The sequence below is a fragment of the Henckelia pumila genome, chromosome 3 (genome assembly GCF_033568475.1).
Source record: "Henckelia pumila isolate YLH828 chromosome 3, ASM3356847v2, whole genome shotgun sequence".
Lineage (NCBI taxonomy): Eukaryota > Viridiplantae > Streptophyta > Magnoliopsida > Lamiales > Gesneriaceae > Henckelia > Henckelia pumila.
The window spans coordinates 59,599,761-59,663,841 of NC_133122.1; the positions used below are offsets into that span (position 1 = coordinate 59,599,761).

Consider the following 64,081-nt stretch of genomic DNA (forward strand, 5'->3'; position numbering starts at 1 on the left):
GTCGTCATCTGAGGCCTCTGGGGTAGGTTCACGGCTAGTTTCCATCTCATGTCGACTGTCGTATTTGCCATCACTTCGCCTATCCAAAAAATGAGGCGTCAAGGGTGAGTATCCTTCGCCAGCAGCCTCCTCACGTTGACGCAGTGTTCTGATTATCAATGTCTTCAATAAGTTCATAACTTGAACAGCATGCATGAGAGCCGTCAACGGATCTGACATCTAGCAGAACGCCACGAAAACATAAGGGCTAGAGATCAGTCAGGAAATTAGTAGATCAGAATTTGAATGTAAACGTGAATGGTTTTCTTGGATAACCTGAGTCATGTTTGGAGCAAAAACCATAGCGATATTTCTTGCATTCATTTTGTTAAATTCTTCTAGCTCGACAACATCAGCCATGAGATCAATTGCCCAGCCAAGAAGTGCTTTTTCGGTTGGTTTTAGCTGCTTAACAAGCTCCACACATTCCTCCTCTTCCACACTGCATTGCAAAACCTGCTCAGGCGAAAGCCCGTCAAGAACACCGGATGGTAGCTCCCGAAACCAGGCTTTGATCAGACCTGCCAAGCAGTGGACTTCAATGTCTTCGGGCACAATGCCTCTGTTGAGCTTGTCTCTGACATGTCTCTCTTGGCTATTCTCCGGGTTGATCCGAAAAATTCCCTCAGACTACAAAATTTTAAAATACATAATTTGAGTTCTTAAAGGTTGTGTCACAATCAGAGAAATGTTTGGCATGAAATGAAATCAATGCCAACTCACCTCGAGACCACCTTGTGCATATAGCTTTTCCTGCATTAAGAGCAGAATGGTTGGGACACTGTTGCCTCGTGCGTCATAAGAGCATTGCATTGAGTCTGCAGAGACTCCGAATACACTAACACTGCAAAATTGAATACGTGAAGCCTGTAACTTGCCAAATATAAACTTTTAACAACCATCAATTTCTGCTACGTAATCTCATTCTAAGCAAGTCATAGTATCGGGATATGTCAACAATGCCAGATCAAATTATACATATACAGCAGATGCATGCATCAACCATTAATCTATCCCCCTATCAGAATAAATGCAACACATATTAACACACTCAATTCAGTAATGAATCAAACCCTTCGTGGTCCTTGAAGCCATGCATGAAACTTTTAGTTTTGTGATGCCCATGGGGCTTAACCGATATCTTAGTTAAAGAACTGTCTTTTGGGAATTAATATTACAAGTACTTATGTATTTATTTATTTATTTATTTATTTTTTACATGTGGGAAAACGACTTTGCATATCATCTGCTTGTAGCTTTCAGGAGTTCATGAATCTTTTAGGTACAATTTACTAGCTTCATGAGGTCCTCTTTTCATTTCCACCTACCTATCTAATGGGTTATAATTAACTATAATTAGCCACTCTTTATCCATGTTCGATTGGGAGTTGGAAAAGGTAATATAGATAAGGATTGCCAACTGCTTCATTAATTTAGGTCCATTATTTCTTACCAAGTACACGATATTGGATAGAAAATCTACAGGGCAATGTGAAATATGCATGAACAACTCCAATCGAAGAATTTCATGATAAATTCAAAATAAATCAAATAGGATCTAAAGCATGTCCTATATTTTCCGCCAAAAGCAATATCGGCAAATCTAGCTCCAAGTTTAACGGCCAAAATTAAATGCCAAAAAAGGCAACATCATCAGTCTAAAGAATCCAAATCCTTGGAATGTTGAAGTATTCAAGTATTAGTTTCTCGACCAAGAAATCACGAAAACCATATTAAAATTTAAACAAAAATTTCGCCCACCTCCTTTTATCCGAAGGTTAATTACGATCTACACATTTTCAGAGCATGGGCTGGCAATCATCACAGCAAGAGATTCTAGTTCTCATATCAAACACAGAAACAATGAGCCAATAACTCTCTACATAGGGCCGCAGATCTAAACTCATCAAACACAAAAATCGTAAAAAAAATAAAGAACACACATAAAAAATACTCCTATAAATCACCAAAAAAAAAAAAATCCCGTTGGTGCCGGAAAATTTGGAAAAATTGAGAGCTCAGCACACACCACAAAAACGAACGGGATTTCGATTTTTTCCCATGGTACCCGAAAGACCGAAAAATGAACACATGGAAGACAGTAAAAAGCATAAATCTGGAACAAACTTTTAGCTAGCATACCTAGCACTCGGAGCTTTACACGGGACCTCCACCTCAAACTCAACAGGCAGACCCAAAAAACCATGGAATCTGTCAAAAGTGACATGGGTCAAGTGCTGAACATTGGTGGGCCACCCGATTTCCATGTGACGAACGGCGGATATCACCTCTCTCTCCGCCCTATCCAAACGGCAGGCAGACACCATGGACTTCCTCAAGGCCGATAGAATGAAGTCCAGAAGAGACAGCTGCTGGTCTTCCTGCTTCTGCCGCGCCTCAGCCACCGCAGATTTCGAGCTCCTCCCGCCGCAGCCGCCGCCCCTCGTCACCATCACCACCCCGGTCATCTCTCTCTCTCTCTCTCTCTCTCTCTCTCTCTCTCTCTCTCTCTCTCTCTCTCTCTCTCTCTCTCTAGCTAGAACGCCGTCGTTTTGCTCGAGAAGAATTGGTTTCAAATGAGGAAGCTGAAGCTAGTATTTATATTTAAATACTATATATAATAATATGGGTGTTGCATTGATTACAGGTTAGTTGGCTTCTTTCTTATTTCGGGTTTGATGTGATATTTACTGTTCATTCAAACGCCAGTTTGTTGTTTCAAAATCTCTTGCTACAAAAACAAGAGCCCCCTTTTTTTTTCCTTTTTTTTTTTTTTTTTTTCTCTTTTTTCTTTTTTTTTTTTAAAAAAATTTCACCTCTCTGGCGGATCCATTACTAAAATTATTCATCTATAAAAAAAATATATCACAGTACATATTATGTTTATCACCACAGTAATACAAATCGTGTGTATTGCTGTATTAGTCATTGACATGTAAGTGTGTTTATTTGTATAATTATAAACATTTATTTAGTAATGATATTAGCTATATTACATAATTCTGGTGAAATTGATAATTAAAACATACATATGTGATAATAATTGATTCAATAAAAAATACCGGACTATCCTTTAAAAAAAATACCGGACTAAAATTGTCATAGCTTGATATATCATATTTTTTCAAAAATTAAATTAAGTGATGTACTTTGCATTAAAGCTTCTCAAAATTGAAAAATTATATATTTCCCGTTTTGCGTATGCTATATGGTGTCAATATCTTGATATGACAAATTTATAGCGATATATGAAGTTGATCATCCTATGAAGTGTGTTAAAATTACAATATCATTGAATCTTCAAGATAAAAAAATAGACGTCTCATAGATGAAATATCCGTGAAACTCAATAGTCCGAAAAATTGCTCACGAAAAACTCTAATATACCAAATATCGGTTGAAGATATAACTACACATTTGGACTTTACCATTCATCATATTCATTGTTTGAATCTTTCTGATTCATTTTGTGATTTTGTTTGACTTCATCAATTGCATATAAGTTCTTTAAAATCGAACTATATTTTTTAACGAAAATTATTTCCAGCTCATATTTTTTCATTTTACAAAATTGAATCCATCATTTAATATTTTTAGAAATATCTTAATTGCTTGCCCGTCGAATTATTTAATTATATGAAATTACCTAATAGCAAGGTTCTAAAAAGCGTGAAGCGCGTCGAAGCGTGGAGGTCAAGCTTAAGCGAGCTTAGAACGAGCTTAAGCGTGAAAAAACGTTTTCAATTTTTACTATAATTTTAATTATTTTAAGACAAACATTAAATAAAATGTTAGATTAACCATAAATATATGATTTAATATATAATTCAAGTTCTAAATTATAAATATACATATTTATAAAAATATTTTTATTTTAAAAAATAAATTAAATCTTCCTTTCTAAAAAGCGGCTGCTTAATCGAGCTTTTTAGAACATTGCCTAATAGCTTTTGGTTGGTCACCTATTTTTTTTGTCAATTTTTTTTTATTATATTTGATTAAATGGTCAGCTCATCCTTTTACCTAAAGTTTTACCTAAAGTCAGTAAGGTTTTTAAAATTCCCCGAGCGTGTATAGTTTCCATTTTGAAATATGATTTGCCTTTTTTTTTTTTTTTTGTTATCAATATTATTTAGAAGTGAGCAAGATTTGCTATAATTGGATTCGGGATAAAACTCAAATACGTCCTTAAAGTTTCTTAACTTTCCCAAAAATATACTAACACTTTATTCGTTCCTAATTATGTCCCTTATTTAACAAATAGTTTTCTTAATATGTCCCTCAAACTAAAAATTGCCTATAATACCCTTATTCTAACAATTATAATTAATATTTCCTCTGGGCTCAGAAAACTCAGAAAATGGTATCAGAGCCTAGGTAATTTTATTCAGATTGTATATTATTCATTAAATCATACTTTTCTTTGTTGAAAAAGAGATTTTCAACAAACCATGGATTCAAACGATAGTTTGAACCAGAAGAATTTTATTTATATGAAATCTCATAAACAAGTGAATCTATTTAAAATAGATTCTTTACAATAGAACTTAAAGAGACTTAGGTCTTTTATACTCTCTGAAGAGATTAAGAAATATGATTTCTAATTATCAATTTCTAGAAATCACACCACATTCTTCTAAACTCTCCGGAGATTTTAGAGAAATTCAAAAGACGGTACAATATTACAATAATCAGCTGTATGAAATATCTCGGCAGATTGGAGAAATCCTTACAAAACAAGAATAAATTCTTGTAACTCTAAAGGATCTTCAAACTAAAATTATAAATGTAGAACATACTTTTGGTTCTAGAAAGGGAAATACAGAAGGAAGGTTACCACTCTCGTTTGGTACCGAACCTCTGTTACATCAGAAAGGTAAAACCAAAATGGTTCAAAAACCTTTAACTGATGATGAATTGATGATTAATCTTATAAAGACAATATCAGAGAAAAACACTATCTGATGACTACTTTAGAAAGATTAAATCTCGAGGATCTACAAGATCTTGCAGATTTTTTTTCGAATCTTAAAGTAGTAGATCTAAAAATGAATTCTCCCGAGGGTGAACAACCCATAGGGAATCCCCCGAGATATGTGGTTAAAACAGAAGAACCACATAGTGAGTTCCATGTTGGAGAAAATTCACATCCAGCAGGAACCAGATCAAGAAGGAGTAATATACCAATACATCAAACTCCTTATGGAAAAACCGTTTTAGACCCGATACATCCTTATGGGGTTATGTTAAACCTGGATGTTCTAGACTTCAAAAACAGATAAGATCTTATAGATGATTGGACATCAGCCATGAGAATAGCAGCAGGAACTTTAGATCTCAGTAAAGAAGGATTTATCAAACTTCTGGAAATGAGTCTAATGGGATCTATCAAAATAGCTTGGGAAATGACCATGCCAGAAACCAAGGAATCAATCTTAGCAGGAGAATCACTTAGCGAGATTGGAGGAAGAATAATCACCCTTTTTAAAGCACAATTCATAGGGGTAGACTATTTCAATAATCAAGATACAGATAAAAAGAGAAGATATACTCAAGCTCTGTATAGCCTCGAGTTACATGATATTTGTTTAGTTGATGAATATATTATGTTATTCACCAAATACAGATGGGATTTGGGAGTTGAATAAAATGTAGTCATTCAGCTATTTTTCGCAAAAATGCCAAGCCCCTGGAGAGAAATGTTGATAAAAGAATACGTTCTAGGTAATCTTGATACTTTGGCAAGACGCGCCTCTTTTTTGAAAGAAAAATTGGCGGAATGGTCTCATATGACAGCATTACAGAAGAACTACAAGAAAATAAGGGGTATTAACAAGCATACTCCTCTATGTTGTAGAGAAATTGATCTCACTACGGTTATAGGGAATAAATCACAGGGATTTAAAAGGAAGAAATTCAGAAATAATCCCTACAATAAAAGAATGAAAAGTTCTTGAAAACCAAGAACATTTTGGTCCAAACAAAAGGCCAAATCTTATAGATCAGGTAGAAGAAGTGGACCTACAAGAACATCACAGCAACAAACTCATCACAAGGCAGGGGAAGAACACCATCTAGAAGAACTTTCAGAAGAACTCATACGAGAGCAAGTGAAAGTTTCAAGGATTGCAGCTGCTGGACATGTAGAGCAAGAGGACATATATCTACAAACTGTCCAGAAAACGAGAAAAAAAGAGTTAAACTATTTTAAGCAACACCAGATATGGATGATGCGGTATTCTTTCAAGATCTAGTCCAAGTATATCAATTTGAAGATATCCCCTCAGATGAAAGTATATACGAAGAAGAGATATTGTTTAACCAAGATGAATCTGAAGATGAGTCAGAATCAGAATCAAAATAAAGAAGAAGTGTTTCGACACGAAACACATGAGAGTTTGGCTGGATTTTTTAGTCAAACCACGATATCTTATAATATGGTTCAAAGGATTATGAGAGAAAATCCAACATTACAAAAGTACCAAGGATTTTCGGCAGGACAAGTAGAGAGGGTCTTAGGCAACCTAGGGCTAAGACAAATAAGACATCATTTGATTTACAAAGTATCCATAAGGGAAATGGCAATTCCGATGGAGTTAACAAGTAATCAAATAGAGATGCAGTTAATTCATTTTGAAGAAGTAAGAGAGGAATTGCAAAAGCTGAAAAGTGAGGTAGCAAAAACGATGTATTGGATTCATATTGGAGCAATCCAAATAATGATCAAGGCAACTTCTAAAGAAGGAATAGATTCACCCATAGATATCGTAGTATGTGATAAAAGAATAGGGAATATCCAAGATGCTGTTCTGGGTACGATCTCAGGAAATCTATGTGTAGAAAAAATTGTAGGAGTTATTTATCCAAGAATAGCCTACAATTTAGCTGACAGAGACTTTATTCGAGCCTTGACGTTGCATCAAAACTTCAAGGAAAAAATATTAATGAAGGAAGGTAATAGACCATATTTTATTACTTATCAAATTTCATATCTCTTTCTAATACGCACCATTCTGAATTATTTATTAGAAATGAGTTTATTGAAATTCCAGAAATCTTTGAAAAAGTTGCTCAAGCAATATACCCAGAAGTCGAGTTTCATTTAATTCAGGAAACAGACATTCCAATACAAGATAAACCGGTTCTATACAGAGATCTAAAAATAGAACCTCGAAGGTTATCTTTCCAAGGTGACCGAATGACATGTCGAAGGTGGGAAAAATCTCCTATTCAGGAAATTCCACCAGAAGAAAATGAGTTTTCAATAATAGGAAAACATAGATCTCCAGAAAGATGTAAAGAAGTCAAAATAGTATTCGAAATTACAAGTCACAGGAACCAATTTCCTTGTAACTCGATTTACTATTTAGAGAAGCAGGTAACAGGAACTTACAAATGATTAATAAATATTGAAGAATTGGAAGTTCAAATCTGTGGAATTTCAGGAAAAGAAGTGGATCAGTTCATTCTTGGCCTAGAGTTTCTGGAGGACCATAAACCATGGAAACGCCTTGAAAAAGGAATAGAGTTTATGGCAAAAGAAAAGACTTGGAGGATTCAATAAGAATTCTACGAGATGGAAAACCAAGAGAATTGGATAAGGAACAATCCCTTAATCAGATTCGAAAACTCTGTTTACAAACAGAGGAAGAAGCAATTGTTGAAATTAGTAAGTCATGAACATGATTTACTAGAACGCATTGAAGAAGTGGAAATAAGTAACCATTCTCTACCTTCTGAGGCCTTAGGAAAACTAAAGGTAAATAGTCTTAATTGGATTACTGAGTTACAACACAGTTTGTTAAAAATGGTGGGGCCATTTAGTAATCCCTTTAAAAAATGACAACAAGTCTTTTCTCCATATACATTCCAATAGGGATGTTGTATGAACAATATAAGGCTGAATATTTTGCAGCTTATATTGACTCGGGAGCAGGAATTTGTACAGCAAAAAGAGGAGTCGTCCCTGAAGAATGTGAAGAAGAATTGCCAAAAATTGCTGGACGAGATTTCTCTCGAAAAATTTTAATTCTTTGCAAAGGAATAAAACAAGCAGAGATCCTTATAGGAGGAGCATGTTAAACACCTTGGTACAAGGTAAAGACACCACCAATCTATTTCCATGATACATGAGCTGATATCCTGTTAGAAAATAACTTCTTACAAATGTTTAAGAAGTACACACAAGACAATGAGTCAAGAAGACTTATGTTCACTATAATTTGTGATCATAAAATTATCGTTCAACGACTCAAGGTTGCTTTTTATCGACAAATACCGATAATATTTCGCAGCCAACGTGGTGATAAAGGACAACTTTTTCACCCAAAAATGAAAGATCCAAGAAGGTTTGGAGAAACCATGTTGAAAATAACAACAGAACAAGAACTCCAAACAGAGGATATGGAGCTTCTCAAAGTAACTCTAAATCACAAAGATATAGAGTTAGAAAATAAGGTATCCCTTGAAGATGTCAAAAAGAGGCTCAAAGAAAGTTACAACGAGCATCCTTTGGCATGGTGGGATAGAAATCAACTCAAAGCCAGTCTTACTCTAAAGGAAGGCAAAGAGTATGAATTCGTCAGATATAAGCCTATCCCAATGAACATAACAGATCAAAGAGATATGAGAATGATTATCAAGGAACATTTGGACCTTGGTCTAATCAAAGAAGGAGTTTCACCATATAGCAGCCCAGGTTTTCTGGTCAGAAATCATGGTGAAATAAAAAGAGGAAAACCCAGGTTAGTTATTAACTACCAAGGTATTAATAAAATCCTGGAGTTTGATGGGTACTTCATACCCAGTAGAGAACATCTAATTAGCTATGTACGAAATGCTAGAGTGTTCTCAAAATTTGATTGTAAATCTGGATTTTACCAGATTCGAATGGAAGAATGCAGTAAGAAATTCACAGCCTTCTCTACGCCACAAGGACATTATATCTGGGAAGTTATGCCTATGGGATTGGCTAATGCACCCCAAATGTTTCAAAAAAAGATGGATAATATTTTTAAATATTATTTCAACTTCATGTTTGTTTATATTGATGATATTCTTATAGCATCAAAAAACATAGATGAACATATTAAACATTTAGAGATTTTCTCTAAAATTTGTACACAAGAAGGACTGATTTTATCTGAAAAGAAAGCAGTCATAGCAACAAGGAAAATTGAATTCCTTGGAATTGAAATTGATGAAACTGAAATAATTCTACAACCTCATATTGTGGAAAAGGTAAAGAATTTTTCAGATAAACTCAAAGATGTAAAACAACTTCAAAGTTTTCTAGGAGTAGTTAATTTTGCAGGGATGTTCATAAACAATCTAGCAATGTATAGAAAGGTGTTTAGTCCTTTGTTAAAAAAGGATGCAAGGTTTATATGGACCGATAAACATACTAAAGGGGTGAACCAATTAAAGGAGATATGTAAAAATCTCCCAAAAATGGCTATACCCGTGGATGAAGATGATCTGGTGTTATTTATAGACGCCAGTGACGAATGGTGGGCAGCAGTTCTTACTAAAATCACTCCGGATGGAGAAATACCATGCAGATACTGTAACGGTCTTTTTTCAGAATCTGGGGCTATCAGATGGCATATCAACGAAAAGAAATTTTATGCAGTTAAAAGGGCTTTCGAAAAATGGCCATTATTTTTACTTGCTAAAAAATTCACTTTGAAGGTTGATAACACTCAGGTAAAAGCTTTCCTAAGGAATAAGATTGAATCTAAACCTAAGAATGCTAGGTTATTAAGATGGCAAACTTTATGTCAAAATTATATTTTTGATATTGTTATTATTAAATCTCATGAAAATATTCTTGCAGATTTCTTAACAAGAGATGGAAGGCAGTGACGAAGATTTCATCATGAAAATGCAGAGGCATCTCAGGGAACACCTTGGGTTGCTTCAAACCGAGTTCAACCAGCTTGTCATAAGTGCCGATATGGCGGGCAGGTTACAACAAGCTGATCGGATCAAAGTATCCAATCGAATCATAGGATGTATGCAAACTCAAACTCAACTATGGGTTGCTATTCAAGGGCCAATTATGCATGCCATAGAAAAACCACTGGTTTCTAAAAAATAACAAATACAGCCACCGGTTGTAAAACAATATGTTGAGGATTCTAATACTTAAGAAAAAAGCGCTAATCTATCATCAGCTTTTGATGATCTAGATAAAACAACAATTGATGAGGATAACTCATCAAGTCAACCCTCCGCCTCTGGGGTAAAAGAGGAAGAGATCAATCTTAGGCCTCACACTGACAAGGGCAAATCTAAGATTGATACTAACCCAGCTGTAATTTCTCCATTTCAGGTTTATCAAAAAAGATGGGAGAAATTAAGTACAGGAAGTGAAATCAACCCGATCACTTGCAGGGTTGATGTTGCAGAAATATATCCAAGGGTTTGGCTAAAAAACAATATCAATCATAAGGATGTAAAGCTATGGTATGAATTTGGGGCTCTAGCCTCAGTTTATACAACTTCACCAGGCTTCCAGAAAATATCACAACTACCAAAATGGATTCAGGAAGCAGTCCAAGAAACATGGGCAAATAATGATCATTTGTCCAGAGGAGATGTGCTCGAGTTATACTTCTTTAGTGCAGCTCCAGAACCAACAGGGAAAGGATCACACGAGCCCTTTCATTTCATCAAGCTAAGGAGACCTGAAATGAATAATCAAATATTTATCAAGGATCCTATATCTGAAGAAATACCATTGGTGTCCACTTTTGGAGAAAATGAAATTTCAACCAAAAGGGCATGGGGTATTTGGGTTTGTCTCACCGAGATGGATAAGGTCAAGTTTTCGTTCAAATTTTATCAAAATTCTGTGAACTGGTCATTCCTGTTAAACACAATGCAGGAAAAAATACGGCTTTTGCGGAAGAACTCTTCGAAAAGAAGAGGAACTTTTTGTGGAACAATAAGCTGCCGGGGAGTAAAGAAACTCGTCGAAAATTTTGTAACATGGCTCATATCGGAAGATGGTCAGAGAATATCTGCCCAGAATGTCCAAACCAGAATGAGTCAGAATTCGGAAAAACCTTCAAAACCCGAACGAATCGAAAAAATTTTTCCAAGACAAGCAAAGGTTTTCCCAGGGGCCCACTGCAAAAACAAAAGATGCCCCGACAACAATAAAGAAGGCATGTGAGGAGAATAAATCCAAAAGAAAAAGTCAAGCATGTGACTCCTCCACTAGTAAAAGATGTCATCGGGCATGTGACTCCCAATAGCAAAAGATGCCAACAATAATGGCATAAAGAATTCAAGACAGCTGTAAGATTACCTGAAGTTTCTCGATGAAACGAGTGGAGCTTCGGCTATAAATATAGGATTTTAAGGAAGCTTAAGACATCGATCATTTCCTTCAGTTTTCTTACAAATAAAATATTGTAATATTTCTCTTTCTATTGTATTAAGTTTTACTTTTATGTATTTCAAGAACAAGGCTACTATGAGTAGCTAAACAAGTTATCTCCTCCTCTTCAAAGAAGGTTGATTTATGTAATAATATATTGTCTGAATAAACTTCTGAAGCTCTTCTCTATCATGTTATTTTATTTAAAAAATTAAGCTTTTACTATACGTCCTAAGGTAGGAAACAAAATAGGGATGTGCTAGCTGCTGCTGAAGGAGTTTGTGTCAGGAACCATCGGTTGCGATCGTGTGGTTTGGTTGTGAGGAACAACCTGTAAAATCCGGTGGACAAAACCCGGCAATAGTGTGGTCAAAGAGGTATTCTGCTTTAATTTACTGACGGAAGCATGATGAGATTAAGCCTTTAAATTTTAAATAGGGAAATAAAGGGTAGAATGGGCATTATTTAGTTTTAAGGACAAATTCAAAAAACTATTTAATGAATCAGAGATATATTTGGAACATGAAAAGTGAAAGGGATATAATACGGAAAATGAAAAAGATACAGGGATATATTTAGGAATTGTCCCTAATAATACTCTGAAGTTTGAGAAAACTTAGAGTTCGAATCTAATGGGACAATTCCTAAATATATCCCTGTATCTTTTCCATTTTCCGTATTATATCCCTTTCACTTTTCATGTTCCAAATATATCTCTGATTCATTAAATAGTTTCTTGAATTTGTTCTTAAAACTAAATAATGCTCATTCTACCCTTTATTTCCCTATTTAAAATTTAAATGCTTAATCCCATCATGCTTCCGTCAGTAAATTAAAACAGAATACCTCTTTGACCACACTGTTGCCGGGTTATGTCCACCGGGTTTTACAGGTTGTTCCTCACAACCAAACCACGCGATCGCAACCGATGGTTCCTGACACAGACTCTTTTAGCAGCAGCTAGCACATCCCTATTTCGTTTCCTACCTTAGGGCGTATAGTAAAAGCTTAATTTTTTAAATAAAATAACATGATAGAGAAGAGCTTCGGAAATTTATTCAGACAACATATTATTACATAAATCAACCTCCTTTGAAGAGGAGGAGATAACTTGTTTAGCTACTCATAGTAGCCTTGTTCTTGAAATACATAAAAGTAAAACTTAATACAATAGAAAGAGAAATATAACAATATTTTATTTGTAAGAAAACTGAAGAAAATGATCGATGTCTTCAGCTTCCTTAAAATCCTGTATTTATAGCCGAAGTTTCACTCGTTTCACCGAGAAACTTCAGGGAATCTTACAGCTGTCTTGAATTCTTTATGCCATTATTGTTGGCATCTTTTGCTAGTGGGAGTCACATGCCCGATGACATCTTTTACTAGTGGAGGAGTCATATGCTTGACTTTTTCTTTTGGATTTATTCTTCTCAAATATCTTCTTTATTGTTGTCGGGGCATCTTTTGCTTTTGCAGTGGGCCCCTGGGAAAACGCGGTTTTGGTGGTCCCTGTCCACCTTTGCTTGTCTCGGAAAAATCTTTTTGATCTGTTCGGGGTTTGAAGGTTTTTCCGAATTCTGGCTCCTTCTGATTTGGACATTCTGGGCAGATATTCTCTGACCATCTTCCGATATGAGCCATGTTACAAAATTTTTGGCGAGTTTATTTACTCCCCGGCAGCTTGTTGTTCCACAAAAAGTTCCTCTTCATTTCGAAGAGTTCTTTCGCAAAAGCTGTAGTTTTTTCTGTCATTGTGTTTAACAGAAATGATCCGTTCACAGAATTTTGATAAAATTTGAACGGAAACTTGACCTTATCCATCTCGATGAGACAAACCCAAATACCCCATGCCCTTCTGGTTGAAATTTCATTTTTTCCAAAGATGGACACCAATGGTATTTCTTCAGATATAGGATCCTTGATAAATCTTTGATTATTCATGTTAGGTCTTCTTAGCTTGATGAAATGAAAGGGCTCGTGTGATACTTTCCCTGTTGGTTCTGAAGCTGCACTAAAGAAGTATAACTCGAGCACATCTCATCTGGACAAATGATCATTATTTGCACATGTTTCTTGGACTGCTTTCTGAATCCATTTTGGTAGTTGTGATATTTCCTGAAAGCCTGGCGAAGTTGTATAAACTGAGGCTAGAACCCCAAATTCATACCATAGCTTTACATCCTTATGATTGACATTGTTTTTTAGCCAAACCCTTGGATATATTTCTGCAACATCAACTCTGCAAGTGATCGGGTTGATTTCACTTCTTGTACTTAATTTCTCCCATCTTTGTTGATAAAACTGAAATGGAGAAATTACAACTGGGTTAGTATCAATCTTAGATTTGTCCTTGTCAGCGTGGGGCCTAAGATTGATCTCTTTCTCTTTTGCCCCAGAGGCGGAGGGTTGACTTGATGAGTTATCCTCATCAATTGTTGTTTTATCTAGATCATCAAAAGCTGATGATAGATTAGCGCTTTTTCTTGAGTATTAGAATCCTCAACATATTGTTTTACAACCGGTGGCTGTATTTCTTGTTTTTGAGAAACAAGTGGTTTTTCTATGGCACGCATAATTGGCCCTTGAATAGCAGCCCATAGTTGAGTTTGAGCTTGCATACATCCTGTGATTCGATTAGATACTTTGATCCGATCAGCTTGTTGTAACCTGCCCGCCATATCGGCACTTATGACAAGCTGGTTGAACTCGGTTTGAAGCAACCCAAGGTGTTCCCTGAGATGCATCTGCATTTTCATGATGAAATCTACGTCACTGCCTTCCATCTCTTGTTAAGAAATTTGCAAGAATATTTTCATGAGATTTAATAATAACAATATCAAAAATATAATTTTGACATAAAGCTTGTCATCTTAATAACCTGGCCTTCTCAGGTTTAGATTCAATCTTATTCCTTATAAAAGCTTTTACCTGAGTGTTATCAACCTTCAAAGCGAATTTTTTAGCAAGTAAAAATAATGGCCATTTTTCGAAAGCCCTTTTAACTGCATAAAATTCCTTTTCGTTGATATGCCATCTGATAGCCTCAGATTCTGAAAAAAGACCGCTATAGTATCTGCATGGTATTTCTCCATCCGGAGTGATCTTAGTAAGAACTGCTGCCCACCATTCGTCACTGGCGTCTATAAATAACACCAGATCATCTTCATCCACGGGTATAACCATTTTTGGGAGATTCTTACATATCTTCTTTAATTGGTTCACCCATTCAGTATGTTCATCGGTCCATATAAACCTTGCATCCTTTTTTAACAAAGGACTAAACACCTTTCTATACATTGCTAGATTGTTTATGAACATCCCTGCAAAATTAACTACTCCTAGAAAACTCTGGAGTTGTTTTACATCTTTAAGTTTATCTGGAAAATTATTTACCTTTTCCACAATATGAGGTTGTAGAATTATTCTAGTTTCATCAATCTCAATTCCAAGGAATTCAATTTTCCTTGTTGCTATGACTGCTTTCTTTTCAGATAAAACCAGTCCTTCTTGTGTACAAATTTTAGAGAAAATCTCTAAATGTTTAATATGTTCATCTATGTTTCTTGATGCTATAAGAATATCATCAATATAAACAAACATGAAGTTGAAATAATCTTTAAAAAGATTATCCATCTTTCTTTGAAATATTTGGGGTGCATTAGCCAATCTTATAGGCATAACTTCCGAGATATAATGTCCTTGTGGTGTAAAGAAGGCTGTGAATTTCTTACTGCCTTCTTTCATTCGAATATGTTAAAATTCAGACTTACAATCAAATTTTGAGAACACTCTAGCATTTCGTACACAGCTAATTAGATGTTCTCTACTGGGTATAAAGTACCCATCAAACTCCAGGATTTTATTAATACCTTGGTAGTTAATAACTAACCTGGGTTTTTCTCTTTTTATTTCACCATAATTTCTGACCAGAAAACCTGGGCTGCTATATGGTGAAACTCCTTCTTTGATTAGACCAAGGTCCAAATGTTCCTTGATAATCATTCTCATATCCCTTTGATCTGTTATGTTCATTGGGATAGACTTATATCTGACGAATTCATACTCTTTGCCTTCCTTTAGAGTAAGACTGGCTTTGAGTTGATTTTTATCCCATCATGACAAAGGATGCTCGTTGTAACTTTCTTTGAGCCTCTTTTTGACATCTTCAAGGGATACCTTATTTTCTAACTCTATATCTCTGTGATTTAGAGTTACTTTGAGAAGCTTCATATCCTCTGTTTGGAGTTCTTGTTCTGTTGTTATTTTCAACATGGTTTCTCCAAACCTTCTTGGATCTTTCATTTTTGGGTGAAAAAGTTGTCCTTTATCACCACGCTGGCTGCGAAATATTATCGGTATTTGTCGATAAAAAGCAACCTTGAGTCGTTGAACAATAATTTTATGATCATAAATTGTAGTTAACATAAGTCTTCTTGACTCATTGTCTTGTGTGTACTTCTTAAACATTTGTAAGAAGTTATTTCCTAACAGGATATCAGCTCCTGTATTATGGAAATAGATTGGTGGTGTCTTTACCTTGTACCAAGGTGTTTGACCTGCTCCTCCTATAAGGATCTCTGCTTGTTTTATTCCTTTGCAAAGAATTAAAATTCTTCGAGAGAAACCTCGTCCAGCAATTTTTGGCAATTCTTCTTCACATTCTTCAGGGAAGACTCCTCTTTTTGCTGTACAAATTCCTGCTCCCGAGTCAATATAAGCTGCAAAATATTTAGCCTTATATTGTTCATACAACATTCCTATTGGAATGTATATGGAGAAAGGACTTGTTGTCATTTTTTAAAAGGATTACTAAATGGCCCCGCCATTTTTAACAGATTGTGTTGTAACTCAATAATCCGATTAAGACTATTTACCTTTAGTTTTCCTAAGGCCTCAGAAGGTAGAGTATGGTTACTCATTTTCACTTCTTCAATGCGTTCTAGTAAATCATGTTCATGACTTACTAATTTCAACAATTGCTTCTTCCTCTGTTTGTAAACAGAGTTTTCGAATCTGATTAAGGGATTGTTCCTTATCCAATTCTCATGGTTTTCCATCTCGTAGAATTCTTATTGAATCCTCCAAGTTTTTTTCTTTTGCCATAAACTCTATTCCTTTTTCAAGGCGTTTCCATGGTTTATGGTCCTCCAAAAACTCTAGGCCAAGAATGAGCTGATCCACTTCTTTTCCTGAAATTCCACAGATTTGAACTTCCAATTCTCTAATATTTATTAATCTTTGGTAAGTTTTTGTTACCTGCTGCTCTAAATAGTAAATCGAGTTACAAGGAAATTGGTTCCTGTGACTTGTAATTTCGAATACTATTTTGACTTCTTTCCATCCTTCTGAAGATCTAAGTTTTCCTATTATTGAAAACTCTTTTTCTTCTGGTGAAATTTCCTGAATAGGAGATTTTTCCCACCTTCGACTTGTCATTCGGTCACCTTGGAAAGATAACCTTTGGGGTTCTATTTTTAGATCTCTGTATAGAACCGGTTTATCTTGTATTTGAATGTATGTTTCCTGAATTAAAGGAAACTCGATTCTTTTCGGGTATATTGCTTGAGCAACTTTTCCAAATATTTATGGAATTTCAATAAACTCATTTCTAATAAATAATTCAGAATGGTGCGTATTAGAAATAACATATGAAATTTGATAAGTAATAGAATATGGTCTATTACCTTCCTTCATTAATCTTTTTTCCTTGAAGTTTTGATGCAACGTCAAGGTTCGACTAAAGTTTCTGTCAGCTAAATTGTAGGTTATTCTTGGATAGATAACTCTTACAATTTTTTCTGCACATAGATTTCCTGAGATCATACCCAGAACAACATCTTGGATATTCTCCATTCTTTTATCATATACTACGATATCTATGGGTGAATCTATTCCTTCTTTAAAAGTTGCCTTGATCATTATTTGGATTGCTCCAATATGAATCTAAGACATCGTTCTTGCTACCTCACTTTTCAGCTTTTGCAATTCCTCTCTTACTTCTTCAAAATGAATTAACTGCATCTATATTTGATTACTTATTAACTCCATCGGGATTGCCATTTTCCTTCTGGATACTTTGTAAATCAAATGATGTCTTATTTGTCTTAGCCCTAGGTTGCCTAAGACCCTCTCTACTTGTCCTGCCGAAAATCCTTGGTACTTCTGTAATGTTGGATTTTCTCTCATAATCCTTTAGACCATATTATGAGATATCGTGGTTTGACTAAAAAATCCAGCCAAACTCTCATGTGTTTCGTGTCGAAACACTTCTTCTTTATTCTGATTCTGATTCTGATTCATCTTCAGATTCATCTTGGTTAAACAATATCTCTTCTTCATATATACTTTCATCTGAGGGGATATCTTCAAATTGATATACTTGGACTAGATCTTGAAAGAATACCGCTTCATCCATATCTGGTGTTGCTTCAAAGAGTTTAACTCCTTTTTTTCTCGTTTTCTGGACAGTTTGTAGATATATGTCCTCTTGCTCCACATGTCCAGCAGTTGCAATCCTTGAAACTTTCACTTGCTCTCGTACGAGTTCTTTTGAAAGTTCTTGTAGATGGTGTTCTTCCCCTGCCTTGTGATGAGTTTGTTGCTAGGGATGTTCTTGTAGGTCCATTTCTTCTACCTGATCTATAAGATCTGGCCTTTTGTTTGGACCAAAATGTTATTGGTTTCCAAGAATTTTTTATTCTTTTATTGTAGGGATTATTTCTGAATTTCTTTCTTTTAAATCCCTGTGATTTATTCCCTATAACCGTAGGGAGATCATTTTTTCTACAACATAGAGGAGTATGCTTGTTAATACCCCTTATTTTCTTGTAGTTCTTCTGTAATGCTGTCATATGACACCATTCCACCAATTTTCCTTTCAAAAAAGAGGCGCGTCTTGCCAAAGTATCAAGATTACCTGGAACGTATTCTTTTATCAACATTTCTCTCCAGGGGCTTGACATTTTTGCGAAAAATAGCTGAATGAGTACATTTTCTTCAACTCCCGAATTTCATCTGTATTTGGTGAATAACATAATATATTCATCAACTAAACAGATATCATGTAACTCGAGGCTATACAGAGCTTGAGTATATCTTCTCTTTTTCTCTGTATCTTGATTATTGAAATAGTCTACCCCTATGAATTGTGTTTTAAAAAGGGTGGCCATTCTTCCTCCAATCTCGCTAAGTGATTCTCCTGCTAAGATTGATTCCTTGGTTTCTGACATGGTAATTTCCCAAGCTATTTTGACAGATCCCATTAGACTCATTTCAAGAAGTTTGATAAATCCTTCTTTATTGAGATCTAAAGTTCCTGCTGCTATTCTCATGGCTGATGTCCAATCATCTATGAGATCTTCTCTGTTTTTGAAGTCCAGAACATCCAGGTTTAACATAACCCCATAAGGATGTATCGGGTCTAAAACGGTTTTTCCATAAGGAGTTTGATGTATTGGTATATTACTCCTTCTTGATCTGGTTCCTGCTGGATGTGAATTTTCTCCAACATGAAACTCACTATGTGGTTCTTCTGTTTTAACCACATATCTCGGGGGATTCCCTATGGGTTGTTCACCCTCAGGAGAATTCATTTTTAGATCTACTACTTTAAGATTCGAAAAAGAATCCGCAAGATCTTGTAGATCCTCGAGATTTAATCTTTCTAAAGTAGTCATCAGATAGTGTTTTTCTCTGATACTGTCTTTATAAGATTAATCATCAATTCATCATCAGTTAAAGGTTTTTGAACCATTTTGGTTTTACCTTTCTGATGTAACAGAGGTTCGGTACCAAACGAGAGTGGTAACCTTCCTCCTGTATTTTCCTTTCTAGAACCAAAATTATGTTCTAGATTTATAATTTTAGTTTGAAGATCCTTTAGAGTTACAAGATTTTCTTCATGTTTTTTAAGGTTTTCTCCAATCTGCCGAGGTATTTTATACAGCTGATTACTGTAATATTGTACCGTCTTTTGAATTTTTCTAAGATCTCCGGAGAGTTTAGAGGAATCTGGTGTGATTTCTAGAAATTGAGAATTAGAAATCATATTTCTTAATCTCTTCAGAGAGTATAAAAGACTCAAGTCTCTTTAAGTTCTGTTGTAAATAATCTATTTTAAATAGATTCACTTGTTTATGAGATTTTATATAAATGAAATCCTTCTGGTTCAAACTCTCGTTTGAATCCATGGTTTGTTGAAAATCTCTTCCTCAACAAAGAAAAATATGATTTAATGAATAATATAAAGTCAGAATAAAATTACCTAGGCTCTGATACCATTTTCTGAGTTTTCTGAGCCCAGAGGAAATATTAATTATAATTGTTAGAATAAGGGTATTATAGACAATTTTTAGTTTGAGGGACATATTAAGAAAACTATTTGTTAAATAAGGGACATAATTAGGAACGAATAAAGTGTTAGTATATTTTTTGGAAAGTTAGGAAACTTTAAGGACGTATTTGAGTTTTATCCCGTATTATTACCTATTTATTGTTCTAATTTTAAATTAATTTGATGGAATAAATTTTTACAATTTTATCCCTCAATCTATTTGACCCTGGAAATTTGAAATTAATCGATAACTTTAAAAATGAATAAATAATTATTCAAATATTATTCCTCTAACAAAACCGTATATAGACCTAAACAAAGTAATGTTCGTGACAAGGCATGCTCCATATATTTTATTATAGGACCTACGACAGATATGTATCTATGATAAAATATATGTATATGTGTGTGTGTATATATATATATATATATAGATTCCATTAATTCAAATCCACTTATAATACATCTAAAAAGAAGTGAAGATTAGTGGGAGTGAGTTTTTATCTACATACATCAAAGCAAAAAAGCAACTTTACAAAAGAACAAAAAACTTTCAATCAAACAAAATAATATCAACACACAAAAAAAAATTTATATCATATTTAAATATCTATTAATAGAAAAAAATATTTTAGCATATTAATTAATAAATGTATTTATGTTGTTAAATGCGACATAATTCAAGGATAAATATATCATTATTCATTAGCAAGGATGGTAGGAGACCGTTGGAGCTGCTTTGTCGCCACAAAATTTGTTACCTCCAACATGGGTCTGCCTTTTCATTGTCAACGGAGAATAAACAAAAGGGATTTCTATTTGTTTATTGCTCCAGTATCTTCAAAATCGATCATTCTTCTTTTATTATTAAGTCATAAATTATTTATTAATTTTTTTTAGACTTTCGAAACCGTAATAATGGGACTATCTAATAAATAACTTACATGTAATTACAGGCGAAATGATAATATAAACTTTGAGGAAATATCACGTCTAAAACTTGTTTAAGAATCCAAGACTCTTACTCTCAAAAAATAAATAAAATTCAAGACTCATTCAAAGCATTGTGCAAGTTCCAGCTCGTACAAGACAATAAAGATATGACCCTTTTTTTTTCTTTTTTTTTTTTTTGTTCTTTTTATCAAAAGTTATTGTGAAACATCGAAAATATATTGTTGATCTTATGAAAATTAAACAAGAGGTCTTTGAGGAATTGACTTTTTATAAGATTTTCATGATTTAACTTTGTTAAGGTGACTTTTTGAACACATGTGTGTTCATATTTCGGTTAAAAAACTACTTTTTTAATGATATCATGTCAAATGTACGTGAAAATGATATTTTTTAATCTATAACAATTTTCAAATCTTACATTAATATATCTACCAGGATTTAAATCCACACAACAATATTGAGCAAGGCATCAAGAAATCTTGATCGAAAATTCTTTGGTTTATTGTAGAAGAAATCTCAAGTCAATGTTGATTTTCTCATTAGCTTTTTTTAACCACAACACGAGTGCGTGGTGGAAAATTTGTGTCATTAAAGGGCATGCAATTTTTATATATTTATAAAATAATAAAAATAAATGGTCACGAGGCTTGATTTATTGTAATTAAAGATATGAAATATATGTTTTCAATATTTCGTATGAACTTTTAAGACAATAAAATCATTTAAAATAAATAATAAAAAGATAAATAACGATATTATAATTATTTTTTCTTCGTGAAATTAATTTTCACATCCAAAATTTTAAATTATTTTAGTTTGATGTACGTAGGCAAATACATATATATAATATGATTACTTAATAGATTCGATTATAGCTCGAGATATTGAGATTTTTCTTGCATGGTTTATTATATTTTGCAAACTCATGATTGCTTGATTTTCAAAGAGCTTGTCATAATGTGTACGAGATACTTTTTAGGATCAAAGTTTTTGTCCATATACGTGTTTAGTTGAATATTCCGGTTTCGTCACTTAATCTTTCTATGTGTGTTTTTGTTGAATATCTCGATTTCGTCGCTGAATTTTACTATGTTCTAGTAACTCTTTGTTGATAGCTTATTGATATTTGATTGCATTGATCGGATTTACCCGATGCGGTTAGTGTTTGTATAATTTGCCTACGTCCGGTGTATTTTGTATTTTAAAACTTTAATCAATGAAATTTATATTTACTAAAAAACGTATACGCCCATAGTTATTCATTAACAAACAACTTCGGAGTCTCAGATACATCCCGACGAAAATCTTTGAATTTTCAAGTTAGCAATCACCCAATAAAATTCTGCCTATAAAACAAGAGAGTTTTAGATTATAAAAATGAAAACTTACCTTCCAAATTATAGAAAAATAATTATCTATTGGTTAATGAAAGATCTCGTGGGCTTTATGATAATTTTTTAATGTGTTCGAACCTTATCGGACTTGATTTATTTAATATTTCTGATTCTAATTATAATGTTGAACCTTTATGGCTTTATTTGATTTTTTATTTTATTTTTGAGAGTATATTTATTTGATTAATAATTGTATGTTTCGGTCCAATTTTAGCGGGTTAACGCGATGGGATGTATTATATTTTTAAATAACGGGAAAATTAAAATTTTGTTCCTATAATTTATATGTTATTTTTATTATCGGTAATAGATTTAGTCGATTTATAGTATTAATTCAATAGTTTGCAATTTTTTTTAAAAAATTTGTAGTCACGTTTCACTAGATTGATGCCACATATGCAATATTCGTTGTTATGTGGCATTTGACGTATTAATATCTTTCAATATCGTGTTATCATTTCGACCAAAAATGATTATAATAAAAAAAAATGTGCAATTTATTGTCGTAAATAGATCGAAATACAAAACGTCAACAACATATATAGCAAATTACAAAAATGTAATTTTAAATATTCGACACAATACTAAAATTATCAAGTACTAAATTTGTTTGGTTAAACAAGTCAATAGGTTAATTTTTTTATTTTTTTTAAAAGCATTTTTCTTAAAATTACAATGTTTGTTTATAAAAGTTTTTTTAAAAACACTTGAAAAGTTTTTTTAGCTATAATTTATTTTGACTTTTCAGCTTTCGTCTATGCTATATTAAAAAATCTCAACATTTAATCAAACAAAAAATCGCTTTTGTATTTTTTTTTAAAAAATAAAACAATTGAAAAAGTTATTTGTTTAAATATTTTTTTAAGTTACCACGTCTATATCTGAGCTGACTCTCAAAATTATTAACCTAATTGCTACCAACCTTATAAAAACCAATCAAAACACACATCTTATCGAAACAAATACTGATGTTAATGTTGCCTATAAAATTGATGCGATATTTTAAATCCCAGTGTCAAGATCATCATCCACAAGCTACACAATTTTAACGTATCTTCCACACTTCTTTATCATTTATGGAAATTTAAATATGTCAAATTCTTATAAAACAAAGTGACTGAACAACCATATTTGATGATAAAAGCTAAAGATTGAATTCAAAACATAAAAAAAAAAAAAAAAATTTAATTCAACAAAAAAAAATATACAAGACTAAAATTAACAATTTTCATTTTCAAAAAATTAATTCTTTTTTTAAAACATCACTAGTAAATTAATAGGCGAGTCCGCCCCCCTTATGACTTCCCGCTCCACTGTCATTTTGCTTCAACTTCTGCAGCACAATTTTCCTTTGGCGGGAAGATCAGTTCCCTTCTCCAGAGCAAGGGATTCGCGAATACGAGAACGAGCTCCATCTACTATTACCGTCCACTAAATCAAGTGATTTTTGTCGCCGCCGCTAGATATTTCATGGAAGAAGAACCAGTAGCGCCGGAAACTGTGGCTCGTCGTTCGGTTAGTAGATTAACCATCAATAAGGACCATGTTTCTGCTCAATTATGCTGTAGAACTATTAATTTTGGTTTTCGTGATGTATGTGTTCGAGTAGAAAAGGGCTAGGGCTCCGGTTAGGTCCACCGATTTCACGCGCATGGACAAAATTGATGTCGGGTTGGAGGAGGAGAAGGAAGAGTCTTCGGATGATTTCCAAGAACCTCGCCGAAAATATAGGCGTAATAAGGCCACTGAAGATGCTTCGACCTCGGCTGCTGTGGCTCGCAAAACCGACATGAGTTTAATTGGTAATCTGAACTTCCATTTAGGTTTTTTAGATCATATTGATTTAGGTTTTTTTTAGAAGTAGCGTTTTTGGATTCCCACAGCATTACCTACATTGCTGGAGTTAACTGAAAAGTGAAAAGATACCCAAACTCGAACTGAAGCATTTGAATCTCAATTTTAAACCTTCAATCTCTGAAACCAAACGACACCTGATATTTATTGAATTGCTGGGGGCAGTCGTGACTGTGTGTGCGATTTTCTTTCCCGCCTCGTGGAGCCGGACCAATATTTAGGATTTAATCTGGGCTTATTTTAGTTATATATTTAGTGGCATTTCATTTATTATTCGTCTATGGCAATTTTTTTTCATAATGTTAGTTTTATTTTTTTTCTCACTCGAGGTGGAAAGCAGTTGGCCATAGTGGGGAATGTTGAGTTATGTATTAGAATAGGTGAATTGTTCAGAGAGCTCGCTGTAGTTATAACTGTTAGGTCATGTTGCTTTTCATTTTTAATTCGGTCTAATCTCATTTGAAGTGGTCTCTACGGGTATGTTGACTCTTGCCTTTTTCCTCTTCTTGTTTATTCCCTGACATGCATGCATATTAGTAGGCATACCACTTGCTTGCCTTGACAAAAGGTAAATGTGTTGCAGAAGTTATCAAAAGTGACGGGAAAGGAATTCCTGACGTGGTCAAACGATGGGTTGAACTGTATGAGAGAAACCAAAAATCTGCAACAGCCGAGCTATTAACTTTACTTTTCGAGGTCGTCATATATTGTGAATGATCATATTATTTTTTTCATAGTTCACTGCGTAATACTGCCATCATCACTTATAGGCATGCGGAGCAAAGTATCATCTTCATGAAGAGGATCTAGACGAGACTGATGTTGATGATGTTGTTGTTGCTCTCGTTAATATGGCCAGAAGAGTATCCTCTGCCTTTTTCTTTATTTTTAAAATTTAAAGTTGTCTTCTGTAGTACATTTTGTTTCCCTGGTATTAATTTGTACATCATCGGATGTCAATGGGATTTATTTTCTAATCTATGAAGAATAATATTATCTTAACATTGAATTATTTGGTTGTTTAAATTCAATTCGCCTCTCCCATTTCACAAAAAATGCAATCTGTTTCCCTGGAGAGCAGTAAAAATAAATACAAAGAAGCAAAGAGACACTAGATTTTCCTTAATTTACCGGAACATAGGGTGAAATTGAAGATTATCAAAGTTCAAAACGGGATTTCAAGAATTTCAAAGACAATCTTGTCTATTTTTGGGACAATGTGGTAAGTGAATGCCAAAATGGACCTCTGTTTGATCAGTCACTCTTTGACAAGTGCTTGGACTACATTATTGCATTGTCATGGTAACAACTTCGAAGCTATTACTATGCAATTTCAATCTAAGCCGACGGCGGCATTATGCTTACACTTGTCTTGGTGTGTGTCAGCACTCCTCCTAGAGTATATCGTCAGCTTGCCTCATTGATGGGCCTTCAGCTAGTATCATCCTTCATCAATGTTGCTAAAATGCTTGGTGCACAGAGAGAAACCACTCAGAGACAGTTGAATGCGGAAAAGAAGAAAAAGGTTGAAGGACCTCGAGTAGAATCACTCAGTATACGGCTATCCACAACGCATGATAAGATAACCATCTTGGAAGAGATGATGCGGAAAATTTTTACTGGGTATGATTATTAGCCCAAGTGGATTTGATAAGGTGTTTTTTGTTACTTCTATTATGCTTGGGAATTCATATTCTCTTTATTTATACTAGAAACTTATTTCTTGAAGGTTATTTGTGCATCGTTATCGAGACATTGATCCAGACATCCGGATGTCATGCATAGAGTCACTTGGGGTGTGGGTACTTTCATATCCCTCATTGTTCTTGCAGGATTTGTATTTGAAATATCTTGGATGGACATTAAACGACAAAGTAAGTCATAAATGGTGAATGTAAATTATTGCAAGGGTGACAAGCTTTTATTTCCATTGTTATTGAACATTTTTCTTTCTATCATAATTTGAAAGAGTGCTGGTGTGAGAAAGGCCTCTGTTCTGGCATTGCAAAATCTTTATGAGGTGGATGATAATGTGCCATCACTTAACCTTTTCACGGAGAGATTTTACAAACGGATGCTTGAACTTGCCGACGATATTGATATTTCTGTGTCAGTATGTGCAATAGGGCTTGTAAAACAACTGTTGAGGTATGTTGGTAATGACTAATCCTGCCAATCAATTGCGGTTTTGAATTGTTTTCCATTCATGGTGATTGGGCATAGAATTATTTTGACAAGTGTGTTTGGGTATATTTCAGACATCAACTTGTGCCTGACGAAGAATTAGGTTCCTTGTATGATTTATTGATTGACGATCCACCTGAAGTTAGGCATGCCATTGGAGCACTGGTTTATGATCATTTGATTGCTCAGAAATTTAATGATTCACAACCTCACTCAGCAGGTTTCTTTCACCTGTTTTTTAATACTTTTCTTTTCTTTTCCGGCATTTTTTTAACTAAGTCAGATGTTTCTTTTGCAGCCAGTGATAATGATTCTTCAGAGATTCATATCAATAGAATGTTACAGATACTAAAAGAATTTTCAGCGGACCCTGTTTTGAGTTCATATGTCATCGATGACGTGTGGGATTACATGGGGGCCATGAAAGTATGTTACATACATTACTGGAAATCGTCTCTACTGTAATTTTGTGCTAATTTTGTGCTTTCAAGTTCAGTTTCTATTGATGTTGAGTTGTAGTTGAACATGCAGAAGGTGCATGGTCAAGTCCAAGATTAATAAGGTTCACCGGTCACCACTTCAACTCCTAACCAAATTTGAATAGAAGGAAAGAAAGTAAGAAAAGCAGAAGATAAGTATATGAGTCAGGACCTTTTATAGCTAATCACAATTTTCTTCCCACGAAATAATATCGCCATTGAACCCAAATAGATTTAGGTGTATTAACCAATGATCTATGACTGTAAAGAGTCTTTTAGCTACATGTTTTATTGACTGTTCACAGTTGACACAATCAATAGTTTTAATGCTCCTTGTGAATTTTTAAGTTTTGATATTCGGTTTGAGCCTTGAGGTTGTTATTTCTTGATTTCCTCTGGGACCTCGATGTGTTATTATATACCACCTTTATTTTCATTCCTCACTCCATTTTTCGATCTAACACATAGATATATGTGCATCCACATGATACTATCGAACCTCAATAATCTGGATATTAAGTGATATATATATATATATATATATATATATATATATATATTTTCCTTTTTCAAAATTTGAATCTCTCCTCAGCAAATTTTAGACATGTTGGTGCTGATTTTTAATCTGGTCAGACATGGCTTTGTTTTCGCTGATTGAATTGGTTTACTTTCAGGATTGGAAGTGCATCATTCATATGCTTCTGGAGGACAGCCCCTCAGCTGAGCTTGATGATGCAGATGCTACGAATTTAATTAGGCTTCTGTTTGCGTCCATCAAAAAGGCTGTTGGAGAAAGGATTGTTCCTGCGACTGATAATAGAAACCCGCATCTGACTAAAGCTCAAAAGGTTTGTGAGATTTCAGTTGTATCCTCTTCTTGTCACTTGGACTTTTCATTTTGCGTTAATTGCCTATGTTTTCCCCTTGTTTTGTATTGTTCTTTCTTTATCATACTAGAATTATGTTTCAAGTTTTTGTCAAAAATAATTTCAGGAAATGTTTGAAAACAATAAACGTGACATAACTGTTGCCATGATGAAGACCTATCCTCAACTCCTACGCAAATTTTTGTCTGACAAGGACAAAGTGGCACCTCTTGTTGAAATTATCGTTCACATGAATCTTGAGCTTTATTCACTAAAGAGACAAGAACAGGTATGTTTATAAATCCTTGGCTATGTGCAACTTACCAAGCACTATAAGTAAATGTTCTTTCTCTTTTCAGAATTTTAAGGCTACTCTTCAACTTATGAGAGAGGCCTTTTTTAAGCATGGTGATAAGGATGCTCTGAGGTCATGTGTTAAAGCAGTTAAGTTCTGTGCCACCGAGAGCCAAGGAGAGTTGCAAGATTTTGGTCAGAATCAGGTCAAGGAGCTAGAGGACGAGATAATGGTGAAATTAAAATCTGCGTTGAAAGATGTTGTGGTATGGGCTGTTCTACTAATCATCTCTATATTATTTGTGAAGTTTTGAGAGTTGAAAAGTTTTTCTCCGCAGAATGGTGGTGACGAATACTCTCTGCTAGTAAATCTGAAAAGGCTGTATGAAATTCAGTTATCTCGTAAGGTTCCTCTTGAAACCTTGTATAAAGATCTGGTGCATGTTCTTCAAAGTTTCAGAAACATAGACGAGGAGGTTTGTGCTGTCTATGTCATCTATGTGATCTTTATACAAAACTGATGTCTCTTTTGCGCTCGCCGATAATCAGATGCTTGTGGTAACTCAGGTTATTGCCTTCCTGCTTCTCAATATGTTTCTGCATGTTTCCTGGTGCCTCCAATCTGTTGTGTCCAGTGAAACAGTGTCGGAGACATTTGTATCTTCTCTTTTATGGAAACGAAATGCCTTGTTGGAACAACTTGAATACTTTCTTCAAACTCCCATTAAAATAAATGGTGATGGAGGATCTGGAAATCTGCTAGCATATAGAGTAAGCCCTTTTTGTGGTGATTACATGTTCATGTATTTGTTTTTATTTCTGCATTCCTTCTATACATTCTAAGCTATGTTTCATCTGAAATAAAGAGTAACAACTTTGTTCCATAATCTACAGGTCTGTGCCATCGTTTCTGATATTTGGTGTTTGTTCAAAAAGACTAAATTTGATTTGACTAAGCTAGATATATTAGGGTACTGCCCGGACAAGACAATCATTGAGAAATACTGGAAAATGTGTGAGCAACTGCTCAATATGTCAGGTAACAAGATAAGTACATTTGTTGATAGATGGAGCTTTACTTTTTTGGCATGTTTATAATCTTGCAATTAATTGCAAAAGATTGTATGGTCATGGGAGTTTTGTGACACAAACCACAAGGTTTAGTTCAGGTCCCATGTTTATGCGTGTTATTTTTCTCTTTTTCAGTTTCTGTAAAATTTGGTTGAAACATTGTGTGACTTTGCAATTTCATGTACGATTAAACGATCTGTTTGCATGGCCTGTTTGATGATCAATTCTTGTTGCACTTCCCAAAATTTGATGTTTATTTTAATACTGCCTTTTGCTCGACTTATTGTACTCGCTCTTATTGTTTTCCATCTTTCCCCAAAATGGGCATTTCTGTTGCAGAAAGAACATCATGCATAAAATAGAATGAGATAATTCACTGGAATAGCATCACACGGAAACATAGAGAGAAAATAGAAGGCATTTGATACTTAATTTCTGCAAATAAAGTAATTATGCTTTGGATTTCAGACATGTCTATTTTGTTGACTTTAAAGGCCAAAGCAAACTGTAGCATGACAAGAACAATTGAGGATACTTATGTGGTACTTTTTGATAATATTAGATAATATATACAGTTCACCTTTTACTTTCAAGTTTTCATATGCTATAAATCGAGTGAGTTCCTATATGTCCACTGATTTCTATCTCCAATCAACACCCAACTTCACAAACTAAGCAATTGCAACATTAAGTTTGTAAGGTTCTGAACTGCTTTCAAAATTCTCATCCCATTGAATGATTTTTCCCCCCGCAACTTCTCATCAGATAAATAAAACGAAACCTGGTATATGAGAGACTATTTTCTTGTGTATGTTACTGCAGGTAGGAAGTGATGTTTCGTTGTCAGTATTCATGCAATATTTATGGGCCTTGTTATGTGTCTGGAATGTGATTTTAGCATTATATTCCAATTATCATGCCTTTTTTTTTTTAAGAGAGAGGAACTTTGCATGGTGGAAAAGGTTTTCTTGTTCAACTTTAAAGTCTTGAGTTCAAAAAATAGCAGATGCTCTCGTGGGCCAGACTGCATATGTTTCTCTTCTAGGTCCCCTTGATTTCAAGGGCTTTGTGCCCTGAACTTGATTATGTGCATACACTGGTTGTTTCCACATGGGAAAATGCTATCTTCTTCCCTCTTTTTTTTCTTTTTCTTTTTTCGTGTTTTGACAAATACTACTTTCTTTAACGGTATGTATTGTGTCTGATCATTATGAATTTTCTTTCTCCCTTTCAGACTGAAATGTACCTTTAAAGTAGTTTGTGTTTGTTTAATATCTGTTCATGTGACGTGCTCATTTCATGCACTGCAGCTGACGCAGAGGATGAAAATGGCAACAAAGAATATATTGAGGAGACCAATAGAGATGCTGTCATGTTTGCTCTAGCCAAATTAGTGGCGACAGATTCAGTTCCTAAGGTAGCTATACTAGTTTATACTTTATCCCCCCTGAAGGAGGAGAATAGGACAGTTAATTGATCCGTATTAAAATCCGTTAGGATTCCACAAATTGATCTGCATCGAGGTCATTTTAGGTTTCCATTATTTTTTTCTGGGTGCAAAGGCTTGACATATATGCTTGTCGTTAGGGAAATATTATAGGTAATATCATAATTTGAACACCATCTTAAATTGTGTTTCCTTTTTGTTTTCCCTTGTGATCAAGGAGTTAGACATTTTATATGATTGCCTTCTAATTCAGGAACATCTTGCACCAGAGATAATTTCTCATCTGGAGACTTATGGCTCTAGTGTTACTGAAATTGTAAAGCATCTACTTACTGCTTTGAAGAAAAAAGGAGATATTTCAAGTCTTCTTCTGGAAGCACTGAAAAAGGTAATACTAAGTTAAAGGGCTCGCTACTTTATCACTGCTTTTTTTTTTTTTTTTTTTGTATGAACCCTTCCAATTTTATTATATCTTCTTGGTTAAGAATTTTGTTCATTTTACAAGTGCAGTATGTAGTTGATGAGGAAACAAACTCCTGTAGTTTCTAATTGTCATTTACCATTTTAATGTTATACAATACTTATTTTGTATTATTGTTGGCTAGGCACACCAAAGGTATCTCTTAGTAGTTTCCTCTGGCAATGATAAATCATTGTCGAGCAAGTCATTGCAGGAATGTAAAGATTTGGCTTCTCGGCTATCTGGGTCATATGTTGGCGCTGCTCGAAATAAGTACAAATCTGAAATTATGAATATCGTCAAAGAGGGTATCAATTATGCATTCTTGCATGCCCCAAGGCAGTTGTCTTTCCTGGATGGGGTGCTGCTGCAGTTTATATCGAAGCTTCCTGCGCCTGATATACTTGACGTGTAAGAGCTCTATCTTTTGTGTACACATCTAGCAAACATAAGATGGCTGGCTAAATATTCTGTTTGTTCCAATTCCTGGTTTCTGGGGTACATAAAAACATCATGTTTGTGGAGTGTGGTTTATGTGATCTTGAGTTTGTTAAGCCACCCGAAAAACACGGTGCTCATGTAATCTGAGTGACGTGAAATGCATCTATCTGATATAATGTGATTGTACTCTGATGCTTCTTAATAGGCATCAAGAGTGGTGAATAATGTAACCAAAGAGTTGTACTTGCTTGCCATTTATTAGTCATTCATTTGTCAAAGCTAACTCTTATCTGCTTCTATGTCTTATGAACTATTTGTGTTTACTTAAATATAAATCTGGGTCCAAGTCCCCAAATAAATAGAAACAGCAAGTTATTGTAGGTTCTATGAGAACCTTGTCACTTTCTAAATATATGAAATGTGCTCGAGGTGTATTTAGAGATATCCGTAATTCCACAAACCAATTTCGTCTGGATTGTTGACCTGTCTCACTTATCAAAGCAAATACCAGCCGAGGTAATGATTGCAAATATTCCTAATGCTATCAAGTTAATGCTCTTATGTTTTTTCTTATTATTAGAATAAGAGGAGTAGAAAGAAGAACTGAAAATGTGAACAAGGATGAAGATCCTAGTGGGTGGCGCCCCTATTTCACCTTTCTAGACAACCTTCGTGAGAAATATGCGAAAAATGAAGGCGTAAAAGGTATCACTAGGCCTTCGCTTTGATGCATCTTATTCCCTCTCCATCTTTTATTTTTCCTGTATTCTTTCTTTTTTAATGTGCTGTTGTGCATTATCTGATTCATATGCAATTTACATCTTTAATTTAAGGAGGCTGTTTAATTTGTTTTTTTTGTTTTTTTTTTTTTTTTTTGCATTCGAGATTTGAGTATTACGATGGATTTGGGGTTCTAAATTTTTGGGCTTTTATTTACCGCTCACATTTGATGGAAGATTTACTCCACTAAAATATTCATGTTTTGACACCTCATGTTCCTGTGTCAATAGGTTGTAACCTGTCCCCTTATTTGTGCACCTCACAAGTGCTTCCATTTGAGGTTTTCAGAACCCTTCACTCCTACAAGTCACAACTTGATTCAAAGTTCTCTTTCATGTTGTAGATGCTAAAGAAGGGACATCTGTGAGACGTCGAGGCCGCCCTCGTAAGAATCAGAATCTACAAGGCAAAAGGCTATTTGATGAGCAAAGTTCTAGTGGAGGGGAGGATTCAATCAGTGGATCCGATCAGGATGCTGGGGTTGAAGAAAAACAAGACGAAGATGAAGAGGAAGCGCCTTTGATCCATTCACTTAGAGCATCGTCCAAGCTCAGATCTTTGATGTTATCAAAGGATGACAAGAGGGACCGGACAAAAACAGTTGATTCTGGTCAAGCCACAGAAGATTTGGCGACCCCAAAAACTTCAGGTACCTTCACACGCACACTTTAGATGACATCATATTATATTTATATACTGATTGATATGAACACAAAAAAGCTGCGATATCGCATTCTGAGGCAACACTTTTTGTGTGTAGGAGCTTCCAGTTAGCAACATTTAACTGGACTTGAGACCAAGAACATGGATGGAAGACCACATAATGAAACTACTTGTAAATTATGAATTGTAGCCGCTTGTGTTAGATTCCCCTATGTATGTGTGTTAGTTTACATTGTACAATTTGGGATTTAATTGACACATTTGGCATAAAGAATTATCCGATCTCCTGCTTACTCGATCCACGTACCCTTTTGGGTTTTCTCATTTTTTATACGCATTACGTACATAAAAATTTTCTTTAAAAGTAGATGAATGGAATGACATATTTTCTATTGATGTGGAATTTAGAAAAATAATGAAAAATAGTTTGAAATAGCAGGATTCAACTGGATTAGAGGCAAGGCGGGGCATTGTACGATGATCTCAAGAATTAAATACCATTTCTCGGTCGTACTTCATTTATGACACGACAATAATAAGTAATATGGTCGTGAAAAGTGATACGAAATTCAACTAACAATGCTTGTAAATTGTAAATAATAATCTAACACAAGGAAATACAATATGTGAATAATAATCTTGTTCAATGTCCTTCCAACAAACAGGCGGATGAGAGATTTTAGCTTGAATAATACGTTAATCCAACAAACAAAAATCAAGAGCTTCTCCTCTTCATCTTTTAGCAGCAATCTTCAGCATAGGAGAAATTATACCCTGTATTTCAAGCAAAGATTGCTGTATTTTCAACTCCTCTTCAACATCTCTTTTCAGATTTCTAATATGAATCCTCAGTTGCTCCGAAGATCTTATATCTTCATCCCGCAATTCAACAACCTTATTCGCCAACCTCATCAGCAACCCTCCATGCCTTGGCATTGTTGAGTACTTCTGTAGAAAACCCAGTAACAGGCCAAGTTCATCAATGTCCAGATTCGACACACATTTCAGCAACTTCTTTCGTGCTATCAGTTCCTCCATAACAGCCACAATATTCTCTGGATTCTTCCCATTCAAAGCCGCGACTAATGCCTCCTTATGCCTGAACTTCTTCAATAATTTATCATGCTCTGCTACCTTCACTTTCTTGGGCCTTTTGATCAAGTGATCCTCTTCAGAAGGCTTCTCACTTTGCCCTCGATGAAAATACCTAAAATAAGAAGGCCTTAGGATTCTTCTGTTCTGCCCATCATCTGCAGCTTCCGACCCCAATAGATCTCCTGAATTTTTGCTCTCACCTTTCCCTTTACGTCTGCCAACATACATAATGCCATTGGATGTTCCAATCACTCGAGTGGAGCAATCGGGCGAAAACCCCACTGACAAAAGAGGGTTTGGGAATCTCATGGAATGAACAATCTTGAACTTTGCATAATCGAAAACCTTCATGTACCCATCCAAAGATACACTCAGAATCCTAGATTGTTCAGCATCTTCTACACTTTCTTTTGCGATCTTACCTAAACAAATCGATGTTACGGTCTTATTATGGCTCTCCATAGAATACAAGAGCTTCCCACCTCCAATCACATCCCATATTTTCACAAAATTGCCTCCTGCAGTTGCAACCAATCCTCCTGATGGTAAGTAAATCACACTCTCTACAGGCTTTTCATGATTCAAGTCCATGACAGAACCAGAACCAGTGTTGGACACTCTCACATCCCAAATCCTAACCCTGTGATCATAAGATCCCGAAACAAACATATCATCACTCACCGGTGAAGCATCCCCGCATCGCACATAATCCTTGTGCCCCAAAAGATCAAAAACACACTTCTCACTCGTCACATCCCAATACTTAACAACAGAATCGTCCCCACCAGAGAACAGGTGAAACTTATCAGCAGCGCGTGGGTAACAGACGACGCGAGCTGCGGCGGAATGACCCTTTAGAAGGCGGAGTTGGTTCCGAGACTTTGCATCGAACACGTGGACCGCACCTGTTAAATCTCCTGCCGCAACGAGTTTCCCATCACAGCGGAAAGACACGGAAGCGGCGACGTCCGAGAAGGACGAGATGTTGGGCTTGGGCTCGAGAGTTTGGCCGGAAAATACGGTTACGGAGGCGGAATGCGTGGCGGCGAAATCATGAGGCGCAACTGGGGAAAACGAAATCGAAGTGATGGGGTAAATTAGGGATTTGGATGGAGTAGTTGAGATATCTTTAGGGATTTTGAAGGATCTCCAGTACTTGGATTCAGGGGTCGGCGTGTTTTTGCTGGAAGTTGGCCGGAGCTTTGGTTTTACGGGAAATGATTCCGCCATTGGAGAGGCACAGGGTTTAGGGTTTTAGGGTTGAGACCTGTAAGAAGAAGAAATGGAACTAGTATTTATATTTAATTTCTCAAACAAAAATATTTATTTATATTTAAGGAATTCCTTAATTTATTTATAGGACTAAAAGGGCAATAATTCGACTAAAACAGTAAAACCTCACACTAAAAAAATAATAAAAAATAAAAACTGAATTATTGTTGTATACATGAAGGATCATATGATGTCTCTACATTTTTTTTCAAAAAAAAAGTATGCTTTTTTTTTTCTCCTTAAAGTCATAAAATTTGATAACTTATTATAAATCAAACTAAATGTTTTGAAATAATAGATTTTGTTGTCGAAAAAATTTAAATAATGACCATCAATTGCTATAGAAAATCATAGTAAATTATTTTTCATTATGAAATGACTCGAGAATTTGTAAAAACGAGATCATTATCAATTTTTTTTAAATCATCATTATTAACTTTCTGGTTTCTACGATACCTAAACTATATAGATAATTAAAAATTTACATACATAAAATGGGTTTGATTTAGATTCAAAACTCGGAACAAAATCAATTTTTTCCGGTTTATTCAATTTTAAAACTAATCCAAACTATCATAGACTAAAACTAACACAAACTAACGATTGATTAGATTTTAATTTCATTTCTGCTCACGCCTGCTACGAATCATAGTAAAAATACAAAGCTAAATCACTCCAGAATCCATTTGGTCAGTTAAACAAAATTCTATATCCGCCACAATTTTCATTTGTCCTCCGAATTCCAAGTCTGCTGTATTTGTAGACTATAAGTTCACTTAAGCAAGTGCAGTTTCATCATGATTCCTTTAATACACAATCTCACTGTTTTAATCAAACTTCACACCTGTCTCTTCTATATATCGATCATTTCTAATTTTTACCACAATTTATTCTATGATTCTCTTTTACTTACAACACAAACAAAGGATCCTTCTGTAGACATCAAGGCGATTTGTCTCCCACATTTTTCGGGCAATCTCTGTACGAATTCAAGAAAGTAACTCGATCCAAAGGCGAACAACAACACTGTAGTCTAGGTTGCATATTCGCTTACGTCTTTCAATCCGAGTACACTTTGAACAACCTTTCACATCTTGCGATGTAAAATACAACAGAGACGGGTAACTACAGATGGTGTGTTGCCATGACCATGTGATCCACAGCCTCTGGGCAAATAAAATCCTACTGGAAAAAGGCTTTCCAGGACAGCATTGGCATATACAAAGATCAGCAGGTAATATCATATATAAGCAAGTGAACTCCGGTCATGGTCAGGCTGCGGTCGACCTCTGGTGGGAGTAGGCGGCCTTTGAATGTTGAGCTCCTAAAGAAAATGGTAACAATGACAATATTTTTATGGGTATAGAAACTGCATTAACGAACAGAATGCAGGAAGTTTAAAGGGGAGCCGAGAATAACTAATTAAATGGAAATACCTGCATCCATGTCTCCTCTGTCCCACGTTCTGGAGATGCCTCTGGAGACCGAATAGGAGGTGGCAAGGGATGGATCAATTTCGGAACAATGACCAATCCTCTGCCAACGACCAATATTGCGCCAGCATTGTTTGCCGTTCCTGAATGAATTTGGTTAAGCAAGCTGTATTTTACTTGAAAAGTAGGTGGAAAGGGAATGCTTTGAGTACTGTACCACAATAGTTGGTCGCAGAAAAAAGAGTAATCAGCTGCCCTTGGGCAAATCTTTCGAATCCATCCATAACGCATTCATGAGCTCTAATGATAAGTCGCAATTTGTTTTTCTTACAGAAATCTGTGACTCTGTCAGGCTGCGACAAATTATAATGGACCACATAGAGCAGCCGTGAGTAAGAATGCGGTGTTTTACTTCATACACTATAAGAAACTGAACACACAAGGACTTATCCATCTTCACAACATATAGCATACATTGAATAAGAAAGAAAAGCTGTCATCATCAGCGACCTCATGTCCATGGAAATCATAAACGGGGAACAGAAACATCAGAAAAGGTAGGTTGTTTGTTTTTAAGTGTGAAATCACAAGATTATTCATATTAACAGGAAAAATTGGATAATCAGCAGTTAACACACACTATAAAACGAAAAAGCTCGCAAACTGCATTGAGCCATTAGCATTCATGAAATCGTTCACAACTGTATACCCCGAATGTTACAAGGCCAGGTCCTCTTGCATTTGGTCTCAATCCCTCTATGCTATCATTTTCAGTGGGATCAGACCTGAATAAAAATATGGAATAGTATTAGAAGGCAAGGGATATCATCCATCACATCAGATGAAGATACACATACCACAACAAATCCATGAGCACTATTGACCCTGCATCCATTGTTATGGGCCTCTCTAGTTTCTCTATTTGTTCGACAAAATTGATTGACCTCCCTATGCCACCATGCATGCAGATAATTTTTTTCTCTATTAGTGCAGCGAGAGGAAGATAATTAAACAACTGATTAAAACGAGTCCAAGCCCAGATCCCATCACTTTCTCCCTGCATGAGTATCAATGACCCTCAATCAAATACTGAAAATCTACAACTGAAATTTTTTCTGCACTCGTGCATACCATTCTTTCAATGCATTCAATTCGAAAACCAAAGAGTGCATTGATGTCTGCAGCTTCATGGTTGCCACGAATAAGGTGAACATTCTCTGGGTACTCAATCTAATATACAACAGAAATGGCATTGGGGTGAATATGCGATATATTAAAGAATGATTGAGCTACTCATTGTCAGAAACTTGCCTTAAGAGCAAGGAGCAATGTGATGGTTTCCAAGCTGTGTTGTCCACGATCAACATAGTCTCCCAGAAACAAATAGTCAATATATCTGAAACAACAGGAAATGATGGTTAAATTACTACACAAGAAAATTCAACTATTAGTCACCGACACAGTAAATGAGGAAAAACATGTTAGTCACTAGAGTTGAAATCAAATTTAACCAGTGACACAAAACTAGGAATTCACAACAATGTTTTCTCTCGTTAAGTAAAGAATAGAGATCATACACAGTGGTCAAAGCACAATATTTTGTTGGTGGATCCTGATATCAAAGAACCAATGACAGATATCAGGGTAATAAAAAAAAAAGGCTCACTTACAAGAAGCCTTGTCAGAAAATTTGATAAAACTTCAGCTCGAAGGGCACTTGTACAAAAGAATGTACACCACATAATCAGGGAAAGTTGTCGGTGCAGAAATTTGGTATTGGCTTGGATGAGACAATTTTGATGCAGAATAAATTTTTATAGGACCTTAGTCCATCTAAAATGACCCCAATCTATGTTTTTAAAATGCAGAAAACTCTCCATAAAGCACTACAATCTCAACTCAGAGGTGGACAATCAGCAGACTTTTGTATCAAAGTATTCATCCTTGAGAATGACAAAAAGTGGAGAAATATTTAGATTTGGTCTTATCAAATCTTTTATTTTTCATAGAATCTTTTTTATATTTGGTAGGATAGTAAATATATATAGATTGATCCTTATACCTAAAATCATGGGATTTTGATTTGTATTCTATAAGTATTAAAGAGGTTGTACTCCAAGAATTATATCATGGAATAGAATAAAAAAGTTATTCTTTTTTTCATGGTATCAAAGCCGAAGGGTTTATCCTTTGATAAAACTTCAAATGGCCAACACTGATTCTAGCTTATCGAACGATGGCGGTGTCTCTAGCCCATCCTCGACAGCCAAGAATTCCTCTTCCATCACGCTTTTTCCCAGCGTCGACTCCTCTCTGTCCATTACCAGTCACAAACTCGATGGCCGCAACTATCTCCAATGGGCACAATCGGTGAAAATTGTAATTTGTGCCCGTGGCAAGTTAGGGTATTTAACCGGCGAACTGCCCACCCCGAAGTCCAGTGACCAGTCGTATAAATCATGGCTGGTGGAGAATTCTTTAGTTCTTGCATGGCTCATCAATTCAATGGAGCCCCAGATAAGTCGTCGTTATCTTTGGTTCAAGACAGCCAAAGATGTGTGGGATGCGGCCCGAAGTATGTATTCGGATCTGGTAAATGCTTCACAGATATTTGAAATTCGGTCCAAGCTGAAGGAGATGAAGCAAGGATCAAAATCCGTCACCCAATATTTTTCAGATTTGCAGGAACTCTGGCAAGAACTTGATCTGTTCTTTGAAGACGATCATGTTTGTGCTACATGCAGTGTTAAACAGCGGACACATCTTGAGAAAGAAAGGGTTTTTGATTTTCTTGCGGGTCTCAATCGCGATTTGGATGAGGTGCGTGGTCGTGTGGTGGCCTGGGAGTCTTTCCCATCACCGGAAGAAGCCTTTTCAGAAGTTAGACGAGAGGAAGTTCGCCGGAAAGTAATGCTTCTTGATGGAACTCCAGCTTTTTCCAATGCCCCTGACGTTTCTGCCCTTATTTCACATAGGCACATGTCCTCTGCGAAATCTCATTCTGATTCAAAGTGGCGTGAGCGCCCGATTTGTGAGCACTGTCATTATCCTGGCCACACACAAGATAAATGTTGGGAACTTCATGGCAAACCACCAAATTGGCAGCCCAAGAAGAAGAAGGAAAGCAAGGCTCATCAAATACAATCTGCGATTGTGAAATCTGGTCCTACTTCAGTGCCTCTGACTCAAGAACAGCTAGAACAAATCTGCAAGTTCCTGAACCAGTCCTCGGTCACATCCCAGTCCCCGTACAGCTCTACTGTCGGATCGTGTTCGATAGCACAATCTGGTACAACTTTTTCAGTTCAAACATCTTCTTATTTGGATCCTTGGATCATCGATTCAGGGGCCTCTGACCACATGACAGGTTGTTTAAACATGTTTTCTACCTATATTCCTTGTACTTCTCCCACCAATGTTGTTCTTGCCGATGGGTCTGTGACACCAGTTGCTGGAATTGGTAACATAAAACTGTCATCAACTCTTGTCCTTCTTGCAGCCTTTCATGTCCCTAGATTAAAATGCAATCTGATCTCTGTCACAAAATTAACTCGGGATAATAACTGTGTTGCTAAATTTCTGCCCTCTTCGTGTGAATTTCAGGACCTACTATCGGGGAAGATGATTGGCAATGCTAGAGTTCATGATGGTCTTTACCACTTCAAGGCTGATTCTGACAGAAGTCGACTTAAACTTGTGTCCAGTAATGCGTCTTTATCTGTTTTTAGTGATCAACAAATAATGTTGTGGCATCGTAGGTTTGGCCACCCAAATTTCTCTTATTTACAAAGAGTATTTCCCTCATTGTTTGGCAATAAAAAGTTTACTTCTTTCAGTTGTGACATGTGTCAATTTGCTAAACACACTCGCACATCATTCCATCCAATCCCACATAAACCATCCACCCCTTTCTCCTTAATACACAGTGATTTATGGGGACCCTCAAAAACTCTCACCTCAAATGGTAAAAGATGGTTTCTCACGTTCATAGATGATCACACACGAGTTACTTGGGTGTATCTTCTTCACGATAAATCAGAAACCAGCAAAATATTTAAAATCTTTCATAAAATGATCCAAACCCAATTTCAAACCCGAATTCAAACAGTTCGCACAGACAATGGGAGGGAATATTTTAATTCTATTCTTGGTGAATATTTAACTGAACATGGGATTATTCATCAAAGCTCCTGCGTTGACACACCCCAACAAAATGGAGTTTCGGAGCGAAAGAATAGACACTTGTTAGAAGTATCAAGGGCTCTTATGTTTACAATGAATGTTCCAAAATATTTATGGGGGGAGGCCATATTAACTTCTGCATATCTTATTAATCGCTTACCAAGTCGCCCTCTCAAATTCCAAACACCAGTGTCTCTTCTCCAAATGCAGTATCCATTCTTCACACCCCATACTCTTCCTTTGAAAATATTTGGGTGTACAGCTTTTGTCCATGTTCATGACCACCAACGAAGTAAACTTGATCCTAGGGCTGTGAAGACGGTGTTTCTTGGATATTCTCCAACTCAAAAGGGTTACAAGTGTTTCTGTCCTCGAACCAAAAAACAGTTTGTCTCCTATGACGTCACATTCTTTGAGGATACTCCTTACTTCTCATCAGCCTCGATTCAGGGGGAGAAAACAAATGAATCTTGCTTCTGGAACAGTTTCAGCTTGCCCGTACCTACTGAACCATTACATGTCACTCCATATCCGGACAGCAGCCTTTCCATTCCCAATTCAAACTGTAACAGCCCTTCCAGATTGGAAACAGAGAAAGAACATATGCCTGAACAACAAGAACTTCAAGTCTACTCCCGAAGGAAAAAGCCACAAATTGGAAAGGACTTAGTGAACTCTCCTCATCGCCAAACGGATGAACCGATAGTGGAGCCACTCAAAGAATCAGGTACACCTTATTCTATTCTTGATTCTGACATTCCAATAGCCCTTAGGAAAGGTGTTCGATCATGCACTCAACATCCTATTTCTCAGTTTGTCTCGTATTCAAAACTATCACCCTCATTTCGTGTTTTTACATCAAATCTATCCAGTGTGTTTATTCCCAGGACTGTTGAAGAGGCCATGATTATTCCAGAATGGAAATCTGCTGTCCTTGAAGAGATAAATGCTCTTGAGAAAAATAAAACGTGGAACTTAGTGAAGTTACCTCAAGGTAAAAGCACGGTGGGGTGTAAATGGGTTTTCACTGTTAAATACAGGGCGGATGGTTCAGTGAAAAGATATAAAGCTCGCTTAGTGGCAAAAGGGTTCACGCAAACTTTTGGGATTGACTACAATGAGGCGTTTGCTCCTGTTGCGAAACTTAATACGGTTCGAATTCTTCTCTCATTGGCTGTCAATCTTGATTGGCCTTTACATCAATTTGATATTAAAAATGCCTTTTTGAATGGGGAGTTGGAGGAAGAAGTTTATATGTGTCAACCTCCTGGATTTGAAATAGAAGGTGAAACTGTTTGTAAGCTCAACAAATCTCTTTATGGCTTAAAACAATCTCCTCGAGCATGGTTTGACAGGTTCTCAAAGGCTATCAAGAGGTTTGGTTACAAACAGGGACAGTCGGACCATACATTGTTTGTGAGACACTCTGAAGTCGGGAAAATCACCATTGTCATAGTCTATGTCGATGATATTATCATCACTGGAGATGACAACGAAGAAATAAAAAAAATCAAGTCAATGTTGGCAAAAGAATTTGAAGTCAAGGACCTTGGAGCATTGAAATATTTCTTAGGAATGGAGATTGCTAGGAGTAAAAAGGGAATATCAGTTTCTCAAAGAAAATACACCTTGGATCTCTTGAAAGAAACATGAATGTTGGGATGTAAACCAAGCAAGACTCCATTTGAAATTGGTAGCAAAGAAAAGATGCTTGAAGGAGGACCGGCTGATAAGGGGAATTATCAACGCCTTGTTGGAAGACTCATCTACCTTTCACATACAAGGCCAGATATCGCATTTGCAGTCAGTTTGGTCAGCCAATACATGCATTCTCCATGTCAAGGACATCTTAATGCTGTGTACCGCATTCTGAAATACTTGAAGCAAGCACCAGGTAAGGGGCTGTTCTTTGCTAAGACTAACGATAGGAGCCTAAAAGGATTTACAGATGCAGATTGGGCTGGTTCAATCGACGATCGAAGCAGAATACAGGGCCATGTCTCATGGAATATGTGAACTTATTTGGATTAAGAGAGTAATGGGAGAATTAAAGATAGGATTTGAAAATCCTATGAAACTCTACTGTGATAACAAATCCACTATCATGATAGCTCGCAATCCAGTCCATCATGATCGTACTAAACATGTTGAAGTAGATCGACACTTTATCAAAGAAAAACTAGAGGAAGGCATCATTGACATTGAATATGTTCCTACTTCTCAACAACCAGCAGATCTACTCACCAAAGGATTGACAGAACAAACTCTTGAATTTCTTACTCACAAGCTTGGCCTCATTAACATCTTTAGCTCAGCTTGAGGGGGAGTGAAGAAATATTTAGATTTGGTCTTATCAAATCTTTTATTTTTCATAGAATCTTTTTTATATTTGGTAGGATAGTAAATATATATAGATTGATCCTTATACCTAAAATCATGGGATTTTGATTTGTATTCTGTAAGTATTAAAGAGGTTGTACTCCAAGAATCATATCATGGAATAGAATAAAAAAGTTATTCTTTTTTTCAAAAAGATATTCTAGCAACCAAAATTACATGACCAGAAGTTGAATCTTTTCACAAAGCTGAAATGCTTACAAGACGACATGTTTAATTAAACCTTGAGCATCACAAGAAGCTTACGTGATATCTCCTGCCGTCGAAGGAAAACCGTACTCATCAAACAGTCTCATCAGATCACCAAACTGGCCATGAAGATCCCCAAATAATTTAACAGGAGCTTTAAGTTGAAGAACCGTTGGCTCATTCATGAAGAGCTGCTCTGCAGCATAACACAGCTCACCAACTTCATATGAGTCCAGAAAGAACTTTCTGTTTAAAGGAGGCTTCCAGTTTCGAGGCCTAAGCAAAGTTGATATCACCTGCAACAAATACATCACTATCATAAGTCCACGGGTGAACCAAGGAGAATTCTAGTCTTCAGTACAACTTTATCTTTCAAGAAGCTCAATAATTCAGACAAAATAAAGAAATCTGGAAAACTTGCCTTTTTATGCAAGCCTTCAGGAGATTTCTGTCTAATAAACTTTTTGGTAGGGTGGGACAGATCATTTTGAGAAGGAATCATTCGTCTACTTTCATTTTCAAATTGATCCAAAGACAACTGCCTAATCATACCCCCCAAGTTCCCTACGGTTTCTTTTGCAACTACAACCTGTAGCATTGAAAATAATCAACTCAGATGGCTTTGAAATATGTGTATCATTTTCTACAAACGAGTAAGGACCAAACCGCTCTAGGGTGAAGGCGAACATCAGCCTCGGTATCACTGCCATCGGAAGTGAGTTCTGCAGCTTGTGAATTATCATCTGATAAGGATGTTTCTTCGGGATTGCTTGATGCTGCCTGTGCTGCTTGCCAGATGGCATTAGCAACCTCAGCCTCAGCAGTTGATGCTTCTGCCAGTTTCTCCAAAGAATTTTTATCCTCACTATGTACAAATAGCAATATTTAGTGATACACTTCAAATAAACCACATGAAGATGAAGGAATTAAAATCAACCTCCAAGCACCAAATGAAGGTGTCTCAGGTGTTCCATCTGAAGCTAGTTTGGGGGGAAATGGAGCTACACTAGGATGGTTTGATACTCTCTCTGATGGTGACACTGGGTATTGGATCTCTGATTGAAATTGAGAATTTTCTGCAACCACAAAATCATCTAAAAGAACATCTGCAACAGAAAATTAAAACCTATCATAATCATAGACAAACACAAATGGAAGGAAGTAATACAGGCAAAATTGAAATTAACTAGGCTTATACTAAAATCGAGATTAGTTTCTTATCTTAAATGCCCATTGGTTAAGACCAAAAGTGCAAGTGTGGAAGCAGTTAATATGCACCGAGGCAATTATCATCTCAGATTCGGTCATCGAAAATCATTTACAACCATGTTGACAAATTGAAAACATTAATTTCAAGAAATTGTTGCATGGTTTTGTTTCACAGAAGATGCAAATAGGTTTTATCACTCAAGCATTCTCTGCGGTTGGAACGATAACCAGATTCCACACAAATAGATGTCTCATAAGTGGCTAAGGATGGTTTTCCCACTAATAGGAGAAAACCTTTTGATTAGGAGCAATTGCTTGATCATTTGTAAGGATGAAAGCGAAAGGAGTAAATTATTTTCTCAGAATTTTGCTGAAAAAATTTAGGTTTATGAGCCAATATGAAATTGAATTTATCCATGGAAGTACCACGGGTTATCAGAATCACATAAACCAGTAAAAGATATTAACCCACTTCCAAAATATATGGACAATAATTGATATCATCAACACACCATTTTAATACAAATGGTGGGCTGTGATGAATCTTCGATGCATGAAAAAGAGAGAGATTGTGCTGCTAAATGAGGTTGTTACCTCCTCTTAAACCACCATGAATATAAATTCGGACACCAACAGAAGCAGCCGCATGGCGGCATCGACGCATAGACTCCGCAGAGGGATCAAGCTCGGTGTATTTGTTGCCTCGTGATGTCACTACCCCGTTCCTGTCAAGCCAAACTCCAGCTGCAGTGTCCAGTACTTCAGAGAAAAAGAGCATACAAAGGTGAGGATAATCTTCACCTGACCGAGCTCAAACTTTTACAACTAATAAATGCGAAATAATAACCACCAAAGTCCAAAAGTTACCTGCAATAGCTGCATCACCTTCAACTGCTCGTCCACCCCTGACAACACCCCCAGTAACATGCAATCTTGCACCAACAAAAACCTGATAAAGTGAAAAAGTTCATAATCAGTGAAGAAAAGTGAAGTGAGTGCAACAACACAAACAACCGGTTGCGATCCTACAACTCTGAATTTCTCTTGCAGTATTGTAGAGCCTATATATCCTCTTCCATGGATAAATAAAAACCAAAAACAATTATATCATTAAAAAGTGAACCATTCATTAAGTTTATTTATTCATCAAGGCCCAACCAAGCCCAAGTCTGACGGTTGACTTTTAAGTGAAATATTAGTCTGAAAAAGTTGAAATTTAAACCGAAACATAGGTAATCTCAGATTTGATAAAACAAAGTCCATGGAAATTAAAATTTGTATACCCTGAACAACATTTCTTTTATGCACAAGTAAAGAAATAATAACCAGGTCAGTCAACTCCATTTCTCTTAAATCAAATAAATGACCAATTCAATACAAAAGTATACAGCAGAGCTCAAATGAACCCGAACAAATGATAAGGATGAACAACAAGAAATGTGGGTTGAAGAAGTGAGAAAGCAATCGAATGAAAAACAAGAAATATGGGTTGAAGAAGTGAGAAAGCAATCGAATGAAAAACAAGAAATATGGGTTGAAGAAGTGAGAAAGCAATCGAACTTTTAAATTATTACTTACCGCAGCATGTTGATACCTTGGCGAAGGTGACACTCCTGGGGCGAGAGTCCATTCCCATTGACCATTTCGATGCATAAGTAGTCCATAAGCATCAGCAAGTGGCTGTACAGAAGCACATTCAATTAATAGCCTTAGTCAAAAGTATCCAATGAAAGAGGCCTCAATTGCCATGTTATAGTTTCTCCTTAGATAAATAATTAGAAGGTACAATTAGAGAAGTAACACAGTATAGAATGACAGAGGATTAGCCAAACGGATGTCTAACAGGGCGAGAACTTCACAAATGAACTACTTACACTTATTTAACAATTTCACACAGCATATTGAAAGAAATTCCACTTTGTCACACCGAAAAGAGGTTTGCTGAGACAACAAATGAGTACATTCACCATCAAGCAGCATTTTGTTAAAAAACAAGTCAGTTTGATGCAAGTTTCTTTCCTTTTTTGAAGATCTAATAAATAGTTCAAGACTTGGCCACCAGATGGAAATCGTAAACATACACTTCACATATCAATAAGAAACATTTATCATACCGTGCCGGAAGAATCCCTTCCTCCACAAAGTAGAAACATTCCATCAGATCGAGCACTGGCAGTTGCATACCTACAGAAAACAACCACGTAATTCTATTATGACCATGAGAAAGACAAGGCCACAGATTCTTAGAACTGTTGTAAGAAATATGACATCAGTTATCAGTTCATGATACTTGTATCGGAAATAGCAATCAACCCACAATCAAGACTCAAGGGATTATGATTATAGCAATCAAGTATTTTCTTGTCATAACCAAAAGATTGTGATATCAGAAATCACGGATCTTGTTTCCTAAAATTAGGGATTGCTTATTTTATTTTCCTTCCTTTAAGAAGTTATTCATTATTCATTGATTAATATGATATCTTTAGCTATAATGTGACTGAAAAATCATTGAACTTATATTGCATCACATTTTTAGCTCCTTAAATTCATGACAACAAACGATATTGGTAGTATAAAGCATCAATTTATGTTGAGGAAAAGTGACTACCATTGGTGAAGAGATGACCAAGAAACATGCAATGATAGTATCCGTAGTTGGTTAAAAATTGTTATTTGGTGATGAATTTGTTGAGGGCAAATCGTTATGTAGAAAATTAATGACAAATCACAAGAAGCTCGTGAAATGGGGGAGTTTAAAGTTCAAATGGAGTATCCAAGCATACGATTCGAATCTCATGATATTCGTCCAAACTTGACTCTTATCCTCGCTCTAACTTGAGGGCGAGTGTAGGAAATATCAACAAAACCCATAATCAATGGATCACAACCCTTATCAAGTATTATGTTGGTCACAACCAAAGGATTGCTGTGGTATCAAACAGTATCCTGTCAATTAAGTATTTATTTCCTCAGTAGGTAATATCAATTGTAATGATATAGTGTATCAGCATTCAGCAAAGTAATGAAGATTATCATTTTCTCCCCTCTTTTCTAATACCTAATAACAAATGTACAAGAATCCAAGGATGTATTTAAAAGATGTGAAGAAAACAGTAGACAGCAGACTTGTCTAAATTTTCATATCCCATAAGCAAGGATGAAACACATGAAAAATGTTAATTTCCTTCAGCAAAGGAAAAAACAAACAGAAATACTCCACTCAGGAGAAAGGAAACCAGGCAAGGAAAGACGGAATTCCATTACTGCACAAATTCATAGCCTTAATAATCAAAGAGGAAAAAAAACAAAAGGGAGTAAGGATAAGCACGAGTCTATATAGATATTTAAAGGATTTATTTTATCATATTTGTACTTGTCTGTCATTTCTATTCTGTATTTTGTGCTTATTTCATGACATTTTATATTGTTTTTAGGTTTGGCCACAATTTGGAAAAAAGTTAAATATGGGGATGAGGTCAAACTAAGCATTATCACATAGGAAATAACTGGAGAAGTAAGGAAGGATCACAGATAAGATGCAGGAAAAAAAATTAAGGAAGAAGGCCCGGAATCTTTCTAGATCCTGTGCCACCTTCCTACCCAAATGTTGGGCTAATGCAAAATGGAAATAATTAAGACGCTGAATTTGGCACGGACCTGAGTTAGGATCCACGACTTTCTGTGGTAAAAATCTTGAAAAACCATGTGGAATTTTAGAGAAAATTTCCTTTGGACGTGATATATTGGGATTTTTGGCTTACAATTCAATACTTACGAGGATTTCTTTATCAGAAAAATATAAGTATTCGATTTATTTTAGAATTTTTGCATCATTTACCACACAATAGCTAGGGTTTTGAAGCTTTGGAGGGGAGACTTCGAGTCGAGCAAGAACATGTGCCTTATTCGCTGAGATTCCTTTCCTAATTAATTATGTTTACTTTATTAGGTTGCAAACATTAGTTCTAAGTTCTAACTTTTGTTGACTTTTATGGAGTAAATTTTTAGTGACTAAGGTCACAACAAGCTCTAACAAGTTATGTTTTTGACAATTTAATTTTAATTCAGTTTTATTGTTTATTTCAATTTATTGTTGATGTTTAATTAACATGTTTGCATTAAATAAGGCCAATTAAATTGTATGACAAGTATAATTAAAAGACTCAAACTGGAAGACGATAGATTAATCTTAGCTTTATAATATAAACCACTAGAAATATAATTTGATTTCTATACGCGATTTTAGGTTGAAAAACTGAAAATCCGTAGTGACTAACGCGGTTGGATTTAATTAAATTCATCAATTAGGGATAATTCAACAGTTAAATTCAATTAGGTATATTTTCTAGGAATCGATTAATAAATTAACTAAGGAATCTCGTCATGAATTAAGTAATAAATTTATTGAATTTAATTTTGACACGTGGAATATAACTTGGCTCAGTACCGTTGTTTGTTTTAGTCATTTTTACGAATTCAAATTCCCTCTAAAGCAATTTCCTCGCTCTCGATTTTAAATTGTAGCATTATTATATTTTATTTTTTTAATCTAGTTTAATAAAATATATATATCCTAGTATTCAAATACTGCTTCAGAACCTTCCTTGGCCTCAAAAACATTCATTATAACTTGACTAGTGCACTTCTTGGTTAATTTTAACTACAATTATCAGTCAAGGAACAAGGAGAGCTACATGTCTATTGTCACAAAAGCTCTTTCGCGAATCGAAAAGCCAAAGCTCTGAAAAGATATAGGGGACATCATATGATTCAGAAAGCTAAAGCGACTCACATTCTAGCAGATGGTCTATCACCTTCCGGGTTAAGCCTCTGCCATGAATATGGCTTCTGTGCAGTATCGAAAACCCATGCATCTGATAGCACTCGTTTACCTGCAGAAAATAAGAACTCTGTTATACAAAGTGTCAACAAATAGACACAAGTCAAAAATTGCCAAACACGAGTGAACATGTTCGATTACAAGGTGCTAAGTACCAAGAAAAAACAGTTCAAAACTATTAAAAGGAGAAAAAACTCAAACCAGAACTAAAATTGCGAAAGTTAGGTCAGACCAACAGTGCGAAGGAGATGCCACGGTCTAAACTGGCTACCACTGAAATATTTGACCTAGTATTATAGTTATTGCAATATCCTAGTCCTACAAACATGTTCCCGATCTAACTACAGAGAATCTTACAGGGATATTAAGGTTCACCATCAAATGTGTAATCCTACAGGCATCAATTGGTAGCTCAAGAGCAGTAAAACGAAAGGAGGGGACTCTAGGCTATAGAGTTACGAATGATTTATTCTAATGATCGATATATGTTATGTCCTCTGTGCCAGCAGTAACTTTCAAGAAACATCAAATTCATATGGCGGATAAAATAGGTGATTCCAAAGGGTAATGAGACCATACATGATCATTGCAATTGAACTCGACAAATTTAATTGGCCTAGAAGTAATTGAAAATGAAAAAGGTGACTTTGGCCACTACAACTCATAAAGTCCCCAGGATTTAAAAATGAACTTAATAAATTGACATAACCATTTTCAAACAGACATTGATAACCAAACCCTCATTCAAAAGAACAGTGACACTTAATTAACACCAATGCTGAAGTAATTCTTTGAAACAATGTGCCATTATATCTCCAATGTGTGTAAATGACATTACTATAAACACATCATTTCTCACAAAACATCATCTAATGAGGTTTGAAGATAATAGAAATTATATGTTCACCATCATTGCCACTAACGGTAACAAGATATCTTTGAGCAACCAAATCCATGACATGGCCATATCTGGGCCCTGGTCCCTCTCCTTGAACGACAACTCTAAGCTCCAAAAAAAGAAACAACCAGTCAATGATTAATGAAATCAACAATAAGATAACAAAAGAAGCAGGAAAAATACAATAGAAATCCCTGTAAACTCACCGATGCCATTTAAATTTGTCATTAGTCAAGTCGAGCACATATAGATCATCAGTTGAATGTCCCGCAGGACCTATGCCACCCTAGCAGAAAGTATAAACATCCATAAGAAGTTTATTTCAACCAAGCGCGTCCCGTGACAAGATAAATGTAGCAGCATTTTCACTTTGATCACCTGAAAAACAACCATCGTGCCAACTGCTGCTGCTGCATGTGCAGCTCTCGGTGATGGAGGCTCCCCGGCCGGCCTGAGTCTAATTCAAATCATTTAGCTAGGTAAATTAATAAGCATCCAAGCAACATTAAATGCGACAAAGTCAAACAACAATAGAAACAAAAAAGATAATTCAAGCAACTGAAGCAAATCAATAATTAACCTGGTCCACTTCCTAGTGAGAACATCATATGAATGAATAGAATTCGTCACTCCATCCAACCCTAGAGAATCAAAAACATGACACCACCATTACCAAACAATACATCACAAAGCAAATTAAAGAAAAACAGAAAAGAAACAAAGTTAATTACTGATTCCGGGAGCTCCTCCATCCCCACCCTCGATAGCGGTAGCCCCTCCGAAAAGAATGAGCCTGGGGCCGCGGGTCTTAGTGGCGGCCACAGCAGTGAGCGTGTGCCCACATCGCGGCCCCGGAGCGTCGTCATCAATGTCCCAATAGGTCTCTAAGCTTCGATAGGTCGGAGCCGGATAAAGCCACGGCTTCGATCCCATCCAGAGACTGTACTAGTACCAACACGACAATTCAAAGACAAAAGGGATACAAAAACTTGAGAACTGAATCAACAAAACGAAGAGGAAACACGAACTCAAACCCTGCACAATGATTACACACGGTGGAGCAAGTTAGCTCGCAGCGGCGGTGGCGCCACCGGAAATTTGAGTGGTTGCCAGAGGAATCTGATATTAACTACAAAATTTTGATAATTTTCACCGGTTTTTGTGTACGTTTCTCTCTCTCTCTATACGTAATTAAAAAGTAAATGCAAATACACTTTCACGTTCGTTTTTTTTTTTTTTTTGCTATATTATAAATTATAATTATATTTTTTTATATTTTATTTTTTTTCTTCTCATTTCAATTTTAAAAGTTAATAAACTTCCTTTTAAAATTTTAAAAAACTCTTCATTCTTTTTCTTTCTTTTTACAAAACACAATACTCCGTGTCAGAATAGACAGTTATAATAATTATTAACAAACGAATAAATGAAGGAAATAATTATAGATAACAATTAATGGAAAGTCAATTTGAGGAGATTTTGCATTAAAATTTTAGATATACATTATAGATATGTAATTTTACGTTTTATATAATTTAAGTTGTAGTAATAATATTTGTTATAGATCCATCTACTACAAAATCATTTTATAAATGCCGTCTATTCAAATTTATATACATACACTAATAATCGAGTGTACGCGATGTTTAGATTATGTTTTTGAAAATATATTAATTAATTTTGATGTGTTTTTTTGTGTAAATTATTAGTTATCAACAGAAAAAAACTGTCTTTTTAGTAGTTGAATATATATTAACGAACAAAACAGAAATTGACCATGCCACATACCAATCAACTCCACATTTTTAATAAAAAAATAAAAATATATATATTACTTTTGTTAAAAATAATTTATAACTAAAATTTTTCTGATTTTTAAAAAAATTATATTTTTTGCCATAATTTGATTTTTTTTCATGCAAATATAATAAAGTAGAGGGGCTTTAAAAAAATAGTTATTTTGGTTGGGATTCTACGTGCAAAACGTTATTGTCTCAGTTGAGTGTTATATATATAATATTTTGTACTCAGATGTTGTTCTCTAGTTTTTACAAAAAATTGTGCATACTGATTTATTATCTAGTTAAAAGTTTTATAGATTAAAACAAAAAGATTAATCATACTATATCTATATAGGATAGAATTTATATCCAATTTCTTAAAAAAAATGTTATATGACCCTATTTCTTAAATTTTATAAACTAATACAATTAAAGACATGCAGAATTATGACAATTTTATTTACATTGGACATAAGCTTGAAGAATATCAAGCTTTAAATTACACTCAAAAAGTAGCAATGTGAAACAAAACAAAAAACCTGAAAATATTTTATTCTTTAAAAAAATTTATGATGCACACTTTTAAATTTATACAGAAACTCAAGCATATCAATTTTGTGAGATATATCTCCTATTTGAATTATTAATGAAAAATATTACTTGTTATGATAAAAATATTAATTTTTATTGTAATATGAATGTATTTGACTCGTCTCACGAATAAAATTATATAAGAACTTCTCACAAGATACCTCATCCTAAATTTAAGAAAGTAGATAGTATGTCCAATCAGTTTAGTTATACATTCTCCTTTTAAACCAACATTTCCTATTAAATGCATTTTGTACTCGAGAAATGGAAATGTTTTGTATGCAAATGAGAGAGGCCTTATCCTATGTGATGTCTATAAAGCAGGCTTCAATAATTCTCACCAAAACCTTTATTAACTAATTGAAAATCTAGTAATCATTCAAGTTGGGGTAGCTAGCCGGCAATGTCTCTCTCTCAAATAATACCACATCCGACCAAGAAAATTAATTGGGTTTCAGAAAATTTAAATACACGTCCCTAAAAAAAATAACTCCAAGTTATATATATAATATGCACACAAAATGCATGCATGCATATAATATACACACACACATAAGTGTTGTCGAGTTGTCTCTTACTATACATACATCAAGTTCCACCTAAAGCCCGGATTTGAGTAGGACTAAAAGCACCGATATTCACACAAGAAGTAATGTTTTCAAACCATGAACTTTGATTTCACAGAAATTTGCAGCCATGCTGATACGGATTCTGCGGTCGATTGAGTGCCTTCTGGAGTCGCCACAGGCTCACAGCTTCTTTGCTTAAAAAAAAAGGATGAGAGTGTGTCTCAAAACAAAATCTACCAACACACATTGAAGAGTAAAAATCCAAGGAAATTTGTTACTATTAGCAGAAAAGCATATTCTAATAATCCTAGCACTAAAAAACAATGAAAAAATTAGCTCAAGGAGCGAGCTATTGCCCATCAAGACGCGAGGCGGCTTTGAGCTTAGTACAAGATCCAAGAGCATCTTCGTTCCACAGGCTTCAGCTGTACATTAACATCAGAAAATCATGCAGTAAGACAACACGGATATTTTACACCAATGAACAGCTAAAAACATCAAATCTCACGTTATGGTTTTCTGAATAATTTTTTATTGTTAACGGTTTGGAAAGAAGAATTTGTTAAGAAAAGATGGTGTGGCATTTAATTTAAATAGGAAAAGGGGAAACAATGCAACCCAATCAAGCCATTCAAGATCTCTTCTTCAAAACCTACATTGAAGTCACATACTCTTCAAACAAGTAAAAACCAAGTTATTTCGATTTGATGCATGAGTAATGGATTGGAAGAAAGAGTCCAGATACTATACAAGCAAACTCTTTTTTCTGGACTAGCCAAATCAAGTAGAGTATGAGCCTGAACCACATATCACTGAGTTTTTTTTGCTCCCGTGCCCTGATGATTCGCCAAGTTAATTCAAAACAATCTAAACATCACAATAATTTCCCTTCGCATCTCACAAGCGCTCTTCAAATGTAAATTTCAAGTATTTTATAACCGTGCCATAGCTTTTTATGGCGATCTGCGACAAATATCCATAACCAATCAGAACATCATCTCAATCCATTTTCCTATAAATCCCATCCTGCTCATCTTCTGTCATCACCCAACACATTTCCAACTCTCCACCGTATCAATTCTTCAAGTTTTTATTTTTAGATTTTTGAATATCTAAACAAGATTCGCAATATGAACTCCTCTCATTCAGCCACAAAGACAAGAAAAAAACAGTCAACCGCCTCTAAAAAAGTTTCCCGATCTGCAAAGGCTGGGCTTCAATTCCCCATCAGCAAAGTTGCCCACTTTTGATGAAGGGCAATTATGCTGATCATGTCAGCTCTGGAGCACCTGTTTCATCACCACAGTTCTTGAATACCTTGTGGCAGAGGTTACTTTTATATAATCAATCTTTTATTTTCTTAATCTTTCCTTTAGTTATAAATAGAGCATACGGTTGATCTCTGTTAATCCGCGCACTCCAATTTTCTCGATACAGGTTTTAGAGCTTGCAGGTAATGAGGTAAACAACAGAAAATAAAAGATAATTAATCTCCAAGACACCTAAAACTTGCAGTGGGAGGGAATGATGAGTAGAAACAACTCTTGCATAACGTTGCCATTCTAAATGCTGGAGTCATGCTCGAAGCTCATCATGATTTGTAGCAAAAGGGTACTGGAGAACCAGAGAATTAGATAGACTCCGTTTTATGGTTCAATTTATGTTCTCTCATGTATATATTACTTCCATCTCTTTTCTAATAGAATTTAATTTGAAACCTGCTGTTAACATACTCTATGCAAAAATTTTCGACCAGTCCATCCACGTAATAATTCTATATCCAACAAATAATGACTCAAGTATTCCAAATTAATAAGCACATTTTATAATATATACTAGCAAGAAGCATGTGCGTCGTAAGTGCGTCCTTCGTGCGTCAATACAAGTTCAATATAATTTGTTAGTTAGATTTATTTTAATTCACTCGCATTCGTTTATGCAAGCAAATTTTTTTTTCTAGAATAGGCAAACCGAGTAGAGTATGAGCTAAACCAATCTGAAATCCCCCATCAGCAAAGTTGTCCACTTTCTGATGAAGAGCAATTATGCTGATCATGTCAGAGCTGGAGCACTTGTTTATCTCACTGCTGTTATGGAATATCTAGCAGCAGAGGTTAGTTTTATACCATCAACCCTTTATTTTCTTTCCTTGAGTTACCGTTAGAGCAATATAAATTATTGCTACAAATTTGCGAAACTCTGACTTTCTAGACACGGGTTTCAGAGGTTGCGTGCAATGAGGAGGGAAAAGGAAACTAGCAGCAACTCTAATATTTCAAATTAACAATCACATGTTTATAATAGTAATAAGAAGCACGTGCGAATAACGTGCATTGTACGTGAATACCCACTATCGGTTTATGATTGATAGATTATATTAATCATAAAAATCTCTATAACCATTTTCTCCTAAATGTGACTACTACTATCATATTATTATCATTTTGACTCGAGCCCAAATGATACATAAACAGCTCTAGGGTCCAACTCTGATAGAAAGGAAAAGTACACATAACATAAACTGCACAAAGGAATAGGAAGTCTATAACTGGTTTCGTTTCTTGGGTAAGAACATAAGAATTTCTTGGAACATAAACATCGTTTGAATTAGGTGTGATAAAATGATACCAACAGATTTCTCAAAAGTTTCATTCTTTAAAACCAATAACAATTTAAAGATAAATTCATGATGGTATAACTGGAGCACCCTGGCCATAATCTATTGGTCGAAGAAACTAGCTTAAAAGTCTGAAATCTTACCAAAGTGAAGAATCAACATAAACTGACCCTAATGACACAAACTAAGCACGCACATCGAGCAACTACAGTACTCCTGTCTTAGCAAAACATGCCAGCATCATTTCATTTCAATCACTCGAATAAAAGATGGGTAAGCAAAAATGAGAAAATATTAATTCGCCACAACTGAATAGCCCATCCACCGTTGCCTAGAGGGCATAAAGTACTTCTCAATAGTCTATATACTGGCACAAGTAGCTTAGCTCAACCAAAGAGTTACTTGAAAAAATGTTTTTTTTTTAAAAAAATCCTCAACAGAGTCAGATAAACCTTTTATTGCGAATTCTGAGAGAACCCGTGAGGTTTTCCGGGTTCGAATCGAACGTGCGGCAACATACTCGTCAGCCCTCCATCGTTCCGCACGTTGTGAAAAGTAACCGAAGAAACTGAAAATGAATTTATGCAGACAGCACGATAAGAACTTTTCGCAGAAAAAAATCAACAGAGAGAGTAAAGAAATACAGTTTTGAGCGTAAATGCAACCAAATCAAGAAGGAGAAATCGAGGTGAGATTCATACTTGGCGAGAAGATGGAGCCATGGGAGGATTCAGCGCCTGAAGAGAAGAGAGACGCTTGTAGTCGATTCTCAAACAAAAGAGTCGCATTTGGTAATCGCGCTTTCTTTCAGGAGGAAGTTGAACCGACGCGGGAGTGGAGGCGTTGTGTGTATATAAATATGGGATAATTCCCAATTTGGTCTCTCATTTTATACATTATTTCTGATTTGATTTTTCGTTCTTATATCGACTCAATTTAGTCCCTCAATTTTTGTTGTTTTTCCGCAATTGGTCCATCCGTTTAATTAAACGTCAAAACGAACGGAATGACCTGCTGAGCCGAGGGACTAAATTAGGTCGATGTAAGAACGGAGGACCAAATCAGGAATGAGGTCTAAAACGAGGAACCAAATTGATAATTATCCCCTCATTCTAGCATTACTTTTGACTAAATGATTTTTTTATCAGTTATATTTATAAAAATATTGTTTACCTAAATAAAAATATTTTATAAGAATTCAACACATACTATATTAATATTATTTTTTAAAATTTAAACACATAATAAAAAAGTTTCGTTTATATATAATTAAAATGTAAAAGTTTAATTTTAAAAATTTAAAGTATACTTAGTAAAAATAAATAAATATTTGTTAACAAAAATAAAAATTTTAAAAAATAAATATTAATGATGACAATATGTTTTAAATATACATTTTTTGCAAACATAAAATATTTTCCGAATAAACTCATCTAGGTTTGTTAATATAATTGAAAAACCTTCATAAATCCAAACAAATTAAAATAAGTCAACAACTGATATAACAACTTTGTAATTAAAAAATAAAATTTATAATAAATAAAATAAAAAATAATAAATATATATTTTTATTTATGTTAACCAAAATTTTTATAAATATTTATATAACTGATCAAAAAAATTTCATTTAATAACTCTACTTTTCTTATTTTCATCTCCTTAATAATTTTTAAAATGGACATCAAAATCAAAATTTAAAATTAAAATTTATCAATTTTGAGATAAAAAAATCCACAAAAATATTTTTATAAACTTATAATATATTTATTATAAATGTGGATTTGTTTCTCAAAATTGATAAATTTTAATTTTAAATTTCGTTTTTGATGTCCATCAAAAAAATTATTAAGGAGACGAAAATAAAAAATTAAAATCATTAAATGAAATTTTTTGATCGGTTATATTTATAAAAATATTGGTTAACATAAATAAAAATATCTTTTTATTATTTTTTATGAAGGTTTTTCAATTATATTAACAAACCTAGATGAGTTCATTCGGAAAATATTTTATGTTTGAAAAAAATGTATATTTAAAACATATTGTCATCATTAATATTTATTTTGTAATTTTTTTATTTTTGTTAACAAATATTTATTTATTTATACTAAGTATACTTTAAAATTTTAAATTAAACTTTCACATTTTAATTATATATAAACGAGAATTTTTATTATGTATTTAAATTTTTAAAAAAATAATATTAATATGATATGTTTTGAATTTTTATAAAATATTTTTATTTAGGTAAACAATATTTTTATAAATATAACTGGTAAAAAAATCATTTAGTCAAAAGTAATGCTAGAATGGGGGAATAATTCACAATTTGGTCCCTTATTTTAGACCTCATTCTTGATTTGGTCCTCCGTTCTTACATCGACCCAATTTAGTCCCTCGGCTTAGCAGGTCATTCCGTTCGTTTTGACGTTTAATTAAACGGATTGATCAATTGCGGAAAAACGACGAAAATCGAGGGACTAAATTGAGTCGATGTAAGAACGGAGGACTAAATCAGGAATGAAGTCTAAAATGAGGGACTAAATTGAAAATTATCCCATATAAATATTGTACAATTATTAGTGTCTATTTTTATTATTGTTAAATATAATTTTTTTTAATGTTCAATTGATGGTTAAATATATTTTTAGGATTATTGGTTGCAAGAATTGCGGAGAAAAATTGGTGAGATGGGTTAAATAAATTAATGAATATATTTTTCTATATATATATATATATATATATTGATGAATATATAAAATGAAATATCTATTCGTATAGAATATTGGGGGATAAAACTCAAATACGTGCTTAAAGTTTCCTAACTTTCCCAAAAATATACTAACACTTTATTCGTTCCTAATTATGTCCCTTATTTAACAACTAGTTTCCTTAATATGTCCCTCAAACTAAAAATTGCCTATAATACCCTTATTCTAACAATTATAATTAATATTTCCTCCGGGGCTCAATAAAATGGTCTCAATAAAATGGTATCAGAGCCTAGGTAATTTTATTCAGACTTTATATTATTCATTAAATCATACTTTTCTTTGTTGAGGAAGAGATTTTCAACAAACCATGGATTCAAACGAGAGTTTGAACCAGAAGGATTTTATTTATATAAAATCCCATAAACAAGTGAATCTATTTAAAATAGATTCTATACAACATAACTTAAAGAGACTTAGGTCTTTTATACTCTCTGAAGAGATTAAGAAATATGATTTCTAATTCTCAATTTCTAGAGATCACATCAGATTCCTCTAAACTCTCCGGAGATCTTAGAGAAATTCAAAAGACGGTACAATATTACGGGAATCAGCTGTATGAAATACCTCGGCAGATTGGAGAAATCCTTAAAAAACAAGAAGAAATTCTTGTAACTCTAAAGGATCTTCAAACTAAAATTATAAATCTAGAATATACTTCTGGTTCTAGAAAGGGAAATACAGGAGGAAGGTTACCACTCTCGTTTGGTATCGAACCTCTGTTACATCAGAAAAGTAAAATCAAAATGGGTCAAAAACCTTTAACTGATGATGAATTGATGATTAATCTTATAAAGACAGTATCAGAGAAAAACACTATCTGATGACTACTTTAGAAAGATTAAATCTCGAGGATCTACAAGATCTTGCGGATTCTTTTTCGAATCTTAAAGTAGTAGATCTAAAAATGAATTCTCCTAAAGGTGAACAACCCATAGGGAATCTCCCGAGATATGTAGTTAAAACAGAAGAACCACATAGTGAGTTTCATGTTGGAGAAAATTCACATCCAGCAGGAACCAGATCAAGAAGGAGTAATATACCAATACATCAAACTCCTTATGAAAAAACCGTTTTAGACCCGATACATCCTTATGGGGTTATGTTAAACCTGAATGTTCTGGACTTCAAAAACAGAGAAGATCTCATAGATTATTGGACATCAGCCATGAGAATAGCAGCAGGAACTTTAGATCTCAATAAAGAAGGATTTATCAAACTTCTGGAAATGAGTCTAATGGGATCTGTCAAGATAGCTTGGGAAATGACCATGCCAGAAATCAAGGAATCAATCTTAGCAGGAGAATCACTTAGCGAGATTGGAGGAAGAATGGCCACCCTTTTTAAAGCACAATTCATAGGAGTAGACTATTTCAATAATCAAGATACAGAGAAAAAGAGAAGATATACTCAAGCTCTGTATAGCCTCGAGTTACATGATATCTGTTTAGTTGATGAATATATTATGTTATTCACCAAATACAGATGAAATTCGGGAGTTGAAGAAAATGTAGCTATTCAGCTATTTTTCGCAAAAATGTCAAGCCCCTGGAGAGAAATGCTGATAAAAGAATACGTTCCAGGTAATCTTGATACTTTGGCAAGACGCGCCTCTTTTTTGAAAGAAAAATTGGCGGAATAGTGTCATATGACAGCATTACAGAAGAACTACAAGAAAATAAGGGGTATTAACAAGCATACTCCTCTATGTTGTAGAGAAAATGATCTCCCTACGGTTATAAGGAATAAATCACAGGGATTTAAAAGGAAAAAATTCAGAAATAATCCCTACAATAAAAGAATGAAAAGTTATTGAAAACCAAGAACATTTTGGTCCAAACAAAAGGCCAGATCTTATAGATCAGGTAGAAGAAGCGGACCTACAAGAACATCTCCAGCAACAAACTCATCACAAGGCAGGGAAAGAACACCATCTAGAAGAACTTTCAGAAGAACTCATACGAAAGCAAGTGAAAGTTTCAAGGATTGCAACTGCTGGACATGTGGAGCAAGAGGACATATATCTACAAACTGTCCAGAAAACGAGAAAAAGAGAGTTAAAATCTTTGAAGCAACACCAGATATGAATGATGCGGTATTATTTCAAGATCTAGTCCAAGTATATTAATTTGAAGATATCCCCTCAGATGAAAGTATATACGAAGAAGAGATATTGTTTAGCCAAAATGAATCTGAAGATGAATCAGAATCAATTTTCAGAATAAAGAAGAAGTGTTTCGACACGAAACACAAGAGAGTTTGGCTGGATTTTTTAGTCAAACCACGATATCTCATAATATAGTCCAAAGGATTATGAGAGAAAATCCAAAATTACAGAAGTACCAAGGATTTTCGGCAGGAAAAGTAGAGAGGGTCTTAGGCAACCTAGGGCTAAGACAAAGAAGACATCATTTGATTTACAAAGTATCCAGAATGGAAATGGCAATCCCGATGGAGTTAACAAGTAATCAAATAGAGATGCAGTTAATTTCTTTTGAAGAAGTAAGAAAGGAATTGCAAAAGCTGAAAAGTGAGGTAGCAAGAATGATGTCTTGGATTCATATTGGAGCAATCCAAATAATGATCAAGGCAACTTTTAAAGAAGGAATAGATTCACCCATAGATATCGTAGTATGTGATAAAAGAATGGGGAATATCCAAGATGCTGTTTTGGGTACGATCTCAAGAAATCTATGTGCAAGAAAAATTGTAGGAGTTATTTATCCAAAAATAGCCTACAATTTAGCTGACAGAGACTTTAGTCGAGCCTTGACGTTGCATCAAAATTTCAAGAAAAAAATATTAATGAAGGAAGGTACGTAATAGACCATATTCTATTACTTATCAAATTTCATATGCTCTTTCTAATACGCACCATTCTGAATTATTTATTAGAAATGAGTTTATTGAAATTCCAGAAATCTTTGGAAAAGTTGCTCAAGCAATATACCCGGAAAGAATCGAGTTTTCTTTAATTCAGGAAACAGACATTCAAATACAAGATAAACCGATTCTATACAGAGATCTAAAAATAGAACCCCGAAGGTTATCTTTCCAAGGTGACCGAATGACAAGTCGAAGGTGGGAAAAATCTCCTATTCAGAAAATTCCACCAGAAGAGAAGGAGTTTTCAATAATAGGAAAACTTAGATTTCCAGAAGGATGGAAAGAAGTCAAAATAGTATTCGAAATTACAAATCACAGGAACCAATTTCCTTGTAACTCGATTTACTATTTAGAGCAGCAGGTAACGGGAACTTATCAAGGATTAATAAATATTGGAGAATTGGAAGTTCAAATCTGTGGAACTCCAGGAAAAGAAGTGGATCAGCTTATTCTTGGCCTAGAGTTTCTGGAGGACCATAAACCATGAAAACGCCTTGAAAAAGGAATAGAGTTTATGGCAAAAGAAAAGACTTGGAGGATTCAATAAGAATTCTACGAGATGGAAAACCAAGAGATTTGGATAAAGAACAATTCCTTAATCAGATTCGAAAACTCTGTTTACAAATAGAGAAAGAAGCAATTGTTGAAATTAGTAAGTCATGAACATGATTTATTAGAACGCATTGAAGAAGTAGAAATGAGTAACCATACTCTACCTTCTGAGGCCTTAGGAAAACTAAAGGTAAATAGTATTAATCGAATTACTGAGTTACAACACAGTCTGTTAAAAATGGCGGGGCCATTTAGTAATCCCTTTAAAAAATGACAACAAGTCCTTTCTCCATATACATTCCAATAGGGATATTGTATGAACAATATAAGGCTGAATATTTTGCAGCTTATATTGACTCGGGAGCAAAAATTTGTACAGCAAAAAGAGGAGTCTTTCCTGAAGAATGTGAAGAAGAATTGTCAAAAATTGCTGGACGAGATTTCTCTCGAAGAATTTTAATTCTTTGCAAAGGAATAAAACAAGCAGAGATCCTTATAGGAGAAGCAGGTCAAACACCTTGGTACAAGGTAAAGACACCACCAATCTATTTCCATGATACAGGAGCTGATATTCTGTTAGAAAATAACTTCTTACAAATGTTTAAGAAGTACACACAAGACAATGAGTCAAGAAGACTTATGTTCACTACAATTTGTGATCATAAAATTATCGTTCAACGACTCAAGGTTGCTTTTTATCAACAAATACCGATAATATTTCGCAGCCAGCGTGGTGATAAAGGACAAATTTTTCACCTAAAAATGAAAGATCCAAGAAGGTTTGGAGAAACCATGTTGAAAATAACAATAGAACAAGAACTCAAAAAGAGGCTCAAAGAAAGTTACAACGAGCATCCTTTGGCATGGTGGGATAGAAATCAACTCAAAGTCAGTCTTACTCTAAAGAAAGACAAAAAGTATGAATTCATCAGATATAAGCCTATCCCAATGAACATAACAGATCAAAGGGATATGAGAATGATTATCAAGGAACATTTGGACCTTGGTCTAATCAAAGAAGGAGTTTCACCATATAGCAGCCCAGGTTTTCTGGTCAGAAATCATGGTGAAATAAAAAGAGGAAAACTCAGGTTAGTTATTAACTACCAAGGTATTAATAAAATCCTGGAATTTGATGGGTACTTCATACCCAGTAGAGAACATCTAATTAGTTGTGTACGAAATGTTAGAGTGTTCTCAAAATTTGATTGTAAGTCTGGATTTTACCAGATTCGAATGGAAGAATGCAGTAATAAATTCACAGCCTTCTCTATACCACAAGGACATTATATCTAGAAAGTTATGCCTATGGTATTGACTAATGCACCCCAAATATTTCAAAGAAAGATGGATAATCTTTTTAAAGATTATTTCAACTTCATGTTTGTTTATATTGATGATATTCTTATAGCATCAAAAAATATAGATGAACATATTAAACATTTAGAGATTTTCTCTAAAATGTGTACACAAGAAGGACTGGTTTTATCTGAAAAGAAAGCAGTCATAATAACAAGGAAAATTGAATTCCTTGGAATTGAGATTGATGAAACTGGAATAATTCTACAACCTCATATTGTGGAAAAGGTAAAGAATTTTCAAGATAAACTCAAAGATGTAAAACAACTCCAAAGTTTTCTAGGAGTAGTTAATTTTGCAGGGATGTTCATAAACAATCTGGCAATGTATAGAAAGGTGTTTAGTCCTTTGTTAAAAAAGGATGCAAGGTTTATATGGACCGATGAACATACTAAAGGGGTGAACTAATTAAAGGAGATATGTAAGAATCTCCCAAAAATGGCTATACCCGTGGATGAAGATGATCTGGTGTTATTTACAGACGCCAGTGACGAATGGTGGGCAGCAGTTCTTACTAAGATCACTCCGGATGGAGAAATACCATGCAGATACTGTAGCGGTCTTTTTTCAGAATCTGAGGCTATCAGATGGCATATCAACGAAAAGGAATTTTATGCAGTTAAAAGGGCTTTCGAAAAAAGGCCATTATTTTTACTTGCTAAAAAATTCACTTTGAAGGTTGATAACACTCAGGTAAAATCTTTCCTAAGGAATAAGATTGAATCAAAACCTGAGAAGGCTATGTTATTAAGATGGCAAGCTTTATGTCAAAATTATATTTTTGATATTGTTA

At 34.9% G+C, this 64,081-nt stretch overlaps 4 protein-coding genes and 1 long non-coding RNA gene across 5 annotated transcripts in view; 1 reads left to right on the forward strand and 4 right to left on the reverse strand.

Moving 5' to 3' along the window:
• The window catches only part of LOC140889828 (rho GTPase-activating protein 2-like), a 3,266-nt gene extending 667 nt beyond the window's left edge, over positions 1-2,599 (reverse strand). The window contains exons 1-4 of the mRNA XM_073297556.1: positions 2,182-2,599; positions 763-883; positions 316-669; positions 1-219 (exon numbers count right to left, since the gene is read on the reverse strand). The exon at positions 1-219 is cut by the window's left edge and continues 667 nt beyond it. Of these exons, the coding sequence (XP_073153657.1) occupies positions 1-219; positions 316-669; positions 763-883; positions 2,182-2,507 (1,020 nt within the window). The 5' untranslated portion in view covers positions 2,508-2,599. The remainder of the gene's footprint in view (positions 220-315; positions 670-762; positions 884-2,181) is intronic.
• A 20,791-nt stretch (positions 2,600-23,390) lies between these two features.
• Positions 23,391-32,942, forward strand: LOC140887146 (sister-chromatid cohesion protein 3). The gene is made up of 22 exons (XM_073294211.1): positions 23,391-23,620; positions 23,715-23,907; positions 24,543-24,655; positions 24,730-24,822; positions 25,101-25,261; positions 25,346-25,582; positions 25,689-25,833; positions 25,929-26,107; positions 26,218-26,363; positions 26,442-26,569; positions 27,297-27,470; positions 27,616-27,777; positions 27,848-28,048; positions 28,121-28,258; positions 28,350-28,553; positions 28,677-28,821; positions 30,164-30,270; positions 30,554-30,688; positions 30,906-31,171; positions 31,782-31,906; positions 32,325-32,630; positions 32,742-32,942. The coding sequence occupies exons 1-22, from the start codon at positions 23,576-23,578 to the stop codon at positions 32,753-32,755; spliced, it is 3,417 nt and encodes a 1,138-aa protein (XP_073150312.1). The 5' UTR covers positions 23,391-23,575; the 3' UTR covers positions 32,756-32,942.
• A 210-nt stretch (positions 32,943-33,152) lies between these two features.
• Positions 33,153-34,996, reverse strand: LOC140891724 (protein SLOW WALKER 1). The gene has a single exon (XM_073300340.1). The coding sequence runs from the start codon at positions 34,967-34,969 to the stop codon at positions 33,377-33,379; it is 1,593 nt and encodes a 530-aa protein (XP_073156441.1). The 5' UTR covers positions 34,970-34,996; the 3' UTR covers positions 33,153-33,376.
• A 622-nt stretch (positions 34,997-35,618) lies between these two features.
• On the reverse strand, positions 35,619-51,349 carry LOC140891723 (serine/threonine-protein phosphatase BSL1-like). Its single transcript, XM_073300339.1, has 22 exons — positions 51,197-51,349; positions 50,894-51,102; positions 50,743-50,803; positions 50,541-50,619; positions 50,369-50,448; positions 50,172-50,266; positions 49,217-49,316; positions 46,536-46,605; positions 46,000-46,101; positions 45,289-45,370; positions 45,016-45,180; positions 44,150-44,318; positions 43,879-44,077; positions 43,634-43,801; positions 43,270-43,508; positions 37,756-37,840; positions 37,576-37,674; positions 37,302-37,501; positions 37,154-37,229; positions 36,662-36,797; positions 36,448-36,587; positions 35,619-36,335 (listed from the first exon to the last, which is right to left on the reverse strand). The coding sequence occupies exons 2-22, from the start codon at positions 51,093-51,095 to the stop codon at positions 36,252-36,254; spliced, it is 2,631 nt and encodes an 876-aa protein (XP_073156440.1). The 5' UTR covers positions 51,096-51,102; positions 51,197-51,349; the 3' UTR covers positions 35,619-36,251.
• Positions 51,350-52,997: 1,648 nt separating this feature from the next.
• LOC140891293 (uncharacterized) lies at positions 52,998-56,530 on the reverse strand. Its single transcript, XR_012152477.1, has 3 exons — positions 56,422-56,530; positions 56,173-56,288; positions 52,998-53,528 (listed from the first exon to the last, which is right to left on the reverse strand). It is a non-coding gene; the product is annotated as an uncharacterized lncRNA (long non-coding RNA).
• Positions 56,531-64,081: the final 7,551 nt, after the last annotated feature.

Excerpts from the sequence above, each read along its gene's own strand:
- LOC140887146 (XM_073294211.1), top strand. The coding sequence starts at position 23,576 with ATGGAAGAAGAACCAGTAGCGCCGGAAACTGTGGCTCGTCGTTCG. Across the intron at positions 28,259-28,349 it reads TCAGAAACATAGACGAGGAG|GTTATTGCCTTCCTGCTTCT; the intron begins GTTTGTGCTGTC and ends GTGGTAACTCAG. Across the intron at positions 30,271-30,553 it reads CGACAGATTCAGTTCCTAAG|GAACATCTTGCACCAGAGAT; the intron begins GTAGCTATACTA and ends CTTCTAATTCAG.
- LOC140891724 (XM_073300340.1), bottom strand. The coding sequence starts at position 34,969 with ATGGCGGAATCATTTCCCGTAAAACCAAAGCTCCGGCCAACTTCCAGC.
- LOC140891723 (XM_073300339.1), bottom strand. The coding sequence starts at position 51,095 with ATGGGATCGAAGCCGTGGCTTTATCCGGCTCCGACCTATCGAAGCTTA. Across the intron at positions 50,804-50,893 it reads TGGAGGAGCTCCCGGAATCA|GGTTGGATGGAGTGACGAAT; the intron begins GTAATTAACTTT and ends TTGATTCTCTAG. Across the intron at positions 37,502-37,575 it reads TTGAATGCATTGAAAGAATG|GGAGAAAGTGATGGGATCTG; the intron begins GTATGCACGAGT and ends ATACTCATGCAG.